This window comes from Salarias fasciatus, chromosome 4 (assembly GCF_902148845.1).
Source record: "Salarias fasciatus chromosome 4, fSalaFa1.1, whole genome shotgun sequence".
Lineage (NCBI taxonomy): Eukaryota > Metazoa > Chordata > Actinopteri > Blenniiformes > Blenniidae > Salarias > Salarias fasciatus.
This window is the reverse complement of record NC_043748.1, coordinates 1,725,524-1,797,612: the sequence shown is the minus strand read 5'-3', so window position 1 is coordinate 1,797,612 and position 72,089 is coordinate 1,725,524. Positions and strand designations below refer to the sequence as shown.

At 44.8% G+C, this 72,089-nt stretch overlaps 1 protein-coding gene across 3 annotated transcripts; it reads right to left on the bottom strand.

Annotated features, from left to right (window-relative positions):
- Positions 1-48,726: 48,726 nt before the first annotated feature.
- Positions 48,727-68,584, bottom strand: mpp3a (MAGUK p55 scaffold protein 3a). Of its 3 annotated transcripts, XM_030090150.1 has the most exons (20): positions 68,468-68,584; positions 61,403-61,465; positions 61,163-61,281; positions 60,626-60,703; positions 59,711-59,791; positions 59,498-59,635; positions 59,348-59,429; positions 57,558-57,643; positions 57,119-57,193; positions 56,005-56,201; positions 55,327-55,391; positions 54,418-54,438; positions 53,487-53,528; positions 51,272-51,337; positions 50,556-50,711; positions 50,339-50,419; positions 49,524-49,617; positions 49,331-49,439; positions 49,054-49,182; positions 48,727-48,919 (listed from the first exon to the last, which is right to left on the bottom strand). In XM_030090150.1, the coding sequence occupies exons 2-20, from the start codon at positions 61,437-61,439 to the stop codon at positions 48,740-48,742; spliced, it is 1,836 nt and encodes a 611-aa protein (XP_029946010.1). In that variant the 5' UTR covers positions 61,440-61,465; positions 68,468-68,584; the 3' UTR covers positions 48,727-48,739. The 3 variants fall into 3 exon arrangements, with proteins under 3 accessions (XP_029946010.1, XP_029946011.1, XP_029946012.1); XM_030090151.1 differs by lacking the exon at positions 51,272-51,337; XM_030090152.1 differs by lacking the exons at positions 51,272-51,337; positions 53,487-53,528.
- Between the last annotated feature and the right edge of the window lie 3,505 nt (positions 68,585-72,089).

Here is a 72,089-nt window from a genome sequence, read left to right as displayed (position 1 = left end):
TTAGCGCTAAGTGCACCGAGTGTTTAAAGCCGAGAGGAAGTAAATTCATCCATGAAATCAGCTCTGTGGGATTTGAGCTTCCTCGATGTCCAGCCATTAACCCGACGACTGCACGGACAGCAGTTTTCCTCCCTGGTCTTTAAACCGGACGCTCGGTGATAGCTGGTGATGGCCGGACGGTACCATTAGCTTAGCATCATGGATCCTCAACGCTCTATGACGAAGCATGAAATGTTTCCAGCAGCTGGGGTGGTAAAAGGCTGATGGGAACAGCTTTACTTTGAGATTGCTTGGTTTTATATTTGGATCTGATGACGGCATAAAGCTGAAGTTAAGCTCTGAAGTGAACACAGCAGATAATGAAATACCTGACAGCCTGACATTAATCTCAGCACATCACACTCCCCAACTACTTTATTAGGAACAACTCTTAAACAACTTTGTCCATGAAAATAGTTAGTAATCCAACCATAAAGCTACAACTCAATGGCATGGTCATGATTACCTGTTGAAACAAACTGAGAATTAGAGTAAGTTTAGAGGTTTTGAGGATGTGATGATTCACTGTAAAATACATTCACCGGCCACTTGGTACACCTGTCCAACTGCACCCTAACACAAATTTCAAATCAGCCAATCACATGGCAGCATGTCAGTGCATTTAGGCATGTAGACATGGTCAAGACGATCTGCTGCAGTTCAAACCGGGCATCAGAACGGGGAAGAAAGTTGATTTAAGTGCCTTTGAACCTGGCATGGCTGTTGGTTGTTGGTGCCAGACGGGCTGGTCTGAGTATTTCAGAAACTGCTCATCTACTGGGATTTTCACGCACAACCGTCTCTAGGGTTTATAGAGAATGGTCCGAAAAAGAGAAAATATCCAGTGAGCGGCAGTTCTGAGGGTGAAAATGCCTTGTTGATGCCAGAGGTCAGAGGAGAATGGTCAGACTGGTTCGAGCTGATACAAAGGCAACAGTAACTCAAATAACCACTCGTTACGACCAAAGTATGCAGAAGAGCATCTGTGAACACACAACACGTGGAACCTTGAGGCAGATGGGCTCCAGCAGCAGAAGACCACACCGGGTGCCACTCCTGCCAGCTAAGAACAGGAAACTGAGCCTACAATTTGCACAGAAACCAAAACGTTGCCTGGTCTGATGAGTCTGGATTTCTGCTGAGACATTCAGGATGGTACGGTCAGAATTTGGCGCCATGGGTCCATCCTGCCTTGTATCAACAGTTCAGGCTGGTGGTGGTGGTGGTGTAATGGTGTGGAGGAGATTTTCCTGGCACTCTTTGGGCCCGTTAGTACCAACTGAGGATCGACACAACTCCACAGCCTACCTGAGTATAGTTGCTGATCATGTCCATCCCTTTATGACCACAGTGGACCCATCTTCTGATGGCTACTTCCAGCAGGAAAACGCTCCATGTCTTAAGCTCGAATCATCTCAGACTGGTTTCTTGAACATGACAACGAGATCACTGTACTCAAATGGTAATGTAAATGGTCCTGCTGTAAAGGCATATTCATCTTTTCATGTGCGGGTGAAACTGCTATGTTGACCATGATTCTTAGACACAACTCTCTTTTTGCAGCTGTTTTCATTTTCTGCTGTACCTTTTATCATTTTTAGTTAAATTTTGCTTTGTAGCTTTTTTCTTATTGCGAAGTAAATAAGATAGGAGGATTTATTATTGATACTGTAGCACCATTCTGTTTTCCATTGCTGATATCTAGTGGTCCCAAATGGTGTATGTGTCCATGTATTTTGATATATAAGCTGAATGTCTAATAAAGCAACCAAAAAAATAAATAAAATAAATAAAATAAATAAATACTACTCATTTACAATTTGGAGAACACAATACTTCTAAGTAGCTGAATTGTTTCCTACCTGAGGCGGAGGTCATGTGCATGCGTAGGCAGGGTTCACAATTAGAAATAGTCAGCAGAATAATCAATACCATTAAAGTTTCAGCAAAATGAAGTACTAACTAGCATAAAGTAGAAGACCATGACAACTACCCATCAGCCACTGCGGTTTTCGGCTTGTGGATGAGCCAGTAGGATTTTTGTCTTCTCGTGTGGAACAAGAAGAAGTTGGATGATGGAGAAGTGATTGTGATGGATCTTAAAATACTTTAATGACTGTGGCTTGTTATTCTGAAGCAGCTTCAACCTTCAGGCATCAGTTTGATTTACCACCGTCTGTAGCCATTAAGGATAAAAATGTCCATTTCCAAAAACACTGCTGTTAAAATGTCCTGGATTATTTCTCCCTCGTTGTTTTGTCCATTAATGTCAGCGATCAAACATTCAGTCATTTTAAAGGTTTTAACCCTGAAAGGACCAGGCTGATCACATGATGTTGCTGTTGTCTGTAGAAAAGACAGTGTGTATTTACACTTGTAACATACTGTATAACTACTGTTGAGTTTATTTTATGTTTTTTTTAATACATTATTTAAATGTATTTCAGTGTATCTTCTACAATTATTATGGACAAAATTGTCAAAATTCCTCTCTCGATGGCCTTCAGTGAGGTTCAGAGCTGTGAAATACTGCAAAATTATCAATATCGTATCTATTTAAATGCCAACTCCAGCTCACATTCATTAAAAAAAAATAAAGAAATAAAGAAAACCTAAAAATGATATATTCCCACAAACAACAGCTGCTCAGTTGCTGCAGATTTTTTTTTTTTTTATCAGTCTGGCCAACTAAAAATATGATTAGACATTTTGTAATATTATAGTTTCATTTAGAAAATGTAACACTTTTTACACTTTATCACTAATATTTCATCATAACAGATCTTTTTATCTTGCATTAATAAACCATCTGTGAAAATACCGAGTTCACTTTTCCACCGGAGTTCATCCCTTGCCAGATGTTTCAAAGTTTATTTGACAACAGCCTTAAAGGTCGCGTGGAGGATTTTTCTTTCTGCCGCGTTCCAGGTGATCGTCTCCGCTATTGGCTCTCCGCCATGTCAATCAACCTGGGGGGCGGCGGAGGAGGGGCTCTGACGTAATGACGTTCAGCGTGCTCACACCTGGCTGGCTCCGCTCAGGCTGCGCGTGCGGACGAATATTGGATTACCTCGTGAGCTCCTCTCTCAACCATTCAGTGTTTTGCAGATTTCATCAGAATTTCTTTAAGAAATTCTACGGCGGCGACAGCGACGTGCACGCACAGGTAAGCAGTATGAGCTCACGCACGCACGCTCGCTTCCGGCATTTGCCGATGGGATGATGTGCGCATGCGCATCATTGAAAAACGCACTAAGTCCCTGGTCTCTAAATTATGTGAAAATCATCCACAGTATATTTAATTTAAAGACCTAAAGACTTTAAATCGCACATTGGCAGCCGAATAAATGACTTAGACTTTTTTTTCTCATTCCAGTATGCACAAGTGTAAACAGAACATTTTGTTTCAAGCGGCTCAGCACAGTGTTATCTTAAAAGAAAGAAAGAAAAAACATCAGATTTAGATAATCTAAGATAAATTATGAGTCCAAATGTGCCTTGACTGTTGCAAGCAGATGCAATTGCAGCAGTGCAGGGCACTGCCATCAAAAATGACTGAAGTATCTGTATAATGGAGTCAAACTGACATTTAAATAGGTAAAAACTTTTATGGTTATTGAATATTTCACCATTTTGAAGGATAACCCTTCTAAAAGGATGAAACATATTCATTAGCGAACATTTTTGTCTATAATGAGTTATGAAGAAAGTGTGTGGTTTACCATATTGTTTATATTGCAAAAATTTAAATTAGAGAATTAAATAAAACTTATTGAGGTATTTTAACACACATTAAAGTGGGAGTTCAAGATGGCGTTCTGATCTGAAATAACTCCTAGCAGGTTCCTCCAGTCTCCTCCCTCTTTATTCTTCTTACTGTAAGTTTAGATCATCTCAGATGTTTTTGTCCGATTATAATAACTTCTGTTTTATCTGAGTTCAGAAGCAGAAAATTCCAGCTCATCCAGAGTTTTAAGTTCTCAATGTGCAGATTATTGATTGAGTGATAATTGCTTATCATAGACAGATCATTAAATACAGTTTGAGATTGTGGTTGGGTTCAATATACTTTTTTTTTTTTTTTTAATTTGATCTCTTTCTAAAAGGAAACAACATGTTTATCACTGATTTGTCAGATGCAGTTTGTGAGATCAAGTGAATTTCTTCTGCATGTGTACTTATTCAATATTTTAATTTGCTCTGTTATCCGGTTGACTGGTGCTGTGCTGTAAACTTCCCCTCAGGTTTGTTTGACTGGTGAAGTGTGGCCGCGACCTTAACGTTGACTTAAAGACGTCGTCAACATTTATCGGTGGGAGTTGGGACCATTGAGCTCCGGAGTCTGCACAAAGCGACTCCCTCCAAACGAACAATAAGTCAGGTCGCATCAATTGTACAGTGAGCTTGACGAGTTACAATTCCACCCCAACACACACATCTGCTCGACATACCTCTAATATCGGATGAAGTGTTTCCATTACAGCGGCTCGGATGGTGCGGGAGTCAAGCACAGGTCAGGTCTCATTAGGCACTGCTGCTTTTATGAAAATCCAACGCTGGAAACAACAAGCTGGAACTCAGAGAGAGCGCCGTGTTTGGCCTTAATTCAGCCCAATAACGATTTTCCATCTTTTACTTTGAATGCTGTAAAGGGAAAAGAAGACATACAACTCAAGAACTGCCCTGAAGGTAAAAGCAAAGGGATTTCAGTTGTTAATGGGGGCATTGGGGGGGGGGGGGGGGGGGGGGGGGGGGGGGGGGGGGGGGGGGGGGGGGGGGGAGGGGGGGGGGATTATCCACACTGGGACCTCCAGTTATAGTTGAAATCTACAGCGTAGCAGCAGTTGCAGTTTTCCTGCTAATTATTTTTGTAAAGTGGCTGAGTTTCAGCCTGGGTTCAGTCGCAGTTCACTTAACAGATATTTAAGAATCACCTGGAGGTCAGCCATCGTGCATCAGCAGCTCATTGTAAACACCCTGATGGTGTGTGTGTGGGTGTGTGTTGGGAGTACAAGTGCTTTAAAGAGGGTTGTAGAAACAATGAGATCAGGGTGTTGAAGTGTTTTACACGTCTGTTATGTCACAGATTTGACTAAGTATCAATATTCTCTAATATCTTCAGTTTTTTGCCAAATACAACCATAAACAACAGTAGTAGACAGTTATATTGCACTGTGTTGGTGAGTCTCTGTATTCTGTTTTGCACCGACAGACATCGGTGGTTTATGTTGAGATGGCACTTAATTTTCCTGAAAATGATCAAGTCATTTGGGTTTCTCCGATCACACCTTGTTGCTCTGAGGCGAAGGGGAAACTTGGAGCTGTTCCACTGTGCCGCTCCAGCCCATCCAAGATTAAATTGGACTGCATGTGCCCCGTGAATGGAAATGAATTTGACTTCCCCGCTTGTTAGAGTGCTGCACATTTGGCTTTTATAGGTCATCCCAAAATCTTGATTCAAAAAGCCAACTGGATGAGTTGAGGTAGTATCTCAATCTGATTAATGAGACTTCATTATGCTTCACATTTTATTCAGGAGAAATGCTGCACAGCACAACAAGGCCCTGTTGTTTTGAATATATTTTTGTTAAATACTGAAAAGCCCTTTCGACAGTAACGTCCCCCACGAACTCTGAAACCTAAAAGCTTTAAAAATAACAAGTGGGCTTTGGAGCTGGATAAGAAATTGAAAGTTAAATACACAACAGCTGTAAAACTGTATACAAATCCATCATATATCCTTTAAGATCAGATAAATTTGTCAAATATCACAGTAATATATTGAATTGAATTGTTTTCTCAGTTTAGCCATCAATAATTATGAAGTATACAATGATTTTATTGTATGGAAAAGACCAGAAAGCTCATTCAATGACCCCCAAAATAGAAATCTCAAATATTTCATAGCTTGTCAAAATAGCTGCTTATTAATTTTCAGCTGACAGAATCATTTGTTTATCGCCGAGCTATTTCAGGCGCGCTCGCCGCAAAATGTGGAAAATGAATTAACACCACAAAGGTCACCTGAGATTGTTTATTATATGTTAGGCAGGTCTTCATTGCTTCCCTTCAGGAGGTTATCTGTTCAGCCCGAGACGAGTGCTGGCAGGTTAATTCAAAAATGAATTCATGGATGTTTATTAGATTAGTTTGGGTTTGAGCCAAGAAAGACCTGTGGAGTGAATTTCATTACCGAGCGCGCACAATTTCTTCTCCATTCCTGTGGTGAAAGATGGCTGCACGGTCACTTATGACTCAAGATATTTCAGGCAGTTTTCGGCCCGCAAAGAGCTGTGAAATATTTAGACCAAACATATATTTTAAAACTCATATATATTTATTCTTGATGTGTTTTGATGATCGATTGCTTTGCATGCATTATTTCACAGAGTAACAGGACTCTGGGACAGGCTGTGCAGCTCCCAAGAGAAATGTATCAAATCATACACACGATTTACTATAAAAGAGCAAAATGTCAGTTTTGAAAAGGCCCATTCACACACAGACAACTAAATTACTTGGAAAATTGTAAATCCACCCCAAGGTTCTTACAAAGAGCGCTAAAGCTCCCATTGCACAAGCGCGACATTGTTTTTAGGCAAATGAAAAAGAAATCTTAAAAGTACAGATCAGCCAGCCATTCTAACCGAACCATCCAACCGTCCTCCGGCCATATGTCCGTCCATTCATCCGCCTATCGAGCCTGTAGATCCATCCAGTCTCCATCTGTCCGTCTGAACACTGTTCAAGCTCATGTTTACCAAATGACATTCACACAGAGAGGACTGACGCTCGGGGCCAGCAGAGAAAAGGAGATCAGGAAACCAGAAAAAAAAAACCTTCCCAGAGTCATTGATCGCTTCAGACATTCCAATTAGCTGATAAAATCTTATAAAAAGGGACTGTGACAAACAGCACGAACCATATAGAAGTGATAAACTTAAAATTATAAATTAAACCTTCATCAAATACCAAAATCTCACCACATTTGGGGCACAAGCTCTAAACTAGATCTATGTCTCAGGTGAACCGTTGACGTTGAGAAGAGAGACTCCTCTCTCATGTGTTACACTGCTCAAAGGCAGGGTAAGTGACGCTTTAACTACTCTGATTTGATAGTGGAAGCATCTGGATGGCTTGTATTTATTACTTGGACCAGGTCGCACAGTGAAAAGGCTGACGAGAGGCTTTTCCTTCCTGCTTTAAGAGCTTTCGTTCTCTCAAGAGTTGTGATAATGCTGCAGTGTTGTGTTGCCAAAACTGATGGGAGTCTTTTATTTCCTGGTGCCAATCTGAAGAATCAAACACTAAAGAGACTGTCACAGCACTCAAGAGAGTCTCTTCTCACTTAAAACTCTTCATTTAACCCTCTGGATGAGGGGAAAGTGTGTGTCCTGTGATGACCTTCAGCAGGAATACAAACTGTTCAATTACACACATATGTTCTCGCATACATTCTCAGTCGTCGACCTTGCTTTGGATATTGCTTTCAGCATGTTTCTGTGTAGCAGATCACTCTTATCACTTGTTTTCAGTTGAATCAGCGTGGCTGGAAGCAGGCACAGCGGCCTTCTGTGAATGGCTGTGCTGCAGCTTGACCGCCGGGTGATTGAAGGTCCCACAGTGCGCAGTGTAGTGATCAGCTGAGTTTGTTCAGTCTTACAGTGTGTGTGCAGGACGTGCAAAAGAGCCTCCCACTGCAGCTAGTTACACGCTGACATTGACAGCAGCCTCGTCTGTTCACACAGCGGCTCCACTGTGGAGATTTCTGAGGGCAGAAAACAGTTCAGCCTCTGGAAAGTCTCCATTATCCAGTTCCCATTTCACGTGAATGATATACACTCCTCTATAGCCACTCCATCAGCTGAATGTCTTCAATGCATGGAGACTGCAGACAAGTGTTTTCCTCTTTTCGTGTTTCTCAAAGGACGACAGACAAAACACGCCTGCTTTGTTCGTCAGGTGTGGATGCGAGCGGCACATCTTGACCTCATTTCAGTACATTCAGGCTCATTTTGCCACTTCTGTGGTTACAGTTCTTTCTGCCTGTCCATTCACAGCTCCATCCATTCAGACGTATGTCTGCTGATTGTGCTGATTAGGGTTGGGCGGTAATAAGGTATACCGGCGGTGTCTTTCAAAAGCAACGGTATCAGTTTCAATACCGTCATTGGAAAAAAATGGCAATGCACTTATATAGAAGATAAGGATTAAATATAAAATATAATTTATTCAATGCCTAAAAATGATTCTTTGTCCAGCAGCACTTATATGTGGTTGAATTTTCAGTTTTACTTCCACAGTAGTTTAATTTTGGAGACTTTTGATTAAGTTTATGAACATGACGTCATCACGTGACAGTGCGAGTGTGAGAGAGAGAGCAAGAGACAAAGAGAGAGACAGAGAGAGAGAGGGGGGGAGAAAGATGGCGAGTTACGCACCGAGTGACCTGGATGTTTATGCTAATTGTTAGTTGTATTTGCACTTTATAAGCTGTTGCTAATAAAAGTTGTTAATATTTTGCACATTATGTTGTTGTTCTTTCATTATTAGTGTTTGGTTTTCAGTTTCTGAACGGTGTAGGGACAAGCCAACAGTTTGGTGATGCTGTCTGAGCTTTGAGTTATAATTTTTTAATTAGTCACGGTAATACCGGATACCGGGGTAAAATGTGGAGACAGTATGACGGTATCAAAATTTGGATACCGCCCAACTCTAGTGTTGATCGATCATTCCTTCGTCTAACAATCTTCTGTTTAGCGTATTGATCCATTACTCATCCCTTCATCCATTTCAACGGCGTCTGTCGTTTCGTCCTTAAATCCATCCAATAAGTATGGATCCATCCATCTTCTGTTTGTCCTTCATCTAGTGGTTTACCTGCACATCCATAAATCCATTTCTCTATAGAACCATTCATCCACGCTCTCCCCCCACTGATCAATTCATCATTTGTTTATTAACCTGTGCATTTATCCATCTATCCAGTAGGAGGCTGACGTCTCCTCCAGGAAACTCCAAATGAGATGCAGGGGAGGAATTGGACTTGTGTTCTAATATTTAAAGGATCAATCTCAGTCTTTCTGTGGCTGTATGGTGGAACCTTGAGATTTGTTTTCATGAATATTAAATTGTGTGTTTTAGATGAACTGGGTGAAGTTAATGCTGATTGTTTCTCCAGGTTTGTGTTGCGTCTGTTTTAAACATTGTTGTGGTGTTTCCTCAGCTGGCCCCCCATGACTTTTATCTGGCAACTTTGTGAGAAGATAGTATTTTTTTCTGGAACACAAAATTTGACTTGGTGGCCTTCTTCATTTGTGAAATGTCGCTTTATTTGAGCCTTATGCTGTGTGTCCGAGTCCAGGGTGTCACCTTTCCTCTGAGTGGAGCTCAGTGCTAAATTCAATCGCTCCATGACAGACAAACATGAAACGAAATCCTTTACAGCAGATCATCCCCGTGCAAACAGGATCCAAACCAGACAGAACTAACATTTGAAAGCTCCTCTTTCCTCATCATGTATTATTAAAAGCACAATGATCAGGCATGTTTTAAACAGGATGTCAGTGTTTGAGGCCTGAGATGTGTTGTTAGACCAACATTTTGGTCCAGGTGGGCGTCTGTGACCTCTGAGCGCCACATAAAGCATCGTCTGATCTTGTGCTCCCATCAACAGTCTGCTATATTTTGCCTGTGTAGTCCAGGACGGAATATAAGATTGTTGACGAAGTCCCTCAGTTTCCCCCTGGAGTCTGCAGACTACAACGCTCTTTGTAATCCTTGCTCCACAATATAAACAGCGGGGCAGTGGTTTCTCCACAGAAACTGCACTAAAATGTTTTTTTTTTTCCTTGTGTTTCTGTAAGCAGCTCTTAAACTTCAAGTACAAAAAGCAGCTCTTGAAAGAACTTATTAAAGTTCGTCTCCAGCAGGGTCTACCAGTGCCTCTTCCAACCTCTCAGGATTTTAAGAAGCCATCAGGCTGCACTTTTAGTGCACTGCAAAGCTGAATGAACTTTTCAAAACAGCTTTTCCCTCTATAAATATTTTATTTTCTGTTCACCTACAACATAAATGCAAGCTGAATGCACAATTTATTGGAAAAAGCATGCAATTTATCATGCTTTTGACACAATCTTAGTAAATCAGGGGCATGAGGCTCAACGTCAACAAGAAAGTTAGTTTGTCAATGAAAGGACATGCTCGTTGGGAATAAATGAACAGAGCAAACCTTGAAATTGTGGAAAGCCGGGCGGAGAGCATCACTAACTTCCAGACAGCACATGAGAACCTGCAGAACGAAGCTTCCCACTGAGATTTCTGTCACATCGTCTAATTGTTTGCACCCGCCGGCCAAAAAAAAAAATAATGATGCGATTATCAATTAGACAACAAAACAGGGAGTTGGATTTGCAGCCAGATTGATTTAATCTTTTCAAAACTCGCAGCTAATCAGGCATCACAAGCCTGTACTTTTCATTCATGTCAGAGAGAGAGAGAGAGACGGAGAGAGGCAGTGGGAGCTGAGCGAGCAGATTAAAGGGAGAATGAGAGATAATTAGAGTTAGAACAAAGAAACTTTTCTCCCTCCGACAGTGGGACATCGAATGGTGACAGAATGTCTGGGAGAGTCTCATTTTCTCTTTTCCTTGAGTTCTATCAGTCGCTGACGAATTAGACTCTGGATTTTTTTCTAATTCTCATTCGATCTGTTGATTTTTTTCCACCATGCATTTGAAGCAATATTGACAACATATTTACATTTTTAAGTGTAATCTCACAAACCTGCTGACTCTATCTTTCTGAATAGGAGCAGTTTTAAGACAAAGTGTGGGAGCTCCTCTATCTTACATCTGTTGGCGGTTTTCCTGAGGCTGAGTCATGTTAAATCACCTGTTGACTGTGTTTATTGCTTAACGGAGCTGATTGCTTCTTTAATCACACTCGTCTGGGCGCTCCTTTCACGTGTGTCCCAGGCGCCCCGGGGAAATCAACGGCGTTCGGAGCAGCTAACGAGGCTAATAATCCAGCCAGATAATAAAACGCCGCGCGCATCCGCCTGACCAGCTTCCTGAAACAGCCAAATTGTGGAGACTCCCCAGTTTCCCAAACGTATTACTGGAGAGTGTGATTACTGTTGAAACAAGGCTGCAGCGGCCCGTGATTTGTCACAAGCTAATGAGTTAAAGCCCTGCAGAAAGTTTCTAAAACAGATTTACTAAGAACTCCTGCAGGTTGTGTTTGTGTTGGGTGTGATTATATGGCAGCGCTCATCTTTTATATTCCAAGAATTAAAGCATTCCTGAGCGAACAAGATTTATAAAGACTTGTTCATGCGTTTCTTGTCAGACGGTTGGATTATTGTTTACTTTTACTTCTTGCATTCACTTAGCAGGTTGTCATCGGGGGCCGTTTTCTGGATATGAGGAGTTTCCTTGTCTTGATATCGGTAGCTTGCATCTCTTCCAGGATGCCAGGATATTATACCAGCTGGATATCTGAATACTGGGGCATACATGCTAATGGCCTGGATTTTATTCTTGCCATTCAGGTGCCTGTTCAGGACCTGTCTCACCCTCTGGAGGTATTTGGGTGTGGCTGACCTCCAGGCTGCTTCATCCTGGTTGCCGTTTTCTTGTGGGTATTTGTAGCTGTCTTCCACATCTCTGGTGTTGCCTTCAGGTAGTTCAACCCCTTCAGTAGTGATCATCTTCCCTCTCCTTGATACCATCCACCCACACTCATCCAGTCCGAATGACATCCCGATGTCACTGCTGTATAACCTGATGAGGTGGATCATCATCGAGTCGATGTCCCGCTCACTCTTAGCATACAGCTTGATGTCGTCCATGTAGAGGCTGATGATTGTTCCACTGCGGAATCTGCTGTGGTCTTGCTGCCCTGCTATTGAGAGCGTACCTTTGTTGGGTTGTTGGAGAATGTTGTTTATTCTCTTGGCTTCAGCTTCTCTTGTTTATCTCTATAGGTGGGTAGCTCGGGCTGTGAGTCTTTGCCTAGCCGTCTCCAGTGCCTCGGCTGTATATATATAGATATAGATATACTTGTTAAGGCTCCGTGGATGACAAACACCTGTTTTTATGTAGGTGGATTATTAAATAAAAATGCATCGGAAAAAAAAAGCCCAAGAAATCTTGACAGTTTCTTTTGATTATGATCCAAGAGCCAATTAAAAAAAAAAAAAAAAAAACTTAATATTTAGCAGGAAAGCAGGTTGTTTTTCAAAGAGATCATGACAGCAACATCTGAAAATAAAACATTCAGATGCAACTTTCCACTTTGTAGCTTTTAGAGATGAAATGTTAATTGTGTTACTGATTATGGAGTATTTTTAGTACTTTTTAAAGCACTGCCTGCAATGCTTTATAAAGGAAGCACAATCCCATAATATGAAAAAAGTTATTTGAAGACAACATATACAACTTTCAAGTAGAATTTTTACTCAAAATCATCATCGGTATAAACAAAAATGTCATAAACCAGGTCCCTGCTTAACATCATGTTTTCTTCTGTGTTTTTCAAAATTCACATTTTGTGAAATGTGTTTTTCGTGGTTTTCACAGATTTCCACTCATCCGTGCTGCAAAGACTCACTCACTTTATGAGGAATCAAGTGGAGTTCAAGATCAAACCGTTTCAAATCCACTGCAATTATCCGCATACGATGATTCAACTTCCACTTATCCTCTTTTGGGAGACATAAATTACATCTTCAAACTTCTGTGGAGTTTTGGAAATGTTGGAAGAGTCTTGATCTCCTCTTCTCTTCACAGAGTATAATCAATATCTTTATAAAAATAACCAATGTCTTCTTGTTTTTCTTGAACCAAGGTGTACTTTCAGTAACCCACAGGCTCATTTCACCCTCTGGCCCTCTCATCCCACAGATGAACAAAATGCTAATAAGTTATCTTTGACTTATTTGCTGCTATAATGCAGATAAATTCAGCCTTTTTTTTTGCAGCAAAGCATGAAGCACCAACATCATCGTGTTGCTCACACAGCTATTAGGAGACCCTGACCAGCACATAGCATGTGAGCGCTTGATGGAAAACAATTTGAGATGTAATTTAACAGAAGGGGAGATGCGTGGGAGGGAAATCAGCCGGAGCTCAAAGAGCCGTTTCTTCTTTCTCCAACACAAGGGCGGATTTGAATGAAGAGATTCAGAAGTTTCATATCGGGGCTTTACTAGAAGAACAAAGGAAGCGCTCACTGATCGAGCGTCTACTGATGCATCCGGAGAAGCTACTGGAGCCGCCGCCTCCAAAATACTGAATGCTCACTGCTGAATTAATAAATTCTTTTTTTAATTGAAATTCAAATTGAGAAAATGAAAGCAGAAATCCCAAAGCGAGCAGTGGTAATGGCGATGCAGTGTGTGTGCTGGTTCATGTGTATGTGTGTGTGTGTGAGCCTGACAGAGACAGATAACACTACCTGTTGGGGAGGATCTGGGCCAAAGCAATGAAAGTGAGTGCTGGAGGGGGAAACCTTCAGTGAAAGAGCCTCCGCCACTGCAGCGGTTTGCTCTCCGGCTCATCCATCACTGGGAAATGTGCGGGTCACATTGTGAAGAGAGTCGTTACGGCGCGGCCGTCGAACAGCGTGCCGCCGCCGCCGCCGCACACATCAGATCGGAAGGGCTGATGGCAGACGAGCGTCTCCAGATGCTGAGCTCTGATTCAATAACGCGCCGCTTTCATCAGCATCGCTCCTCAGGAATATGTACTGACGGGCTTTTTATTTCACACAGGACTGTGTAAGCAAAGCGGCGTGTGTGATGCTGCTCTCATAGAACTATTACAATCCAGGATATCATTAAAACCATTGGAGGGTGGGAACATCCTGCATGCGGTGCAGAGTGTGAGCTGCTCTGATTGCTCCATCTAGTGGTGCTGCAGCCTCCCCGTCTCTCTGAGGTTCAGTGAATTCCCTAGTAAACCTGAGAAGAGTTCCAAACATAAAAAAAAATGAGAAAATCATGAAAAAATTCAGCTTTTTTTGTGTCTCATTTCAGAAAGTGAAACAGATTCATGCAGAATAAAAATGTCTTTATTTCTTGAAAATTAAATGATTGTTGCTCACACATAATGAAAACCCGGAATTCACCGTCCCAGAAAATTAGAATCTTGTGAAAAAGTTCAATATTATAGGGAAGTCATGGTGTCGCACTCCAAGCAGCTAATAACTGGAAAATACCTGCTGAGGTCTCTTGAGCCTCGAGCTGTCAGCCGTCCCGAATTTCAGATGTTCCAAAGCAAAGGTGTTGGGGAACTACACGTCGGTCAGTGTGTGTGTGTGTGTGTGTGTGTGTGTGTGTGTGTGTCAGGCTTCACTGTAGTTGTTTTGATCATTCACCACTTCACTCCAGAGTTTCATGCATTAATCTGTGATTATAGCGTCTTAAATCTTTCCATAGTTCAATTTGAAAAAAAAAAAAACAAAAAAAAAATGTAGGAACAAACGTCAGAACAAATCCGATGTCCTAAGGAAAAAAAACAAACATCCAATCAATACTGGAGTCATGGAGTCATAAACAAGCGAAATAAGGAGATCCTGGAAGAATCAATACTCGTGGTTTATGAGTGTGAACTAGAAAAGTTATGTGAACAAAGGGATCCGACTCATTCCAGCTCAGCAGCAGCAGCTTTATCTCAAACAGTCCAGACGAGTACAATATCAGAATAATGAATAATCATTATATTTAAATGTTTTTTTTATGTGAAATCCTTGAGCAAGTTTTTCTTTTAATATAAGAATATTATGATCATGTTCAGCATAATACCAGCAGTTACTCTTATTGAACAGTTAATGTTTCTTTTTTTATAATTCATCCCAAGGGCTGCCTGCAAACAGAAGGATATCCAATCCCATTTCAAAGAGGAGCTATGAGTAATAGACGTGCAGCAGATCACTGAAATCTGCACACATCCTTACAGAGGTCCCATGAAACGGGGCGACCACAGATGAAGATCATGTCAGCAACACGACGCCCCCAAACCAAACTAGTACTAAAAACTAAAAACTGTCGGGGAGCAGCTGCGGTTCGACCGAGGACACGTGTTGTGTTGTGTTGTGTTGTGTTGTTTTTGCCTCACAGACGTAATAATGATGTAACCAGTGAGAGTCGGGCGGTTCACGCTCTGTAACAGTGGATGCTGCGGTTGCCACAGCAACGCGGCTGATGGTTTTAGGACTCGGCCTCTCTCCGCAGCTTAACTGAACTAATTGCTGTGTCTGTGGCGTCTCGCCGGGCTGTTCTCTGAGTAGTTTGCATGTTTTCCCTGTGCGTGAGTGTTTGTTCTTCAGGTGGCGTTCAGTGTTTTGTTTTTTCCTGCCTGTAGCCGTGAATGTGAGTGTGTTTGTCCCGTGACGGACCGACGGCCTGTCCAGTGTCCTTCCTTCACCCACAGTCAGATCGGATTATTGTGACGTTTAAAGGTGGATGGATGGATACTTACAGCATCGGGGTCAAATTCATAAAAATCCATCCTGTAGACAATGGAAACAAATGATCAGCTGGCTAAATGCCACATCTGTTTTTTTCATAGCTTTAGGTAACTGATGGGTTTGTTTCGTGAGCTGGTGAGACAGATGTCTCATCATTTCTCTGCTTTTTCTAAAATTCCACCGTGCTACCATTTTTTTTTTTTTTTTGGGCGGGGGGGCTTTTCCTATCAATCGTATAAACTTTACGTTATCTTCACAACATCTGGCAGCAGCTCTGCGTTGTTTGTTTGGCTGGTTGGTTTAACTAAAAAGTGAGTCCCTGAACTCTCCAGCTGAATAATCACCTCCTCGCCGGCACCTGTTATCATTATCTTCAGCTTACCAACAACAAACAGGCAGACAAAAGAGGCAGATGGGCTCAATTCGTGATAAATCACCACTGTTTGCACAATGAATCAAACTTCTACGTGGAAACAACGGCATGGCGGCCGGGATGAGACTTCTGGTGTGTTGTCTTTGGCAGTGAGACTCCGAGCGGCGCTCAGGGATGCCGGTTTGAGGAGGATGACGTCGAGTTGAATTCGATCTGTTTAGAGGAAGCTAAAGAGGTTATTTTCTCTACAACTGTCTGTTATCTCACACCTTTTTTTTTTTTTTTCCTCTGCGATTTGCATCCCAATCTGTTAAATCAAGCGGGACAATTAGCATGTTGGTGAGCCTGTTTAATCTGAAGGTCATCCCATCCATCAGCAGCTTAGAGCCTTCACGAGCCCCACATACCCTCGCCAAGGTCCTAATCCTGAACCACGCAGTCTCTCTGCCCCCGGCCCCCACAGGCCTGATTGAATATGGATTCAATTATAGCTCCGTATATCATCAGTATCATAGCTGATCTCAAGGACAGATGAGTCCAGATATTCAAATGGTAACCTGGGAATGTACGTGAACGTGCTGAAAGGAGAGGAGGACGGAAGAGTCTGGACCCTGCCGGCTGCCCGGGCGCCGTACTGAGATGTACAGTTTAATATGTATAGTTCAGGTTGACTAATTTCCCAAAGGAACTTCCTGATCCTTCTCTGGATCATATCCAGGTATCAGCAGAGAGTGTCAATAGTGACTCTGAACCTAAATGATGCAGAACTGGTGAAAACTCAGTCACTAAAGAAGAGGTAAAATGAATTCACTTGTGAAATCAATTCTTTTTGGGGGTTCGGCTCATTGCTCCACATGTCCTCAAAATCATTTCTATTAATGACTAGCAACATTTGCAGCATTCATCCAGCAGTTTGTTTTTGGCAGGGAGGCGAGCCGCAGGCTGCAGCAGGTGGCGAGTTTGACCGGGGCGGTACTGATGTCAAACTTTAAAACGGATGTCCAAAGGCGAGCCGAGGCAGGACAGAAACCTCCCGTAGAGCAGAAGCTCCTTTGACCCTGAGTTTCAGTGTGAACACAGACCTCACAATCTGCTCGACTTTTTGGGTTTTAAGCAGAAGGTGTCAGAAAAGTTACCACAGGGGGGATAGCAGCGCTTTTTGATCCTTCGATGTCGGCTCTTCCTGTCATTGTGAAGCAGACTTTGGATTTTTCACCCAACCTGAACCTTTATCTGAACTGGAACTGTTTCTTTATATGCATTTGTTGTTGTTTGTCCCTGAGAAAGCCAGGTCTCCTCAGCGTCTGCGTTTTCTGTCTGGATGTGAGCATCCTCTGAAAGGGAGAGTTAACTCACCCCTTTCTTTAGAGTTGAGCCATAATTGTTTTTCATTAGCGCAGCTCGTACTCTTTTCAGCTGCAGCCACAATAGGAGTGTAATTGTAAATGTCTGTTTGGCACATAGGGCGGTAATGAAACGTTTAAGTCTCTCGGCGGATTTATTTACGCCGCTTGAAGGCTGCGGGGTCATTACACTGTAAATCACTTTACAGCCCACAGGCTGCTATCTGCAGCTTCTAATCTTTCTTCACCGTTCTTTTCTCTCACGCGAAGGCCTTTCATAACCACGTGACCGTACGCCGTCACCAGCTGCAAAATGAGGCACCAACAGGTTCCCGGACATTTTCCCTCATGGGGCCATTTTTTTAAATTAGATTTTCGATATAAAGCAGTGACAGACGGGCGATCCCACCTGGGTGCAGTCTATTTTTTTTGCACACACACTGCAGGAAATCATAGGAATAAATAAAAAGTGATGTAACGTATGTTGTGAAAATTCCACTAACGGAAAAGAAGATGGAAAAACTGTATTGAGCACAGATTGAGCCTGATATTGTTCGAACCAGGGTCAGGCAGTGTCGTGGTTCACCCTGGTGGCTCAAACCCCGTCTCTGCTGCGCCTCCAGAAACACCTGTGTGTGTGCAGTCTTACCTTTGGTACTGTTCCATTTACCTTGAGTGATCAGACCTGGAGGTGGTGAGCAGATACTTTCATGGCTACATGATTTGGTTGCTTTGTTTTTACCGTGTAGAAAACGATTTAGAAACGACCAATAATAAACCTAATTACTGCAAAGGAAATAACTCAATATGTTATGATTTTGGAAAAGGACCCAGGATGCTGAAGATCAGCAGGATAAGACAGAATCTGAGAAAATGCTAGATTTTTATCATTAGTTTGAAACAAAATGCAAAGTCCAAACTTCAGTTTACATCCAGAAGGAAGAAAAAGGAGAGAGCACAGAAACTGGGATACACAAGGACGACCAGACACAGCTGGAAACACTCAGGGGTAAATAAAGAAACATTATGTGGAAACCTGAAGGACCCATAAACATATAAACAGAATGTTTAACAAGAAGGTAAAATGAAACTTAACAACCGGGGTCATGACAGGGTATCCGTGCATATCGAGGCATCATTAAGTAACACTTCAAACTGTCCCTGCAGGTACCTGCGGAATATTAGAATGTGAGCGCCGCTGCAATTAGGCCGCTTTTTAATCCCTGCTCACCTCTTTACAACCGCTTTTCCTCTGTGTGCTTTCCTCAACTGGAAAGAATCTACCAATTTACTCTAAATCACTCAAAACGTTGTTAGCGACTACACGCATCAACACCCAATGTATTAATTGCTTGTTTCTGCATTCACCTCTTGCTTTTTGGAGCTCTAAAAACCAGATAAACTGACTGCAGAAGCTACAATTTCTCTAAACCAGTGAGGATACATATATGTGCTCGGTTTGAGTTGATCTGACATTTGAAAAAATGAAGTAATTAGTCAAACTCAGTTAGACTTGTTGTTTTTTTAGGGCTACATTGTGTATTGAATTCAAAATTCAGTGCAGGACTTGGTGTGACCCCCTGAGCCTGAGGGTCGCAGGCCAGATCTTTGCACATAATGAATGTGGTTCGGCCTCAGCGCACCTTGGCTCTCCTTTCTCCCTCTTTTTTTCTTTTTTAACCTGTCCTGGCTCCTCTTTCTCAGCGAAGGCGCTCTGCTAATTAGAGCCATTGTTACCGGCTTTAATTGGCTCTGCCAGCAGCAGTCTCAGGAGTCCAGGATGCTCACGGAGGTAATTGCGAAGGAGAGCGAGAGAAAGAGAGTTGATGATGCTCCCTGGCAAAAGTTGCCAGAAAAACATGACTGCAGAAGCACAATAATGGGCTTCCTATCTTTTTTCAATTACAAAAGCTGAACGGGGACAGTAATGAAGAATTACTGCAAAGACCAAAAAGGTGTTTACCTCAGTAAAATCAGGAAAAAAAAAAAAAAAGAATGGAAAAGGACTCCAGGACTCCACGGAGAGCAGTTTGAATCATGACAGCGAATGTCGTACACGTGTCTTGTTTTCACACTGATTGTCAAGTTTTAATTGAAAGTCCGAACTGGAGCTGAAACAGGAGTATGATCTGAACCTGGTTCCACTGTTCTGGATTCATTTCTCTGTATATCAACATGCAGAACTTGATTTTACCGGAAAATGTGCTGCTTACCAACATATTTTTGCTGTAGACCACAATGACAAAATATTGCTCTCAACCAGAACCCTGCAACCTTTTTAAAGGACAGCTGTTTTAGACAGTTTCCACCAAGTAAAATGTATTTGGAGTTGATTTCAAATGAGAAAAATCCAATTCATAAGTGGTTTTGCTCAAGGATACACAATATTAGACATGTACAATGCAGATATCCAATATGCTGATATATTCCAACCAAAAGTTTGCCTTTACCAATGCATTGCTTAATACCAACATTAAAGCTGCTGTAGGCAGGATTTTGCTAGTCAATGCTAATTTTTCTGTGTTTTCTTTGGATTAAATGTTAGAGTACCCATGGATAATTCTTTAGGAGTGGAGCATAACTGCACTACCGCGAGGGTGCAGTGTTTCCATCTGTCTCTGTGCTGAGCTGAAAAGGAATCTTGACAGCTCCAGGTATCTTTGACCAATCAGAAGAGCAGCTGAGGCTCTAACCGTGATTGGTCGAGGGGCGTTCGTCGCATGTTCTTGTGGGAGGGGCTTAACTTGCTTAAGGGTGTGATGTCAGACAAAACAGGACAGGATTGGCTGTGGTGGGTTTCAAATCGCCATCTGAGATGCGTCAAAGCGCCTTCTTACTTATACCCCTTTCCCACTGGCCAAAAAAACCCGTTTAAACCCACTAATTCATGGCAGTGGGAATGGGGTTGACCTGACATTTCAACCCGGGTCGCTGACCCTGCAATCGAACCGGTAATTTGCTGGGTGAGTTTGTAGCGGCTTTTAGTGGGAGGGACACATCCGGGAACTTACATGATGACTTTGACGCGGCACGGCTACGTTAGTGCGCTAGTTGTTGTTTCTGGACACAGCGTGAGATTTCCTTCGTCAACATGACCCAGCATTGGCAAGATAGCGAGACCAGAGAGCTTCCCCTGATCCGTGGGGAAGAGGAGATTCGTCTACAGGTAACAGGGACTGTTTTCTGCTGCATTGTTTACTTTCGTTTTGCTCCATCGCGCTGATGATGTCATCAACGTGGGACACCATCAGTGCGGGAAAACGCAGCGACAGGGCCCGCCAGCAGGAGGTGAGACGCGGGTTTGCTGGCAGTGGGAAAGGTGTCTAAAAAGGCGATAGTTAGCGGGTCGATCCGCTAGTTGCAGTGGGAAAGGGGTATTAGGTAACCCTAAGCAAGATGGCGGAGATGCGGAATCCTGCCTACAGCACCTTTAAATTATGAACCATTGTCAACCCAGCGATGGGACTGCTTTTGTTTTCTTGAAGCTCCCAGACCAAAATAAGAAAACTAATGGAACTTACCTGTAAGCCACATTTATTTTTTTTTGAAACACATTTAAGGATAAAATTGTAAAACCCCTTCTTAAATATTCATTTAGCTTTCTAACATGAACTAAAGCACTGCATCCATTGATGAGTGATGAGCTTGTAAGGGAGGTTGAGAGATACCGGCTGGATATAGTCGGGCTCACCTCCACACATAGCCTGGGCTCTGGAACCCAACCTCTCGAGAAGGACTGCACTCTCCACTTCTCTGGCGTTGCCCGCGGTGAGAGGCGGCGGGCTGGTGTGGGTTTGCTTATAGCCCCACAGCTCAGCCGCCAGGTGTTGGAGTTCACCCCAGTGAACGAGAGGGTCGCATCCCTGCGCCTTCGGGTCGGGGATAGGTGCCTCACTGTTGTTTCGGCCTATGGGCCGAACAGCAGTGCAGAGTACCCGGCCTTCTTGGAGTCCCTGGGAGGGGTGCAGGACAGTGGTCCGACTGGGGACTCCATTGTTCTACTGGGGGACTTCAAAGCCCACGTGGGTAGCGACAGTGAGACCTGGAAGGGGGTAATTGGATCGCATGGCCTCTCTGATCTGAACCCGAGTGGTGTTTTGTTACTGGACTTCTGTGCTAGTCACAGTTTGTCCATAACAAACACCATGTTCGAGCACAGGGGTGTCCATAAGTGCACTTGGCACCAGGACACCCTAGGTCGGAGGTCGATGATCGACTTTGTTGTCGTGTCATCTGACCTCCGGCAACGTGTTTTGGACACTCGGGTGAAGAGAGGGGCAGAGCTGTCGACCGATCATCACCTGGTGGTGAGTTGGATTCGCTGGCGGAGGAGGAAACCGGACAGACTTGGCAGACCCAAACGTATTGTGAGGGTCTGTTGGGAACGTCTGGTGGAACCCTCTGTCAGCATGGTTTTCAACTCCCACCTCCGGGAGAGCTTCTCTCTTGTCCCGAGGGAGTTGGGGACATTGAGTCCGAGTGGACCATGTTCTCCACCTCCATTGTCAAAGCAGCTGCCCGGAGCTGTGGTCGTAAGGTCTCCGGTGCCTGTCGTGGCGGCAACCCCCGAACCCAATGGTGGACACCGGAAATAAGGCTCATGGGTCTCCAGAAGCAGCTGACAGGTACCAGCAGGCCAAGTGAACTGCAGCCCGAGTGGTTGTGGAGGCAAAAACTCGGGTCTGGGAGGAGTTCGGGGAGGCCATGGAGGAGGACTATCGGTCGGCCTCAAAGAAATTCTGGCAAACCGTCCGGCGCCTCAGGAGGGGAAAGCAGGTCTCCGCCAACACTGTTTACAGTGGAGGTGGGGAGTTGCTGACTTCAACTGGGGATATCATAGGATGGTGGAAGGAATACTTTGAGGACCTCCTCAATCCCATCTTCCGTGGAGGAAGCAGAGGCTGAGGTCTCAGAGGTGGACTCGTCCATCACCCAAGCCGAAGTCACCGAGGTGGTTGATAAGCTCCTCGGTGGCAAGGCACCGGGGATGGACAAGATTCGCCCTGAGTACCTCAAGTCTTTGGATGTGCAGGGACTGTCTTGGTTGACACGTCTCTGCAACATCGCGTGGCGGTCGGGGACAGTGGCTCTGGATTGGCAGACCGGGGTGGTGGTCCCCTTGTTTATTTATTTATTTATTTTTTTGTATTTATTTTTTTTTTTATTTCCCTTGTTCCTGTTCGGCAGCTGGGGTGTGCAATATTGTATGATTGTAGCCTTTTACTATCCGAACAGATTTTAATGTTAGCAGCAGGAGGAGACTGAATCTCCTCCTGCTGCCTTTATTTAAAGCTGGCATCCGGCATGGCTGCCAGACAGGACCGGGGCGGAAACGCTCAGAGAGCGAGATACAGAAAGAGAGAGAGATAAAGAGAGGGGGAAGGGGGGAGGTGCACAACCTATGTACAAATTCACAATGCAAAACAGTGTTGTCGACGCACCACACGCAACCAACAACAATCCCAAACCCCAATCTAGACACCAAAACAGAGCCGACAACCAACACAAAGGGACGCCACAAACCTTTTTTTTTCTTTTTTGAGAATATAGCTTCATAGTAACTAGTAGTAAACTCTGGGCGTGCATCAAGAGAGGGCTATTACCAGGGGCGGAACAGGGGTCCCAGCCCAGGGGGGGCGAAGCAATTCTCCATGGGCCCTTGTGGCCTAAACATCCTCATTAAAATATAATCGCTCAAAAAAAAAATGCCGCAGATAATGTAATGGACAACGTATAATGTACGTAATGTACTACACTGTCTGGTTCAGACACACCTCTTTCTTTTCGCTTTTTAACGTTTCCAATCATTTTTTTTCTGAATATTTTTACAAAAAACATTTTTTTTTCAGTAGCTCCCTGATTATTTGACCTATTGACTCCAAATCACTTGTGAATCACATTATTATAGTGCAATATTTGTGAGAGAAACATAGTATTTGAGCTCAGTATCTCACAGTTCATTTGACCTATTGACTGAAAAGTAGCATTAGGACAAGCTTTCTTTAATTTACTTTGTTGTTCAGTTTAGTTTTTTGTAAACATTATTCATGCGTGACGCGTCTTCTATTAATTATAAGGTTGTGATTAACGTTTGTTTTGCAATCCTCTCGGTTTTGCTTTTACCGTAATGCGTAAAATATGTGCGCATCGCTAAATAACGTGTCGGCTCACTTGACTGTGTTTGTCAGAGTGCCGGCTGGTTTGACCGCAGTAAACTCGCTAAGCGACACGTTATTTAGCAGTGCGCAGATATTCTGAGCATTGCGGTAAAAGCGAAACGAGAGGATTACAGGCTGCACCTCCAGGAAAACTAAACAACAGACAACATGGGCGAGCATTTTTTCATTTTTATTTTTTAAACAACTTTATCCTCATGAACGTGATTGTTATAGACTCCAACTTTCCTTCCTTACCATTTTTCTTCATTTTCTTCAGCACAATTTTTTTTTTCCCCCCCTTCAAGATGGGCCCCCACGCAGCAGTGGGCCCGGGGCAGCCGCCTACCCCCCTCCCCCCCCACCCCCCCCCCACCCCCACCCCGCCTGCTCTGCTATTGGCTATTACAGATCACCATTATTCTAACCACCCCAGGCCAGCACCCCCCCCCCAGCGCTCTGGCGACGCATCCCAAGATCCAGGGCATCACCCCCGTCCACCCCCCCGTCCACCCCCCGACCCACCCCTCCCACCCTGTCCTCTCCCACCTCAATCCCCCCGCCCCAACCACCCCGCCCCAACCCAACACTCACACCCACTCACTCACACTGACACACACACACACACACACACACACACAGACACATACACACACACACACACACACACACACACACACACACACACAGAAACATACACACACACACACACACACACACACACACACACACACACACACACACACACACACACACACACACAAACACACACAGAGTCAACCCTACCCCAAACACACTCACATTCCCACGTCATCCAACCATCATGTCCTGTGGGAGACCCCCCCCCCAGAAGGCAAGGGAACACCGAACCCCACATCCAGGCCCCCCCGCCACCCACAACCACCGCCCCCACCCCCAAACCCCACCGCCGCAGACAGGTTTGCACCCCCCCCCCCAGAGCCAGCAGCCCCCCAAACCACAGCCGGTCCAAACCCCAGGACTGCGGGGAAAACAACAGCGGATGAAGGACAGGGCCAGGAGCACCACCCCCCCTGCAGGACCAGGGCGGACAGCGACCATAGCCAGAGAGCCACCGACCCAAGAAGCACACACCCATCATGCATCAGGAGGAGTGGAGGTGAGGACAGACAGGGGGCAGCGGAAGGACCCAGACCCAAGGCCCACCACTCCCAGGTCCACCGGGGCCACCCCCCACAGGGCACCACACTCTCTCCTCACATACATACCTCCAATCGCCCACACATATACACTCACACATACAGACGTACAAACATACTTACAGATACACACCCACACACACATACATACATGCTCACAGAAACATACCCACACATACATACACACTTACACATACACAGTCACACACATATACATACATATCCAGATACACACCCACACACTCACATACACATACATACATACCCACTCATACAAAAACATGCATGCATACTCACACATACACACCCACACACATATACACATGCATGTACACGCACACCCACCTTCCCCAACCCCCTAACCCCCACAGCCCACCACCACCACCCCCCTATCTACCCCTGTCTAGTTTGCCCAACCAGTCCACATGTGTTTTGTGGACTTGGAGAAGGCATTCGGCCACGTCCCTCGTGGTGTCTTTTGGGGGGTGCTCCGGGAATACGGAGTCCGGGGCCCCTTGTTAAGGGCCGTCCAGTCTTTGTATGACCGGAATAGGAGTCTGGTCCGCATTGCCGGCAGTAAGTCGGACCTGTTCCCAGTGCATGTTGGACTCCGGCAGGGCTGCCCTTTGTCACCGGTTCTGTTCATTATTTTTATGGACAGAATTTCTAGGTGCAGCCAGGGGCCGGAGGGGGTCCAGTTCGGGGACCACAGGATTTCATCTCTGCTTTTTGCAGATGATGTTGTCCTGTTGGCTTCATCGAACCCAGACCTACAGCATGCACTGGGGTGGTTTGCAGCCGAGTGTGAAGCGACAAGAATGAGGATCAGCACCTCCAAATCCGAGGCCATGGTCTTCAACTGGAACAAGGTGGCTTGCCCTCTCCAGGTTGGTGGAGAGACGCTAGCCCAGGTGGAGGAGTTTAAGTATCTTGGGGTCTTGTTCACGAGTGAGGGATGGATGGAGCGTGAGATTGACAGGCGGATCGGTGCAGCGTCTGCAGTGATGCAGTCGTTGTATCGGTCCGTTGTGGAGAAGAGGGAGCTGAACGAGGCGAAGCTCTTGATTTACCGGTCAATCTACGTTCCCACCCTCACCTATGGTCATGAGCTTTGGGTCATGACTGAAAGAACAAGATCCCGGATACAAGCGGCCAAAATGAGCTTCCTCCGTAGGGTGGCTGGGTGCCCCATCCCCTATCCCGACGCTGCATGGAGTCGCGCTGCGCCACACGCCCCCTCCTCCACCCCCTCGGACGCTGCACGGTGGGACCGCGCTTTGAATGGGGGCGCTTGTCTCAGAACCGTCTGAGGCGCATAACAACCTCAGGCTGGGACTGGGCCCATCTAATATTATCTGGTTGCGGGCCCAGGCTAAACTTTCAGCTGGCCTGATCCTGGCCATGGTACTTTGGAGAGTTTCCCTCAGAGGAATTGAGAAGGGAGCTGTTTTGGGGAAGTTGAAGGTGGACAGGAACTTCCTTCCACCAAGGTTCATGTCCAGCAGCTGATCCTCCAGGACAGTTCAGAGCCGGAGCCTGAAGTCCTGTGAGCTGCAGGGGCTGCGAGGAAGTGATCTGAACTGGGGAGTCCAGCCTCCGTCGCTTGGCTGAGGAGGGGTTCGCCTCAGGCTCTGCTTCTTCTCTGCTCCTCTTTTTCTGGCGTTGCTTTGCCATGAGAAGGATGTTGTTCTTGTCTTCTAAAAGGTAGACAGGGGCTTCCTTCCACCAAGGTTCATTTCCAGCAACTGATCCTGCAGGACAGTCCAGAGACGGAGCCTGAAGTCCTGTGAGCTGCAGGGAGTCCAGCCTCCATCGCTTGGCTGAGGAGGGGTTAGCCTCAGGCTCTGCTTCTTCTCTGCTCCTCTTTTTCTGACGTTGCTCCGTGATTGGAAGGATGTTGTTCTTGTCTTCTAAAAGGTGGACAGGAACTTCCTTCCACCAAGGTTCATGTCCAGCAGCTGATCCTCCAGGACAGTCCAGAGCCGGAGCCTGAAGTCCTGTGAGCTGCAGGGGCTGCGAGGAAGTGATCTGAACTGGGGAGTCCAGCCTCCGTCGCTTGGCTGAGGAGGGGTTCGCCTCAGGCTCTGCTTCTTCTCTGCTCCTCTTTTTCTGGCGTTGCTTTGCCATGGGAAGGATGTTGTTCTTGTCTTCTGAAAGGTAGACAGGGGCTTCCTTCCACCAAGGTTCATTTCCAGCAACTGATCCTGCAGGACAGTCCAGAGACGGAGCCTGAAGTCCTGTGAGCTGCAGGGAGTCCAGCCTCCGTCGCTTGGCTGAGGAGGGGTTAGCCTCAGGCTCTGCTTCTTCTCTGCTCCTCTTTTTCTGACGTTGCTCCGTGATTGGAAGGATGTTGTTCTTGTCTTCTAAAAGGTGGACAGGAACTTCCTTCCACCAAGGTTCATGTCCAGCAGCTGATCCTCCAGGACAGTCCAGAGCCGGAGTCTGAAGTCCTGTGAGCTGCAGGGGCTGCGAGGAAGTGATCGGAACTGGGGAGTCCAGCCTCCGTCGCTTGGCTGAGGAGGGGTTCGCCTCAAGCTCTGCTTCTTCTCTGCTCCTCTTTTTCTTTCGTTGCTTTGCCGTGGGAAGGACGTTGTTCTTGTCTTCTAAAAGGTAGACATGGACTTCCTTCCACCAAGGTTCATGTCCAGCAGCTGATCCTCCAGGACAGTCCAGAGCCGGAGCCTTAAGTCCTGTGAGCTGCAGGGAGTCCAGCCTCCATCGCTTGGCTGAGGAGGGGTTCGCCTCAGGCTCTGCTTCTTCTCTGCTCCTCTTTTTCTGGCGTTTCTCTGTCATGGGAAGGATCTTGTTCTTGTCTTCTAAAAAGCAAAATGGCGTTTGTGTTAGAAACAATGTTAGTGGACCATCTCGCTACACACGGTAGACTGACAGCACCTCAGTGAAATAATTGAATAACAATGGTGAACTTACTGGTGATGCTCTTCCTCACATCTTCTCCAGAACTGATCCTCTTCCTCTTCTTTGGTTTGGAGGAGTAAAGCTTCTCCTCATCAGCATGTGGTGCAGATCTTTAACACGCAAGACAGCAAAAAGTTAATTTCTCAAGTCATTACTCATTTTCATATAAATAGTCAAAAGAGGGGGAAAGTTAAAATCAATACCTGCTGCCACATTCCAAACTGTCCTCACTGCCCCGACGTCTTTTCTTTCCACGGCGGTTTCCGTCCTCAGCCGAGGACTGCTGTCTGCCACTGGGCTCAGAGCTGCTGCTGCTGCTGCTGATGATGGAGCCATGATCTTCCTCCTCCTTGACGCGCCAGTTGGAGCAGACCTCCATCAGCTTCATGGACTGTTGCACACTTTGAAGACAAACATGCAATTCAATAACTTGATCAACCTGGATTGTGAGAACGCACCAAATATCTGAAAACAGACTTACTAGCTGTTGTCGCTGCTGTCCAGGTGGCTGAGTGTCAGGAAAGGATGCTGGAGGATCTCTGCAGCTGTGATTCTGCGAGCTGGATCCACATCCAGCATCCTCCTGATCAAATCAACCAGGCTTGCTCGGTCACGCTGTTCAGCTGAACCATTTTCACCAGGAACCTTGAAGAGATGAAAAGAAAAAGAATTTAGGACAGAGCGAAACTTGTATGTTCAACTGAGATGTTTTCAAAGAGAAGTTCCTCACCTCCAGAAGCTCAGCCAGGCTTTTGACGCAGTCTGATCTGCTTTTCAGAGACCAGGTGTAGCTCATCCTACTTGATCTCCTCTTCTTGAAAAAGGCCCTGGTGTAAATACCAGAGTCCAGAACTGAGTCTGGAGGCTGTCCGGCTATCGCCACGATGCGTCTCAACTGTGGACAAAACAGGACAGATCAGTGACTGTTCACAATATGAATCATCTTCTACAACTGTATTATTTGCATTAGATCTGAAATGTAATACTGACCACATGAGCGTTGGTTCTTCCCTGAAACGGTGATCGGCGGGTCAGCATCTCCACTGCGATGCAGCCCAAAGCCCATATGTCAATGGGGTGGCCGAATGGAGCTCCCAACAGCATTTCTGGAGATCTGAGGAGGACGCAAACACACTTTAGTCAGGATGACTTGGTCGGACATGATGCGTGACTAATAATGTGAGAGTGGCTGGAAGTGCTGAAACAGCTTTTCCAGACATGCAGAGCAGAGTTCTCTTTTTAACTTACTTGTAAGGACGAGTCCCAAAGATCTGACCGGTCTGTGTCTCAGGCTTATCGGTAGCCAAACCGAAATCGATGACTTTCACCCTGAGTGGCTCCAGAACATGATCCACCATCATGATGTTTCTGGGCTTCAGGTCAGCGTGAACCAGCCCGATGTCCCTCAGGAAATGGAGAGCGACGCCCAGCTGAAACGCAGCACAGAAACACAAAAAAAAATCACCTGCTTGTCCCATACTGAAGGTTTTGATCTGAATTCTTAGTCAACAAACACATGAATTGAATCTCAAGCTGCTTAAAAATGAAGATCAGAAGAAAGTCCAACCTGTTGTAGAATCGGCCGAATCTCTCTGGGTCCCAGAGAATGAGTCCTCATGTACTCATGGAGACTGATGTCCAGCTTCTCAAACTCCAGACAGAAGCAGTCACCAGCCATGAAGGAGTCGTTGAATCTCACGATGTTGAATTTCTGGCCACCCGAATCTCTCATCATGCTCAGAAACGTGGCCTGGAATCAGAACAGATCATATCAAGTCTCTGCAAAGTCTTTTATATATAATACAAGTGAAATGTGATGGGTTTTTGTTGCACTGCACCTCGTCTTTGGAATCATCGATGTATTTCCGACCTCGAATGACCTTTAAGGCCACGACTTCTTTGGTGGGCTTCTTCCTGCAGAGAGTGACTGCTCCAAAGCCCCCGCTGCCGAGTAGCTCCTCCACCTGATACTCTGAGGTGGAGGAACAGATTGTCTTTCCTATCAGGTCCATTTGTCACACCTAGGAGAAGAGTTGAACATATGTAAACTTGTATAATCCAAATGAAAGTGGATCTCAGCTGAATGAGAAAAGTTTATCGTTTTCTTAACTGGAACAAATGACCCATGGAGACTTAAAGGAGCTTACCAAAAGTTTGCTGGATATCAGGTCGTCTAAGTTCGCAGGTTGAGATGAAGTCAGGATAAACTCAAAAAGCAGGTCGCTGTGAGAAGTTCTGGATTCAAATAGCTAGCCGTGCAGAAGATATGAGGGGAGTGCAACTGGTGGAGGTATGACCTCAACAGTACTGATGACATCATGACATGTCACCATGGCAACCACTTTCGTTTGGTCCCTGGAAGTGAATTGGACTCAATTCAACTTTATTTGAATTATGACAAATACAACAGCCATGTTTAGGCAATTTGATAACAAATCACTCAAAGACACACGTCAGTGAATTAGAAAAATGTGAAAGATATTTAGGATCAAAAAGTTAGAACACGTATAAAATAAACTTAAATAGTCCTCTGTCTTTTTGTCTTTAATTCCTTATTTCTTATTTCTTAAACCAATAGAGGGATTATTTGCTTACCTGCTGAGAGAGGTGTTAGAAAAATCAGCTGACCAAGATGGCGCAGGTGTATGTGGCTTGCCGTCTGCCCAGACCCGGCTCTGGAGGAAATTAACTGGGGGCGCCGTGGATTATATTGGGGGGCCCAGTATGAACTATTTTTCCTTAATTCTTAAATGCATTTACTTAACCTTTCAAAACACATAAGGAATTTGGTCTTTAATACTAAATAAAGCAAAATAAATAATCACTCACTGCAATTCGGACATTTCCGGTAATAATAGCGTGGAAATGGATGCTTTTGGCAGTATTTGATCCTCATTGTCTCGAGAAGATTACATGAAAAGCATGATTATAAACAGCAATTGGAGTGGTTGCAACGTTGTTTTTAAAAAAGTAGTCTATCCTGGGGGGGTTCCAGCTGCTGGACGGGCGGGCCCGGCCCGCCCGGCCTGAAATCTCGCGCTGGGCTGCGTCTGCTGCTCTCAGTTTTGTTTATGTGTTTAGTGTTTTTACTGCTTGACATTTTACATTTTACTGTGCTGGTGTTTGATCGCCAGTTTCTCTTAGATCTGCATTATAAAGCGAGAGATTTCGCTGCATGTGTAGAGGATGGGAAAAAGCCTTAAATCAAAAGTAAATAGAAAAAACTGCCCCCCCAGGAAGTAGCAGAATTAAAATGGCGCTTCCAGCGATCACACACGCATAATCGTGTCCTGTCTTACTGCTCCACAGGTACGTTGAATCTGATATCAGATCACTTAACCTTAAGCTCACAAGTTTGTTATTGTCTTGTGTTGCTGTTGATGTCGCTGGTGTGCAGAATGATTGTTGAATTGCAGAGTTTGAGCATGATTCGTGTCTCGTGTTTTTCCCATATTACCTGTTAGCTTCAAGTGACCGCGATGTGGCAACGTGTGGGAATCTTTGAATGTTTCATGACTGCTGTGAACTGAATTATATACAGAATAAATGTAAAAGAACTTTGGGGAATGCAAAAGAACCTGTTCTCTCTGTTTGTTATGAGTTGGATGTAAAATGTAAAGTAGTGTTATTTGTGTATTACTGTCGTGTATGAAGGCAGCCGCCTCATGGTATTGCACTGATGAGATGTTCTCATTTCTGTTTGAATTCTGGTAAGAAGATGAGTTTTGAAGTTAACCTGTTAATTGTGAATAGAGTGTTTATGTTATGTTGAATGTGTTTGATGTGCTTTGATGGAATTGAATTTGAATTTGTTGAAATGTGTTTTTATAATAGAAGTGCAGAATTAAAATGGCGCTTCCAGCGGTCACACACGCATGATCGTGTCCTGTCTTACTGCTCCACAGTTTTCTATGATTGTGAGGCAACAACGCTACCGGCCCAGGCACCCCTAGGCTGGAGGCCGGTAACACATGCAACTATGATGGGCATAAACCTTTACCTCCACACATTTCGGAGGCTCACCTGTACCGGGCCTCAACTCTACCTCCCCGGTGAAAGCGTCCCTGCTGCCGCAGTGAGCGCCGCGGGAAATGTGGCAGTCGGCTGATGAAGCTGACGGTCTGCCTGGCACGGCCTTTTTCCATCTCCCGGACAGGACATGGATTACCCCGCTCCTTCGCCGTGTCCCAGTGCTTCCTGGACCCCATCGATATCTGCTTGGTCCCCATTGCCAGCATAAATGATGGACTCCGGCCCTGCCGCGCCCTCGACCTGGGTGAGCACAGTGCTTTTAACAAACTTGAACCAGCTGGTTGTTCCTTCTTCAGCTCCCCCAGGACATCTGGCCTTGGAGGTGGGACGGCGGCTGTTTTTAAGAATGACTTTAAAGGGATAGTTCGGGATTTTTGACATAAATCTGTGTGGCATCCCCGTCAGCAGTGTCGTTCATTCACACAGCGTCCAGTGAGCGGAGATCCTGTCCGGTTTGCGTCCAGAGGAAAGTAGTCCGGCAAGTTTGCTGGGGTCACGAAAATAAAGTGTTTTTCTTCTCAAACCAATATGTGTGCGAAAGAGTGATATAATTGCATCACAAAACCGTTGTCCACGAAAAAGTCAGACCTCGTAAACGCTTGGCACTATTTTCTCTCCCTTCATATCACTCCACGCCGTCTCCAGCTGCAGGCAGCCGCGCTGGTTTCACTTTGTTTACCGCTAGTAAAGAGCTAGCTAGCTCTAGATCTAGCTGTTAGCATCTCCGCTCTAGCTGCAGCTGGTTTCACTTTGTTTACCGCTAGTAAAGAGCTAGCTAGCTCTAGATCTAGCTGTTAGCATCTCCGCTCTAGCTGCAGCTGGAGACGGCGTGGAGTGATATGAAGGGAGAGAAAATAGTGCCAAGCGTTTACGAGGTCTGACTTTTTCGTGGACTTTTACGTGGCTAATTTTAGGACAATCTCCAAGCTGCCCGTTACTTGAAAAATCCTGAAGAAGGTTGTCTACCTGCAGCTGAAAACCACCTGGACAATCATAACTTCTTACAGGTCTTCCAGTCCGGTTTTAAACCCCTGCACAGCACTGAGTCAGCTCTACTCAGGGCTTTTAAAAGGAACCCCGACTATAATGATAAATTTGCTCTATGTGGTTCAGCTTGCTGTCAGTAACATATCTATGAATAATTTAAAAAAATATATACATTCAGTTAACTATATTTTAACAAAGTTTATTTCGCACGGAGGCCGCCATTGTTGTGCACGTTGCAAAGCATTCTGGGTAGTGACGTCACAAAGTTGTTTCACCTCTCAGCAGTGTTTTAGGAGTGATCTGTTCACAGCTTTATAAGCATGAGTGTTCAACCCTTTCAATTCGAACCAACACGAAACCAAATACAGAGCGAGGACGAAAATGAAAGTAACAGAGGAGATGACGATAAAAATGGTAGCTATCAAGAGGAAGAGAGAGTCGGTCACAGCCGCTGGTGCCTTTGTGGATGCTGCCTCTCAGTGGCGACCGAGAGAGAGCGTCTGCTGCAAAGAGCTCAATTTTCTTTCTGTCGCTGTTCATGGTACTTATTTACTTTATATCGTCACGATTAACATAATTAACACAAAAATGACAAACGGAGATGGCTGCTCTCTCTACTTTACCATAGATCTCCCCTGTATCACAGCGCATCCAAACTTTCAGGCTGTCTGCATAAACCCGAACGTCTTGTGGGCCCCGGCCAGCAGGGCCGGGGTGGGGCTGAAATTCAGCCCGGGAGCGTCGTGTGGAGACGCGTTTTATCTGAGGGGGGGGGGGGGGTAGGTGCGGTCATACTTCGGTTTGCGGAGCGGGAGCAAATATATAACATACCGGAGAGCGGCCACGCACACGGCCGGGAGAGCACACACAAATCTTGTGTTATCATTTAAAATCTGGCACGGCGGCCTAATAACAGACAGTGTTCTTACCATATTTAACAGTCCAAAACACTCCACATCAGGCCATGTCCGGATTCTCCTCCTCCTCCCTGTTTCAGCTGAGCATCACTTGCTGGTGTTATTCGGACTCGTTTTGAGTCATCATCGCGTTCCCCTTCCTTCTTTTTAAAAAATGACAGTAAATTTAACTGTCTTTTAGACATGTTTGATTCGCCCTTTGCTTACTCTCTTCATGAATAATCTCAGATGCAACAACTTTCTGTCAGAGGCGGGTTTGATTCACTGCGTCAGCAGATCTGCGGCTCTTTTAAATGACTTATTTTTTTAACCTTTAATTGTATTAAACAATCTGAAATTAGTAACAGTTGTTCTGTGAATTAATGTTAGAATATTATTATTTTATGCAGTTAACGTGATTTCTGAGCACAGGTATGGGGAGCTGAACTCTCCCACAGGCATCTTCCCACTCTTTTCTTAATTTTCTCTCCTTAGGAAAGCTGTGGATGCTCACCACACTTCTTTTAATTCCCTTGTTTTCAAAATTACATCCAAAAGTGACGCAATGTGGCATTTTGTTCAGTTGTAGCTGACGAGAGAAGTAATTTGTGAGTAATTTGTGGCTTTGCTCGGTGAACAGACAACTACCTGACGTCATCACTCCCAGAATGCATTGCGCGGCCAAAACATGGCCGCCACCATGTAAGCAATAATCCTATAAACGAGTGGCATTTTATAACTTATGCATTATGTTTATACTTTTCTAACAACGTATTTTAAGTGTAGACATCAGCGACAACATTTGTAGAGCTAATAGACATTTTAATCGGGGTTCGCTTTAAAGACATCCTCCTAATAAATGACTCTGGTGACTATGCGGTTCTTGTTCTGCTGGACCTGACTGCTGCATTTGACACTGTGGACCACAACATCTTAATATCCCAACTGCAGCACTTGTCGGCATCAGTGGCTATGTACTGCAGTGGTTCGGGTCCTACCTGACAGACAGAGCTACGTATGCGTTTGTCTTGCCAGCTCTGAATCCACATCTATTGGCGTGTTTCCACTGGCCTTACTCTACTCGGCTCGACTCCGCCCCACTTCACTCGACTCGACTCTACTCGGTCTGGTTGTGTCTCCACCGGCCTTGTTTGTCTCCCTGGAAACCCGTCAGTGGGCGGGGAAATCAGACGGTGAACACTCCGCCCCTCAGTGGATGTAAACATGCTAAACGGAGGACGCAGGCCGTCATGTTTCTTCTTGCTGTTTTGCCGTTTTTTCTTGGTAAGAAGAGAGTCATAAAATGTTACAAACAGTGAAAAATAATGTGAAAGAAAAGTAGGGAAGAGTCTGGGAGGCCCTGCAGCCGAATCAAGCCCAAGATGAGACGCGAAGAGCTGTGAGGAGACGACGCTCAGGGTGAGTTACTAATGTAACTGCAGTTATTAAGAGAAGTTTGTGATTTAAATCATTTTATTTGCGTTATTCTAATGATTAGGTTGCGATGTGCCAAGAGTCCTTCAAGCTGTACAGTCAGTGTATTAGCTTATTAGCAATTAGCATTAGCTTCAGTAATTAAAGAGCATTTCTGTTCTGTCTGTTGTCAGCGGCTCAGAGGAGTTTTAAATGCCGAGAGCAAATTTCAGATCCACAGTTGAACATCCATTCAGTGCACAGAAACCCAGGAAAAGTAACAAGAGTTTAACAATTCAATTAATAGCCCCTCTTCAATGATTTGCATTTCTGTTCCATTAGAGGGATCCAGGTTCTCAACACGTTCCCTACGTAAACTAGTCATTAAACTATAAGCAGACTGGAACAAACAAAGGGAACTATTAACATTAACAAAATGAGAAACATTAACCATTGGGGTACTGTTTTGGGGGACTGGTGACGTTTTAAGGTGTTAAGGAGATTACAATTTTAAATTTCATCATCTGAGATGATATTTGTGGAAGTTAGTTGTAATAATAATAGTGACAGTAGTAGTCATGATAACTCATATTAATATGTATTAAAAAGTCCTAATGACATCTTTATTTTTATCTAATTTCATTGCATATACTGTGTTTCTTCCAGAGGTTCTGTCCTATCAGGACCGGCTGGACGCAGGCCTGTTGTCTGGACTCACATCTGAGCTGCAGTGGTAGATCAAATGGTTCCAGCTTCTCAGCTGAGCGGTGGAGGGATGTGCCTGGTTCAGCAGCGCCGGAGCCCACAGGTGGAGTGGTAAAGATGTCGAAGCAGGAAGAGAGGTCCAGGATGTTCTGATGCTTCATCTGATCAGTCACTTTTAAGGACAGCTGAGTTTTGAACAGATTGTCACTGTAATCAGTTAAACCAGTGTTGATCGATAGTAAAGATATATAAACTGTTTTGTACTGCAGCATAAAAGTATATTAGTATATTGAAAATAATGATTGCTGATTTAAGTTCACTCAATATTGCCCTTTGTGTTTTTTCAACCTGGCGTTCAATAAATTTGTTGTGCTTCTGCAGATCTGTTGTTTCCATACATGATCCAAAATGTTTTATGTAACAATTTTGTCATGTTGTTTACAACAGCAGAGAGTAAACCGAGCTTAAATAAAAACTTTATTGATAGTTAATATCAATTACAACTCCACAAAAAAAACAAATCCAGTTGTGTTATTAATGGTTCTCATGGTTCCCGGCCTCCTCCGTGTTGAGCAGGTTCCATCAGAACCCAGAACGGCCTGATTGAAAGCAGCATGGCATCACTCTCTTCTAGAGGTCGACTGATATGGGTTTCTTGGGGGCCGATGCCTATATTTTCCAAATTTGGGCTGCTGATATGCATAGCCGAGTTTTCCAATTTGATATTTAGGCCGATTTTTAATAAATGTACATATCACATTTTTGTGAAACGCAGCAATTTCTGAGCAACAACAAAAAAAAAAATCTATTACAACAAGTCGTGTCCAGTCCTCTGAACATTTATTCAGCTTTCGAAACAAATATTTTGTCTGAGTAAACACACAATATAACAAGCAGTAGTAAACATTCACACTCTTCTTAAAGTGTCAAAAAAGAAATTTAAACTTTAATATAATTTGAACAAAAGTAGTCAGAAACAAGGCCATAAAAAAGCCATACATACAAATAAAAACAACTCCGGTCATGCATTATGTGGAGGAATTTGCCGGTGACTAATACATGCTTCAGAAAAAGCCCCATGATTGATTATTTACTCTTTTTGTTTTACTCTCGCCATTTCCTCCTATTTACTTTGTTCTGTTGTTAACTACATTCGTGGTGTGTTTTCAGCAACACGGTTGAACACGCACAAGTCAGCTTAGACCACGCTAATCTCTTACTGCTAAAACTTATCACAAAGAAGCATTTGAAGTAAACAATATGCAGGGTTTGCGCCAGACCTTTTCAGTCCGGCCGCCCTGCCCGCGATAAATTGTGCAGCACCCGAACAACAGAGGAGAAGAAGAAAAAAAAACTCTCAGACAGTCGACGGCAACGTTAGCATTGTTAGCACCGCGGCACGACGCGCTCCCCGGCCAAACGTTCTTTCTGCAGTAAACACTGATATGCTGCAGACTGGAGCCATAGAGCCACAAAAACGTTGAAATGTTCAACAAATCCGTTATTCATTGCAGATGCAACAGATGCAGGCTTTTCCCACAGCCTAGATTCCACCGAGCACGCTCCGCTCTGACGTAAATGAATGCAGCAGCGTGCCACAGGGGTCCTTTCTTGAGGGACAGCTTTAGCTGCCCGCACATGCGCCTGATCAAAAATTGCGTCATTTTATACAACGGATCAAAAATCGGCTTTTTAAAAGAAAATACGGCCGATGGCCGATGGAGAAAAATGTCCAAATATCGGCCCGATATATCGGTCGACCTCTACCTTCCCTCCTGCTCCCTGGATTCTCCAGCATTGCTGAGAAGCAGTCCAGATGTTCGTCCTACTGGATCTGGTTCAGCCTCTGCTGCTCAAGATCCTCAGAAAGGACTTCTGGCAGGACAGCAGAGACGTCTGCCTGGAACAGGGCCCTGGTTCTCTGGCCTAAACAAACAGAGTGATGGGAACTGATTAAATGCTGTTAAATCCCTCATCATCTTCTAATTGGGATGGTTTTGTGTAACTACACTGCACACTCTTCTACATATCCCGTGACTGCGTTTATACAGGCGTGACTTAAAAAATATATAAATATGCAGAGAGATTCAGATGAGCCTTCACATTTTGATCGAGGCATTTGTCTTAATATCAGTGCTTGTTACTGAATAGCAACTGGATTTCCCCCCTGTGCAATTTAGAAAATATATGTCCATAAAGCTGCATGTAGAAACAGTTGGAAGGAAACCTACAGTGCAGAGCAGCTGGTGGAGAAGACGGTCCCTGTGCAGGAGGAGGAGATGCTGCTGGTGTTGATCCTCAGAGGCTGGAGCTGCTGTCATGGCAGGGAGTCTGGGAGTTCAGGTGGGAGACCAAACTGTCCTCACTGAATGAAACAGAACACACACACACACACACACACACACACACACACACACACACACACACACACACGAAGAACAATGAAGTCAAGTCAGTGTGGTTCAAACTAAGCACTAACATGTTCTACTCATTTCGAATAAACAACTTCCTCCTTAGAAGGGGCTTTAAAACGTGTGTATTAACGTTAGTAGAGCAATGCTGTCAAAAAACTGTACAAAAAAATGTGTGAGCTTACAGTCGATAAAGGGGCTTTAATATTGACTATAAGAAGTCCTTCTTTACATAATACTGAAGCAAAAACATTTCATTTCACTGCATGAAGGAAAAGAATCAGGTACACAGGGTTTCCCCCAGAAAACTTGCTAAGCCCGGTGGTTGGACTGCTGGAGAAGCCCACCGTGTTTATGTAAAAAAAAAAAAAAAAAAAAAGTTTTGTGTTATTGTAAGCATTTATGAACATTACTTAAATGCAGAGTCTTACAAAAAGGCATAATCTTAAATAAAGTTTTAACAAACACAAAAATACAATTAAAATAAATATCAATTGTTTTCAATTAAGTTAAATCCTAATGAATCTTAAAACAAGGCATTGCTGTTCACATTTAAAGGTAAAATAAATTAACAAAAATAAAAAAGTGCAAACAAGATCAAGGTGTAAAAACAGGGCACTCAGAGGCTGAAGAGGTATCTACTGGACTGTCTGACCTCACCTAATTTTTGATTGAAAAACTAAAGAAAAATGATTATATTGCTTACAGTTAATAATATTCTTGTGTTTGTTGTTTATATGGAGTTCACAGCAGTGCAGTAGTCCAGCAGTACCTCCTTCAGTCTAGCAGAGGGCGCATTGCTACTGTTAGATGTACGAGGGTGGACCCAAAAGTTCCCGGACTGTAGTTATAACTTTTTATTTTTTAATCTTCGCAATTATTTGAAACTGTCACCTTCAAAATACTCTCCTTTGGTTTGAATACAACGCTGCACCCGAGATTTTCACTGTTCAGAAGAGTCGCCATGACCGTGCGTAACTGTGCCGATAAGATATTCATTCATTCATTCATTACCGCTTCTTCCCTTTCGGGGTCGCGGGTGGCTGGAGCCAATCCCAGCTGCTGTGGGCGAAGGCGGGGTATGCCCTGGACAGTTCGCCAGTCTGTCGCAGGGCTGACATATAGAGACAGACAACCATTCACTCACACATTCATACCTAGGGGCAATTTAGGGTGATCAATTAACCTACCATGCATGTTTTTGGACCGTGGGAGGAAGCCGGAGTACCCGGAGGGAACCCACGCGCACACGAGGAGAACATGCAAACTCCACACAGAAAGGCCCCGAGACCCGGCCGGTATTTGAACCCAGGACCTTCTTGCTGTGAGGCAAGAGCGCTAACCACTGCGCCACCGTGTGGCCGATAAGATAGAACTTCGATTTTCCCTCCCCCGCCTGTATGCCTGTCTTACCTTTCCGCTGCCGCTCCAGTTTCACCTTTGACAACAAAAAGCCGTCGCCCGGGGCCAACGGGGCGTAACGGGGCGTCCTGTGGTCTGCTGTCTGTTATGATGCGGCCATTTCCAGGTGCCTTCGTCTCACTGCTTCTAATAACCGCCTGAGGATCATCTGTCTGGATCTCTACAATACTCCCATTAGATCTGCAATGTCATCAAAAGTCCTGCGTGGATCTACCAGGACGTCTTCTTCAGTTTTTGAGACGTTTTCTTCTGTTCTGGAAGTGGATTGTTGTCCTCTGCGTGCCTGGTCTTCGTGATGTAATCTGATTACTCTTAAAGGGCCCAAACCACTCAGACACCCTAAGAATCCTTCTTAAAGAATGTCTGCAACATGGTGAGTGTTTCTGCCGCTGTTTTTCCCAATAAAAACAAAATGTTTTGACAGAGCGCATATCAGTGGGTATGCGCCATCTTGAAAAATCGAAGAGCGGGCTGTAACTCTGTCAACATAAACAATGACTGTCAGCTAAACCTCATCACGGGGGAAAACCAAACGTGGCACAGTTATGCATGAGCTTATCCTGTAGCGACATCTAGCGGCCAAAGTCGGAACTTCATTGTATTTTTTTATCAATAGAATCAGTCCGGAAACTTTTGGGTCCCCCCTCGTATGAAGCAGTAGAAGAAGAATGTGTATGAACGGAATCCCCCAGACTGATAAAGCATGTTGTTCGTGGCTGCTTCATTAAACAGAAGCACCGCAGTTCCACCGTTTGGACAGTGAATCATTCTGAGGATAGAACACGAACCATTTTGGATTAAATCCGCTAGTTTGATGTTTCCCATCGCGGCTCACAGAAGGCTGCTCTGACGACGAGCTAGCATCCATGCTAACTCGCGCCGGCTCTGCCTCATCAACGAGCTGCGGCTCTCTGATGAAAACACGCCTCACCTCTGACCCCCTGTGTGTTCACGTATCGACCAGAAGGTGTCGCCATTGCAACCGTATCACCAGATGCCATTAAAAGCTCTAGAGACCGTCTTTGGTATCGCTATTTTGGCTCATAAAAAAAAAACATTTACGAAAAACAAAAACAAACACCGACGCTTAGCCTGGCAGGGGGGCAAGTAAAGCCTGGCGGCCCGCCAGGCCTATAAAGCACTGAGGGAAACCCTGGATACAGAATCTTTATGCATATGCTGACATTAAAAGTGCCTCAGAAAATAAAACTTTGTCCGGTGGTTATGTTAAATATCAAGCGTGCTATCAACAGCTTTACTGCTGGCTTTAGAGTGTGATTACGTGACTCCGAGGACAATGACTGTAAACTCCTGAGAGCAGCAGCATCTAAACACATTCTTACATAAACTGTAAATCCAGATAACACATTTTTTTCTACCTTATAACAAACTCTGTTCACCAGAAACTCACCATTATCCTCCATCAGCGACTCCAGCAGCGCCGTGGCAGAGTCCTGGTCACGTCCCGGTGTTTACAAGTCACTGGCCGTAGATTGTCCATCTGTTGGAACCATCCCCAGGTCTTTTAAGCCCCTCTCGTTGAATTCTGGTCCTTGTTTCAGTTTTTCTCGGCATTGGGCTGAGGTCCAGTGTGATCCATGGTCCGCCACCAACTCGAGGAGGTCTTGAAAAACATCGAGTGGCACCAAACTCCTACTGGATCTTTTCATTCCCCACTGAACAAACGAGCATCTGAATCCTTCCAACAGACCATGGCGTTACTGTCCGCTGTGCTGAAATTGTTTTTATTGCTATTATTTTGTTCCTTCACCGTCCGTTTCAAGAATGTGTTGACATCACATTCCAGCCCGACTCAGCCCGTGTCAGACCTGCTTTGGAGCAGGGCCGAAAACCTACCCGGGTTGCAGCAAAGCGGGCTGATGGAAACGCCCACTAGCGGGGGTAGAGCCGAGTCGAGCCGAGTAGAGTAGGGCCGGTGGAAACACGCCATATTTCTCTGTCTTATGGGGTTCCACAAGGCTTAATCTTGGAGCCACTGCTTTTCTCGCTTTATTTATTACCACTGGGATCCATCCTGAGAAGTCACGGCTTGTCTTTTCACTGTTATGCGGACGACAGCTAGATCAATGTCCCAGAAGCCTTCTCATTAACACCTCTACTACAGTGCCTTGAGGACATTAAAGCCTAGATGGCCCCAAACTTTTTAAAGTGGACCTATTATGCTATTTTTCAGTCACGTCATATAGGTCAAAGACACCTAAAAACATAGGATATAAGTTTGTTTGCCCCAAATCCGTCCCATTTTCAGAGTTTGAGCGTTCTAAAAAGTGGCTCTGAGGAGCCTTCTTCAGAACAGCCTGTTTTTGACAGCCTATTTTCCGTGATGAACTTGAACGCATCTGGCCACGCCCACCTCATAAATTCACTGTCGTTAAGAAAGCACCTGACAGGAAGTTACACCAGAAGTTTCAAAATAAAACACAATGCACGACCTCACGGACGTAAACTTTTTCCTATATGTTGTTATTCCGCCGCCTCGGGAGGAGAGAATCAGCTGAACAGGGTCCCAGACAGCAGCAAATGCGGAAATTACCGTTTTTGTATAGAATAAACCAAGCAAAAGTATCCATTGGATAAAGAAAAGCACTCATTTGCGATCGAAACATAACCATGTACTCATCCTTGCTGGAAGTACTGTAAATTACAGATCAATGTGGCTGGACGAGCAGAGCGACCTTGCAGAAGTGAAATGAGGTGTGTTTTTTTTTTTTTTTTTTTTTTTTTCTGTTTATATCATGTGTTGTTCATGTGACATCGAGAGCACGACAGCCTCTCAGAGGAGCAGCCCTCTTCATCCGGACGGCGCTGCCGGTGTGTGTTGACTTTGCGCCCCGCGCTCAGTGCGCCTCCGCTGGGCTCCGGAGCTTCGCAGCCTCCCGGCGAGGAGAGGAGCGGCCCAGCGTCTCCGCCGGCTTCGGGACCAGCTTCCGTGGAGCAGCTCCGGGCCGTTTACCCAATCGGCCCCAACTCGGCCCCTGGAAGTCAGACGCCCGGGCGCCGTCACAGCCGCGGCCGACTCAAAGTGCCTCTCTGCTGGGGAGAGGAGCTCCGCTACGTTCCCATCCGAGCTAATTGAGGCTAAGTTAGCGAAAACTGTCAGCTCGTCAGTCAGCTGACCCACCTGAAGACGGTGGATGAGCTGACTTCATGAAAACACTGGCGATGGATGAGAAAATACAGCCGAAATGAGCGACCTGTCCGGGGGCCGGCCAAAGGCTGGATTCTCTTCTGGGGGGGGAGTGGCGTTCCTCTTCCTGACGTCAGAAAGAGGAAGATTTCAGAACCGCGTGTTTGAGTGTATATCTTCTTAAAAGTGGAGTGCGCAATTGAGGGAGGTGACTGAATTTTTCACTTCTGGGGGATCATACAGAGGCTCTGGGAGGCAACATGACTGTAAAGACACCTTTTTAAAGTGAATTTTGCATAATATGACTCTTTTAAAGTTTGATGAGAAAAAGACAGAGGTGACTGTTTGGTCCCAGTGACTCCTGTGAACCTCCACCTGCTGACTTGGGTCCTTTGACTCTACATGTGAAGCTGGTCTGAATCTGGATTTTAAAATAGACAGTGATTTCAAACTGGATTCACAGATAAGTGCAGAGGTTAAGTCCAGCTTCTTCCACCTTAGGAAGTTGGCCAAAGTGAAGCCTATTGAGTCAGTAATCCATGCCGTTATTACATCTGTGTTCCCTGTATCTTTTCGAGCAGTGCATGAACATGTTCCTACAAATATGGTGTCTTTTAAAGGGAATAAAATGGCTCTCTTAGCAGTTATTGTTACAAGAAATAGTCTACCAAATACAACTTTGTGTACTTTTCATGCAGTTTCTTTTGACTAATAGTTGTAAACCTGCCAGTCCCTTTCCTCTTTTAGCACCTGAGCAAAGTGTTTTGTTTCTTCTCAACGTTCAGCGGCTCTTCTTTAACCATCTGCAGGGTCTCATGCCCTTAAACCAAGAGATGCAGTGAACGCTGTGATCTGATCTTATATTAAAGATACTGTTTGGTACAAGCTTTGGCTGCGTTTCAGTGTCGATGTTTGTTAAAAGCTGAAGACCAGTATGTCTACAGGCTGAATTAAAAAAACAGTAATTAAAAAAAGGATTTTCATTCTCCCCACCAATCAATTATTTTTAAATAAATTCCACCACGGCTAATCACGTTTAAAATAAAGCCTCATGAAGTAAGTTGAAAGCTGCAGTCACAGACGTGTAACTGATGACTAATGTACATTTATAATCACTGAGGTTTGACTGAGCTTATTACTTCTTAAATGTGTGTTTTTGAGTTTCAGTTGCCAGTTAATTGTTTACTGACAGAGAAACACTTCATTACACACACACACACACACACACACACACACACACACACACACACACACACACACACACACAACACCTAACAATCATTTTTAAGATTTTAACCCTCTAAATGCCACTTTAATAAATAAAATAAACATGCATGACATGTATTTCTCCCCGATTATACCAGTGTTGAGAGGCGGTGGAAATATTTTGCAGTCTTTCATATGTTATACAAATGAAACAAAGCTTTGACTCTAATGCATTATTAGCTTCTGAGGAGCCTCAAATTTAAGGAGGCTCTTTACAACTCTTACATCCCACTGAAACCACATCATAATTATTAAACTTTGTCATTTTTGATGTCCATTGCTAATTCCCTCATTTTAGGCCTGTGCAGATTATTATATTATAACAGTTATTCTGAGTAGATTCATCTGGAATCATTTACTGTATAGATTTCCAAAATTCAAACAACAATGAACCTTTGAAATGAAATTGAACATTAAGATATGTTACTGCGTTGTCATTTAAGTCCTGATGTATTTAAATAAAGCACACAAATATCAACCTTTACTTTTTCTACAGCAGTTCTTGGATTTTTTACTCTAAATGGATAAACAGTGTCATATAAGAAAAAACACATCTCTAATGATGGATGGATCAAATTTAAAATTTCCTGAAATGGTCAAAAATGTCAATAATGATGGAAACCTGAACGTTAAAACCCCCTTATTGAGCCAGAGTTAACAAACTGTAGAGAACAAAACAGTTCATTGTTTTACATTTTCTGAACGGAGTGAAGACTGAAGTGAATAGCTTTATGCTCTAATAAATTACTATTATCTCGTCCCACACATTGACTCAGACATGAAAGCTTTGATTCAGCTAGCTTTATTATGGCACTTTGTACATGTCAGGTTACAAACTCAACATTCTGGGTTCACACAGCACATTAAACAATCAAGAACACCGTGGGTTTGGTTGCATGTTGAGATAAAAACTAAAAAAAACCATGGAAGCTGCTCCTCTCCACCTGGTGCAGCTGCTCACATTCAATCAGACGCCTCGACAGTTCGTCTCAAACCCTCCCGAGCGATGGGAGTCATTCACTCCTGTCTCCCGTTTGACTTGCGATGCTAAACGATGGCCGCGCGTTTTTCCAAGTTTTAGTCTGTCATTCCTGCTGCGTGTTCGTCCTCCTGTCTCTTCTCCAGGTTCACGTGAGAAATCACTTCACTGCGAGCTGAAATCCCGCTGATCTGAGCTGCAGCTCGAAAACACATTAAAAGACATGAAACCCATTAAAAGTGTCCTGGAGAGATATTTCACCAGATTGGTACAATTTCGTCAAATTACTTCAAAAGTTTCATCAAAAGGACAATAAATTGTTCCTTTTATTCATTTTCCTCTTTTCACAGTTCAGATTTTACAAAGAACTCATCAGTTATTCATTTTTAATGTTCTTGTAATTGCAAAGAAAGTTTAAAAGTTTGATTCTTCCATTCAAAGTACGATAAAAGTTCACAGTCAACTTTTAAGAAATATTTAATTCTGGTGGTTTTTTGCTCTGGTGTGTCTTAAAGTCAGACTGTAAAAGTTTTATTTTCAAGTTGTAATCTAAATTCACAGTTTTTCCTGTTTTGTTGGGTTCTTTAAATTGTCTAAAATGTTTACATCATGTCATCAATTTAGTTTTAATTTGAAACTAAAACTCGAAAAATCACCTTTCAATTTTAAAGAGACATTCAAAAAGAGATTTGAAACTTTTCTTTCATTTCTTTTCTCACTGGGATTCTCTCCAAACAACACGTCGTGTCTTGCTCCGTTTACATGACAACATTCTAAGTGAGAACGGAAAATTATCATTGTGTTTTAGGAGTAGAAACATAAAAATGCAACTTTTTGAAAACTCTCCAACTTGGTTCCCATGGAAACAAGAAAAATACAACTTTATGAAAACTCTCAAAATTGGGGAAATCTGTCTGCTCATCACAGTAATTGTTTTAAACCTTTAGCTCTCTGTGCACATGTTTGTAGTTTCATCCCCAAAACCACCAACAGCGCCATCTGGTGGCCTGGCATGCGAACAACAATGGTTTCAGCATTTCTGCCGTTTCCATGTAAACAGACGATAAGTTGCTGTGTAAACACCAAACTTTTCTGAAAAGAAAATGCAAAAATAATAATAATAAGTGTTTTCACAATCCAAACAGACATTTTTTTTTTTCTTCTGGATGTTAAAAAAACAAAATCAGTTGTGGATATTTCATATTTAGAGAGAAACTGGTGCTGAACTGTTGTGAGTCTCTTAAAAAAGTGATTATTCTCTGACATTCCTGGGAGGGAGAATAAATGTTTCCAATGTTGCGGTTCGTACGTAGACTTTAAGTTTCATTGAAAGAGTGAAAGCACTGAATGAGTGAAGATTCTCCGACATCAGGCGACCCGACAACATTTAGGAAAACACACATCGAGTTCCCTTCATCTTCTGCAGTCAAAAATACAGACGTGTGCAAGGAAACTGTACAAAATCCATTGTTTTGGTGCTGTGGACACACACACACACACACACACACACACACACACACACACACACACACACACAGTTGGACGGGGATTCCCGGGGATCCAGGGTAAACAGGTTGCATTGAAGTGCTACGAGATCATTCGTTGGCACACGAGGAGTGACACTTCACAATATTTACATCTGAGATTAAATAATCGGCTGACATGCGTTTCGTAAAAACAGACAGTTCTGTAGAAAATAAAGTGGTCACATTCCGCCTGGATGTCCTTTTTTTTTTTTTTTAACAGTTTGTTGGAGTGGCGTCACTCTGAGTGACTCTTCGACTGTACAGGATGCATGAGGAGTAAACAGGAAGCATTCCGCTGTTGGCATCGACTCGAGTAAAGCTGTGAAAACTGAGAAGAAGAAGAAATAAAAAACAATTCATGCTACGGAAAAAGGAAGTTACTCCAACGGGAGTCAGAATGAAGCCGACTGGCCGGGCGATCCTCTGAGCGGGATCTCGAACCCGGAAGCTCTGGGCTCTGTAGTGCAACAGTGAGAGGAGAGGAAGAGCGAGGGGCCGGCAGGAAGTCGCCCGGCCGGCGAGGGACCGGTGAAGTGGACGGACCGTCCACTTCACCGGTCCCTCGCCGGCCGGGCGCCTTCCTGGAAACCAGCAGACATCTGACTTTAACTTACAAGAACGTGTTTGAGAAAAGGCCGCCGGTTCAATTGTGCTTCAATATTTGATATTTACACCACATTTAGTCAGGATTTAAGTTAGTCTTTCCCATAATGTAAAGTATAAATCCAATTTATTTTAAAATGTCATTCAGTTTTTTTTTCCTGCCAAAATTAAATCAATCGCTTTTTCCAATTTGATTGGTAAACCATTTTCAAACCATTAAAAAAAAATAACCCAATATGGTAAAATCAAGTATGAAAGAGGAAATGAATCATTGAATTTGGTTAAATTTTTAAATTGATATTCCTCCAACTATTAAAAAAGATTTTCTTGGTATACTATCGGATGATAAACAATTCCAGTATATAAACTAAAAAGTCTATTTTAAAGGGATACTTCAACATTTTGGCAAATTGGCCCATTTAGCGCAATTCCTTAGTCATTTCGAAAAGCATACTTACTTTTTTTGTGAGCGCGAGCTATTGTTTATTCAGAGGTGAGTTGGGGAAGGTTTTCGGGACGGACACAATGGAAGTGAATGGTATTTTTGGTTCCCCTCGTCAAACTCATCAAATACACAATCCAACAACCCCAAAACACTTTGGTGGACACGTTATAATCCGCACATTCACTACGCTGTGAAATAATAACGCAAAATTACGAGACTGAGTTGTTTATGCGAAGATTGCTAAGACGGAACTTCTTACTAAACATGGCGTCTGGGCGTAGTGATTTCAAAAGAAAAAGTAGTTCCCAGTATTTGCTTCAGTGTCGTAACAGTACAATATTATTTGTTGGTGTTCCACAGCGTAGTGAATGTGCGGATTATAACGTGTCCACCAAAGTGTTTTGGGGTTGTTGGATTTTGTATTTGATGAGTTTGACAAGGGGGAACAAAAATACCATCCACTTCCATTGTGTCCGTCCCGAAAACTTTCCCCGACTCACCTCTGAATAAACAACAGCTCGCCCTCACAAAAAAAGTAAGTATGCCGTTCGAAATGACTAAGGAATTGTGCTAAATGGGCCAATTTGCCAAAATGTTGAAGTATCCCTTTAAATTTATCTTAAATCAAGCGGGATCAGACATTTTCATTTAAAACAAGACTAATGAATTTAGTAGGATTTTGAATTTTTGCATTTTTTTGCAGTTTGAATATTTATACTATATGAGCACAGTATCTTTTTTTTGTGGTTTCAGTTAATTGAAAGGCTTCAATGAGAGATCTGGGAACTAAAAGCTGCCATTTGCAGTTCTGTGTTCTGTTACAATATTTAAGTGTTAAGTGTTTTGACTACTCGAACCCCAAAGTGGTCATCCAATGAGACAACAGTGAGTTTGAGATGTGTGCCTTCTGTAATCCGATTTACTAGTCTACCTAATTTAAATCCCCTCTTTAAACTGAATATATGCCCAAAGTCTGAATAAAAACTTCCTGTGACTTCCTGTATTGACCCCTCCAGTCCGGGGCAGCTTTAACTTCGGTCCACTGCTCTTTTCTTGAAGACGTTCTTGTAATTCAAAGCTGTGAAACCGCTAAATCCAGAAACTCTGAACCGTTTCCCAGAAATAAAGCGTCGCCCCCACTTTTCGTCCGTTCCCTCGGTAAATAAACTCAAACCGACCTGAATAAATACGACAGTGAGTTTAAGGAAGTCTTTCAGTTCTGGGTGTTGGACCTGTTGTCCTGCAGAGCAGCGAGGTGTTTCCTCCCTGAGGCTCCTCAGTCTGTGGCTGTCTGAGCAGCTTCTTCATCGGTCAGGTGGCGGAAGCTCACAAACTCCCCAACAGGCGTTTTTGTTGTTGGGAGTGCGGGATGGGCGTGAGTCCGTCTGGAGGGGCTTGTGGGCGACGGGTTCTGGAAGGGAGCCGATATGTTTAGGTCCGCACCCAGCTGAGAGGCACCCAGAAGGACTCGCGTTCCAGCCGCTCCAGAATCCCCCGCAGCTCGGTGCAGGCGCTGGCCGAGTCCTCCTTGATGAGGACCCGGTCCACTAAGTGTCCGTACTGCTGATCGATCTGAATGGCAGACTGCCGCATCTCCTGGAGGTCTTCGTCCTGCGGAGAGGAGTCGAATGGAAGCAAAGGAGGTGAGGGATTTCCAGAGCGTCTTACTGTTACAGTCATCACTGGAATAACTTGTGATTGGTAAAAGGAGAGTGAAGGGTGTGTGACGGAGTGTGTTGACCCACCGTGATGCGGCCGTGCTCGCCCCCTCCTGGCGAGGTGGCCGCGCTGCGGCGGCGCCGGCTCTCTGGAACCCGGGGTTTGACGAACACGACGTACGGCTTGAACTCGGCCGTCCGCAGCCTCTTGAGGGCCTGATGCGACGGAGAGGGAGGAAAGCAGAGGTCAGAGAGGTCACAGCGGAGATGTCCGACCCTCTGCTCAGTGGCTGAGGGAACGGCCCGCCATCGGTGAAGTGCTGCTGCCTCCAGACTGACAGGATGACGGATATTAACAATTTACCTCCGGCTGCACGTCCACGATACACATCTTGTTCTTGGCCTGCACGGAGCGGATGGCCTCTATACTGGTGCCATATTGGTTCTCCTTGTACTCGCCGTGCTCGATGAACCTGCGGAACAAGAGGAAAACCTTCGCTTCAGCAGCAACACTCTACTCCGTCGACACAAACGGGACGCCAGCAGCAGAAACCCACTTGTTATTCAAAGCGTCTGTGTCGAACTGCTGCTTGGTGACGAAGTGGTACTCCACTCCGTCCTTCTCGTGAGGCTTCTTCGGCCTGGTCGTGTCTGCACCAGCACAGCGGAGGGGAAGAGAGGCAGCTGCTTGTTTAACCAAGAGGCGTCAAACAGACGACACACAAGCCAAAACTGAACTCTAATTTCTCCCTCTAATGGAGGAATCTGCTGTTTCTGGTTTATGTTACAAGCAGCACTGTTTTAATGAGTCGCAGTGATGAAATCATGTTCTGAGACGCTTCAGGTTTGACTTTAGCTTGAAGAAGGATTAGTTGAGAAGAAGGATTTATGATCTTTCTGCAAATTTGGTGATGAGAAAACAGAGGGTGTTTTCATTTGTTGCAAGAAAATTGAAAAATCCATGATATTTTGCACCAGGAGGCATCTCTGAAAAGGGCGTAATGTTTAAATTTTCCTCCTTTTCATTATAATTTTTAATTTTTGCAGATTTTGTGGAAAGACATTAAAGTAAACCTTAATGTACATATATTTCTTTGCACTAAAACAAGGTGAACGCATTTGCAGCTGTGGCAGTAATGAGTTGAAGGCTTGGAAAACAAGCTTGTATTTATCAGTTTGTAGATTGAGATCTCTCCATGAACGTGTTGCCAGCTGCTCCGCTCCATGGGATCGAACAGAGGACCATTATTCTAAAGGAAAGTGTGAAACCCATCCACTCAAGATCAGACTGGGCTTTGTTGGGGTTTTTAGTTGGTACTGTACTGAAAAGAGTTTGACACTGAGCTGAAACCATTTTTAAAAAGTGACTCACGTGGTACGGCTACGGCGTATCGATGTGGGTTTTCAGCAATCACACGCTGCTTGAGTTCATTGATCCGTGCCCCGAGAGAACCTTTGTTCACAGGGCGTTTAAGGTGAGAGGGAGAAGAAGGAAGAAAAAAAAATACTGTTGCAGTACATAGTGAAATCCACTAGAGGTCAGTGTCATTCCATGAGAGTGTTGCTGCTGCTGAGAGTCTCAGTCCTACCGATCAGGACCACCAGCCGCGGCCTCTCGCTTGACCTCTGCTGATACCGGGTCACCTCCTCGTAGGTGAGGAAGTCGGGGTCCCCCGGATCAGAGCACTCTCCTGAAGACCCCTGTCGGTCTTTACGACTCAGCCGGAAACTCCTCCGCAGACCGGCTGCAGGCCAGAGAGGCGGCAGAGGAGAGAACAGAACACAGACGCAGGTCTCTGGTCAGATGCAGTGCTCGTCAGAATCCAGATACAAATCAGAGAAGGAGCCGACTATCGGAGAAATGCAGTTAGCAAGCATGTTCTGGATAAATTCAAGAGCGACCCTCTGATCAACATGCATTAAAAACAAACACCTTCTGTGAAGAAATGTCAATGGAGTGAAGTATTAAAGCACAACTCTGAGCCAATTAGAAGTCATGCTTCAATTTCCCTTTGAATCACATGCAAGATAAAACTTTTACAGATTAAGAATGAAGCAACGTCTCTAATGTGAGCACGTCCTTTCACTTCAGTAGCTCAAACCTATCTGACTGATCAGGGATTGAAACAAGTTGACCGCATGCTGCTGTCGTCGGAGCTGACTGAGGGGCGCCTGGCCCTGGGAGACGCTGCACACACGGGGTCTCCCACGATCAGGGCTGTCTGTACCCTACCCACCCCTACCCGCCCCCTCCCCCACAACCTGTCAGTGGTGTGTACCTGCGGGAGTAAGCCGGGCACTGTACCTGAATAAAATTCCCAGGAAAACACCTGGCCACAGGAGGGCGCCACCGCTTTACACTTAGGAGAGACTATAACTGGCGTTAGAGCGTCACACACCCCAGCCTCACACCTCCACACAGGGTGAACGAGCCACACAGAACGTGCCTGGTCGAAGTGTGCAATGCGTCCAACGCAGCAGGGCGGGGCGGGGCGGGGTGGGGGGGGGGCTGCAGCAGGTTAAGTGGATGCAGGGCTGGTAGGAGGGGTGGGTGGAGGTATAAACACTGCTCGGGGTGGGAGGATGAGAGGGAGGAGGCAGGGAGTGAGGTGGGGAGGGGGAGGGGGAGGGGGAGGGGGAGGTGGGGGTGTTTAACAGCACCAAGCAGGTCAGCAGGATGCGCAACACACACTGCTTGTACGGGAACGTTCAGCATCACAGTCAGAATGTGAGGCTTTCAGCTGCGTCTAGCTCGCTTTGCCCCCCCCCCCCCCCGCACCGTGCTCATCGTCATTCCACAGGCTCGCAGGACGGGGGGGGGCGCGTGGGGAGGGGGTTAAACAAGTGAGGGATGGAAGGTCAGTTGAAGGTTAAAGGGGACTGAGAGACTCACTCGATCTGATATCAGGAGTAATTCCATCATTTTCATTTAAACGACCTCCTTTCTTGAGTTGGATTGTAAAACCTCAGTTTTAATGATAAGCTTCATGTTAATCATTCATGCTGTGCGCTCGCCCCTGTTAAATGTTCTGTCATGCATTAGTGGAGAGAGTCGCACTGTGGATCCGTCATTTGAAGTAAAACTCAGTTGGAACATCCTCAGAGGCTTTCAGAGGTTACCTGAGCCGCTGGATTTACATTCCAGACACTCATTTTTGATCTATATTCATACCAAAAGGCCAGATCTTAAGAAGAGGGTCTCTCCAGCAGCTGGTTAAGTTGTTGCTGCTTTGTGTTTTAACCACCTGGCTGTTCAGCTAGAGGTGACGGGTTAAAACAAGACATTTAAAATGAGACACGTCTTCAAAATGAAGAGCTAGAAACACCTCCTGTACCAGCTGTGTCAAACACATTTTAGACTAAACCTTTAAAACTGTGCCATAATAACCTTTAAATTTAAACTTTTTTTATATATATATTTTTTGTGCCAACTAAACATGAAAATGGCCATATTCCAGAGAACCAAATACTAACTTTTGAAAATGACCACAGTGTCAACGTATAGAGGTCGCTCTAGTTCTGTTAAACTGCATGGGCATTCTGAAATTTGCATTCTGGTGAACATCAAAGGAGCAGCGTCTGTCCGAGTACGCTTGCAGTCTGGTGCAGTTTCATTAAAGAACTCTGAGCGCAGCGCCGACAAAAGACAGGATTTGCAGGAGCTCTGAATCTTTGCCGTTCGCGGTGATTGAAGCACATAAGAGAGGCTGCTGCTATAGGCTGCCTGGTCAAAATCCTACGACTCTAATCCAGCATGCATTGTGTAGGATTTGGCTCAGCGGATTGCTGTTGTGGATGTTATGTCACAGAATAACATGTTTTTATAAAAGACATCCTGAATACAAACACTTTTCAGTGTAGGGATCAGGAAAGAAGAAGGAGGAAACTCGCACAGCAGACAATCTGTTATAATCTCAGAACTTATGTTCAAAATGTTTGTTGTAAATCTAATTAGAGAATTTGATCATTTGATTCCTGCTCTTCTCTGAGCAAAAAGTGTGAATGTAGCCGAACACTGTAAACAAACTCTGTCGCAGCTCTTCCCGTTAAATAATCATCATCATCCTGAGTAATTACACGTAAACAAATCAGCGTTTCTGTTTTTGCCGACTGCACAGTCTGTTTGTTTTGACTGTGTACTTTGATAGCTGACACTCTTCTGCCCGTCTGAACCGAGTCTCAACTCTAATTATGCAGCGCGGCGTCTGAAGAGGCAGAGCTGTTACTGGCACCTGCAGGAGCGCCAGACGCTCCGTCCTACACATTTCCCTACATCACTTCCTTTTTTAAAAAACTCTGTAGTAGGTAAATATGAGTATTTTCTGCACATCCTCTTCCAGGGTATTGGATCTCTGACTTGGAAAAACCTTTGCCCCCCCTCCTCTTAACCTTTAACCCCGGGTGGGTCGACCCCGCAAGCAGTCATTCTGACACCCAGCCCAAAGCAGTGCACAGCCAGGCTGCCACAGGCAAAGAGCAGAAAGGGAGAAGGAGGTGGAGAAAGATGTGCACGCTCTCACCTATGTACTGTCCATTGAAATAGCCCTCACAGTCACAGTCCTCTGTAGGGAGGCAAGCAGGGAAAAGAGGGGGTAAGCACAGGGTGAGCCACCTGGAAGAGGTAAGGAATAGAGGAGGTTGGGGGGGGGAGGCGGCGGCGTTAACAGAAAGGCCGGGCCGGGGAGAGGCAGGCGGGCAGCAGGAGGAGCAGCCGAGAGGCAACGGAGGAGGCGGCAGCCGCTAACAGAGGCTACATACAGAGATCTGAGGAGAAGGGAGAGGACAGAAGACCGGGCTCCGGCGTAACGGGGGTCCAGCTGCGAAACCGGCCTCTGAAAACCACATGTCAACACAGCGGGCCTCTACGGAAACGCACGGCTCGCGTACAAACCTGCTCTGAAACGCCTAAACACTGCAGAAAAACGTGTCAGAGCAGGAACAGATGGAGGAAACAAAGAGGACGATGGTCGGAAGTGAGGCCGGCGCAGGAGAGGAGAGGAGCTATTGTTATCTGTAACTACCTCTGCTGGGTTTAGTTGAAGTCTCCAGGGGTGTTTTTGTGTCTGCATGGTACCTGCTGCAACACACACACACACACTCATGCACGCACACACTCCAGCCACACAAAGAATCTCTATTCTGGTCTGGTCCACTAACAGCAGGAGGGGAGGAATTAAGCTGCCAGCAGGAGAAATCCCAAAAGCACACCCCACTCGTCCACACGCACGCTCTGCTCACACAAGCCTCACTCCGCTGTAAGCGTGCACACATGCACACGTCCTCACACCCTCTTCAAACAACCTCACTCACACACTCATACGTGCACGCATGAGTCCTTTTCTTGTCTTTGTGTGCTCTGTGTGTTTGGATGTTTTCAGGAGTTTATTGCTGTAGGGTTTGTGTGTGTGTGTGTGTGTGTGTGTGTGTGTGTGTGTGTTTGTGTGTACCCACCTTTATCACATCCTTGGTCGTCTGACAGGGCGTGCAGCAGAGGGAGATCAGAGAGTGGAGCGTTATTCATAAGAGCGATGGGGGACATGTTATTTTGCATGCGTTGGAAATCGATGGCGGTGGAGAAGGAGGCTTTGGAGACTCTAAAAATAAAGACGGCGTCATTAGGCTGACGTCACTGGGAGACAAGGAGGGGGACCCACATTTAAAGGCTCCCGCTGGGATTTGGAGGATTTATAAAAAGAGAGAGAGCTGGAGGAGTGTGGAGGGAGGCCGAGACAGGAGAGCCTCCCGCAGGGCTGCTGCTGCTGCATGCGTGGCGTAGCAGGGCGAGCTGCCATATTGCTAAGCTCTTGTTGTCTCCCCATGGCTCAGGCCTAATCGGATCGCCCGTGGCTTATGCGCCACGAAGAGCCGCCGCTCACATTATCCACTCACCTGGCTGTTAGCACGCCTCCCCTGCAGCATGCCACGAGAAAGTGAGAAGCGCAATGTATTGTTGCGGCTTTGTCTCCGGGCGGACGGCGGCCGCCGCGCTGTTTGGATCTGCTTAAGCCGGGCTCGCAGCCCGCTCACCGGCCAGATGGACTAAACATGAGAGATTAATTCATATCTGTGATCCCTCCCCTCCGTCTCTGTGGCCCTCCATGTCTCCCTCTTATCCCGTTTAAAAACATGTCTACATTGCGGCATTCAGACGCCGGCCAGCGGCTACTAACGGCTGTGAGAATGCCAATTAAATGGCAGAACAAGTCTGTGTGTGTCAACAATGCTGCGTTCATCCGGCAGGGATACGGCTGTGCTGGAACGACACGGACTGGCCGCGTTAGTCCACAGAAGTGGGCTGACTGTGAGAGACGCCGCGGGTAGTGGAGTGATGCGGAGAAACCCCGGGTAGCAGACACTTACATTCAGGCTTTTTGGGCGATTTTGGGTTCGGGAGCGTGCCCATTTTCATCCTGTAGGCCAGTCGCCTGGAGGAATGTGCAGCAGAGCGAAGAGCCGAAGAGGATAAAAGCAGAGTCATCGAGAGGAAGCAGGCAGAAAGTACGAAGGGAACACAAAGACACGGACGTGAGAGGCAGAGAAACATATATCATGAGCATATACCAGTAACATGCCATGATGAAGCACCCCTCTTTTCCTGTAACGCAGAGCTCCACGTTCAGCGGGAACCTGCAGCGCCGGCAGAGCGGCAGTGTTTAAAACACTCGGGCTTTAGGCCTTTCTGACCTGTATTTGTGTCTGTGTTCAGGCTGCGGTTATTAATCCAGCAGACGCTGCAGTGTTTGGCAGGGATCTCCCAGCCCGCTGAGATCATCTTACCCTCAGATTATCACACTTACAGCAGCAGCATGCGCCTATTCAAGGCTGCCTTTCAATTTATTTCTCTGCCGTGCTGATGTGATGCTCTATCTAATCATATTTGACCCCACAAAGTGGAACACATGAACGTGGATTTAGGAGATTACAAACGGCTGGGTGAAATAAATATCGGTGGCGTGCGGATGAAAGAGCCGGGCTGTCCGGGAGTGACGGCTTTACGCCGCGGGGAGCCAGTTTTCGTACGGATTCAGCCGCCCTCACCTCTCCTGGAACTGTTTGGAGGGGATGAGTCCCGCCCGCAGGTTGCTGTCTCCCACTCGCTTGGCCTGCCACCACGTGGGGTCGTCCTGCGTCACCACCTGCAGGATGTCGCCCCGTTTGAAAGGAAGTCCCGCCTCCTGACAGGGCGTGGCCTTGTCCTCCAGCGGGATGTAGTCGAACAAGGCCCTCATGTACACCTGCAGTCAAACACACAAACAGTGAAGAGGACCTGCGCTCCACAGTTAAAAAATGAAATAGCTGAAACCAACAGAGTTTGGCTCCACTGTAACGTTTCCAACCAATCAAAGGACCTCTGCAGTCTGAATTAATACATGGACCAATATTCACCGACTTTACAGTCTGAGGAACGCATTTCCAAATATCCTCAGTTTGTTACACTACATGGAGAGAGAATGTCAAGAAAATTAATTCAGAACAGGTCCTTTCTAACTATGCTGAAATGTCAGCGGACACAAGCTCGCTGGTTATTTCTGGAGCTGTTTTGAGCTGTTCAGATATGTTTTTTTTTTTTTTTTTTTTGAGCTGCAGAGTGTTTCGTTCGCTCAGCTGAGGTAATGTTGACTGAGTAAACAGTCATAATTATCAGAACCACGCAGTAGCTCAGTCATTAGGAGGTACAACCTGACATTTGTGGCAAAAGTTAGTCCAGGGCAACTGCAAATTATCCATGGATTTCTGTCTGCTCTAATTCCAAATTTGTGAAACTGCCCCAAGTTTACCATCCCTGTCAATCCAAGAGGCTACATGTAAACTAGAAAACCCCAGAAGGGTATTTTCTACTTTATTATATTCAGTATATATACTAAAGTACGTATAGTATTCAGAAACATATCATAATGCACTATGTCACACAGATCTCTAATATATGACAAAAGCTATGTTTAGATGATTGCAAAAAAAAAGGGCAGAAAACATGCTACATCTTTTAGCTACATGGAGTGTAGAAATAAATAAATGAAATCTTCTCGTGGAAGAAGCTGTGACACAAATTCAGTGCTACAAAAAGCAAACTAACGGGGTGAAATTGAAATGTCTTGTCATAAAGTCAGCAAAGTAAAGTCGTGGGGAGCCAGCTGAGGATGTGTCCTCCTACCTTGCTCTCTTTCAGGCGGTCCTCCTCTTTGATGGCAGGGATGATCTTCAGGGTTATTGAGCCTTGGGACTGGGACTACACCACAAACAGAAGATAAAGCAGAGAAGAAGGCATGTGCACCTTAAAATCAAAGAGTGTTTTATCTATGACGACCTCTGATGTGGATTTTACTTGAACCTCCTGCTTCTGAGCTGATGTTTGTGTGTGCACCTTTAAGATCTTTGAAATGATTTCACATTAGACAGTTTTACCTTTCATATTCTGAACTTTTATTCAGTGTTACAAATCAAAATGATGTCCTTCATATAAAAATCTGTTATGTTAGAGGGTAAAAGTGCTTTGCTGGGCTACAGAAAACCCTCCTCAGCTTCTGCATTGCTCAGATTACATGAGTGCAGCTGTAATTTCTGCACAGCAGCAGTAGTTTTGTCTGTCTTACCAGCAGCTGGCTGATCTCATCAGGCCTCTTGTGGATCACAGAGACTCCGTTCACCTCCCTGAGTTCGTCTCCAACGTGGACCAAACCTGCGAGGAGGAGGAGGAGGAGGAGGGGAGAGACGTCACTTCGACTTGCTTCCTGGGTCTGTCGGGTTTTTCTATCCTATCTTATCTAATAGTTGTGAGAACCACTGATAAGAGCTGTTTAGCTGCAGCCACAACAATGAAACCAAAGGCAGAGAGGAGGCGGATCAATACGCATTCTCCCAACACAGTCATGCAGTGATGTGAGCATTTAGCAGATCCACAGCGATCTATGGGCGAGCGACCCGTCTGCAGCTTCTGTCTCCACCCTGAACGTTTTCCATCATTTGACGCAGCAAGAAAACACCGGAAGACATGAATGATTAATGGATATGGACGGTGATTGGTTTACCCCGCAGACGAACCTGCGCATGGCAGATATTTCCATGGCAACGCAAATGACAGGATCTTTGCGATTTTACGTCTGATTGATCCCCGCCAGCAGAGAGCTTCGAGTTTCATCAACAACAGCAAGATCTTTCTCCTGTTTCTCCTGATGCAGCAGCTCCCCCCCATTCCTCTCTCTCTCCATCTCCATCTCTCTCTCTCTCTCTCGGGACGCCGCAGCTTCTACTGTAAGCCTGTTTCCAGGCTGAGCTGTATCACTTTACATTATTTTCATCTTTATCCTGTTTCACTGTGAAACTGCTTCAAAGCGGGAATGTTTCCAGGCCTGCTCTGCTGTCTGTCTCCAGTTGGAAACGTTATTAGGTGGAAAATAAGAAGCAACCAAATCTTTGGCACTTTATGTTTAGTTTTACCAGCATTAGGCATCCCAAACATGATTTATTTGTTACTGTTTCGCAGTGTGGTGAAAGTAAAATGAGCACCTAATGAGAGTTACTTACTTGTTTGTCTTAACATATCAGTTAGACAAACTAAAATTAAATTAGTTACTCCCAGAAGTAATTTTGTGTCAGTTTTTGTTTCAAAATGATATTGTCTTGATGTTCACACACTGTGGAGTTTATGAGCTGTGTTCAGTTGAAGTTCCATCATGTACCTGGAGGAAAATATGGACGTAAGCACATTTTGAAAGAAAAAACTAATAAAAACAACCACTGAGATAATCTTGAAACATGCAGCCAGCAGCTTACATATTGCTGCTAATGCTAGGCTATAGCGGAATGCTAATGCTAATGTTAATTATAGACAGAAGAAGAAAAAACAATTAAAATAACGATCCAAGTAACAAAAGGCAGACTCAGTCATTGTCAACGATTTGCTGATTTCATACGAGTCATCCCTTACAAACCAATCGCTGTGAAAATAACTAACGTGTTTTAATCACAGACATTAAACCAATTCATCTGTAGGCTTGGATATTTATGTCAAACTAAGATAAAGATACAGAGATAACAGCTTCAAATGACGGCAATGCTAAAGACGAGATCGGACTCAGTGAGCAGGACAGATTGAGACAGCAGCTCTGCAACTCTGGAACCCTGCTGACAGTGTATGAAAAGTGCATGATGTGTTATCATGGTGGATCTGTGAGGCTGCACTGTGGAAGAATTTATAAGAAACTGTAACAGTTTCAAATGACTAACGGCAGGAACTCCTGGATGTTTCCAGAATAAAAACGTTGAGCTAACATTGGATCAGAATGTTAAATAACATAAAGTTACTGTTCCAGGTGATACATTCGTCCCTGTTTTTTCCGGCGTGGTAAACCATGGCTCAGAGAAAAATCCAGCTGTAACGTACCGCTTCGATCCGCTGCGCCTCCCCTCATGATCCGCGCCACGATCACCGCCCCGGTGGGTTCGTCGCGCCTGATGGTGGCTCCCTGGACCAACGGACGGGGTCATTAACGGAAGAGAGGAAACCAGCCTCTCCGGCCGGCTCTCAGCTCACCAGGGGCTCCTTGTTCTTCACCAGGCGGACGATCTTCACCGACTCCTCCTCCAGCTCGTCCTCGAAGTCGTCGGGCAGCGGCGGCAGCACGGGGTCGAAGTTCTTCTGGGCCACGGTGTCGTGCACGGACAGAACGGCCTGACGGGAGGGAGAGCGGGCCCCGTGAGGCTTTCTGCGAGGGGATTAGAATCGGCAGCGCACGCCACGGTTTACCTTCAGGTGAGGAGACGTCAGCAGGTGCAGCAGCTCCTTCTCCTCCGTGCTCATCGGCCCGCTCTGCAGCTCCTCGGCCACCTGGAACACAGCAACACACACGTGCACATCAACGATCGCAGGCGAATGCACGGACACGCACGCAGAAGAAAATAAGTATACAAGCAGCTTAGGTCAGCAGTGCTCCTCTCCGACTGATAACTGGTGGGAGGCGGGCGGAGGCAGCAGGATGCGGAGATTCATTAGATGAGTCTGCACTTTGAGAGCATTAAAATTCACTTTTGATACCTGCATCGCTTCTCTGCCGGCGCTCACGCACACTGACTGACCACTGCGCGCGAGATGAAAGTAATTTAGTCTGTGTGTGGAGGGATTGTCGAACTGACGAAAATCTCTTTTCATATAAACAAACCGAGGGTTAAAGTTATGATGAAAACACCAGAAAGTTTCCATCAGACAAGTTCAGGAGTCAATGGGACAGTGTGCCTAAGAAAGGGTCAAACGTAAAAGTTCGTGTTTGTGTTTGTGTGTGCGTTCTTGTATTTCTATCCTTGTCGGGGCCAAATGTCCCCACAAGGATAGCAAAACGTGGAACGACGTGCCTTGTGGGGACCTTTTTCCGGTCCTAAGTAGGAGAAACAGTGTTTTCTTGACCATGTTGTTGTTACTGAAAAAAGTAAAAGTGCAAAAACATTTCTTTAGGGTTAGGCTTTGTTGTGGTGTGGGTTAGGGTTAGGGTAAGGGTCAGGGTTAGGGGCTAGACATGAATGGGAGTCAATGGACGGTCCCCACAAGGATAGAAATACAAGACTGTGCGTGTGTGTGTGTGTGTGTGTGTGTGTGTGTGTGTGTGTGTGTGTGTGTGTGTGTGTGTGTGTGTGTGTGTGTGTGTGTGTGTGTGTGTGATTAACTTACATCCTCAGCCAGAGAAGAGGCACTGTGCAGGACGGGAGTCGGACTCTGTCGTTCATACTGTCTCAGTTTTTCATGAATCTGTGAAACACACAAGAAAATTTCAATCGACTGATTTCAATTCATGTGATTTAACACCCTTCATGTGGGGTTAAGGCCCCATGTGGGAATTTTATAGCTCAGAGGCTGATAGTTTTACTGTAGTCTCAGCAGCGTTAATAAAAATAATAATTATTTTTATGGTTTCCTCTTAAATAACCAAGTGGTTTGTGTGTCTGTTTGACAGTCTGTGTTGGCTGTGTCAGTATCTTCTTTCACCCACACTGTTTCCCACCAACATACGAGAGATAATCAGTCCCGATTTCTATGTTTGTTGTACATCCCAGAACATATCTCTACAGATAAAAGTCATGGTGGGCCAGGTGAAAGCAGTGTTGCTCCTGAAAGTTGAGTTGGTTTGAACTTGGAGCAGAATCTGGAGCAGAAAGTGTCCTGTCAGTGAACCATCTTCCACATGTGGGAGTGATGAGAGCGACTCACCTTCATGAGATATGCCAGACTCCGCTCGCTGAAGACGTCTTTCAGGAAGACCATGTCCTCCTTGTGGTTGGCGTCGGGCCGCAGCTGGGAGGTCAGCAGGGCCAGAGTTTCGTGGAGCCCTGCGGACGACAGCGGCGAGAAAAGCCATCACGCACGCTAGCGTGAACAGATGGGGTCCGGCCAGCCTCCGGCAGGTAGGAGGGGGTGTGTGTGGGGTGTGTGTGTGCCAGCTCGGCTTACCCGCTCCTGCTGTGAGCACCGGCATGGCTTCTTTCATGGGTCAGTGAGGCGAGGAGGGGAAACCTGCGAGGCGGGGAGATTAAAGAAAATCATCATTAGCACTTCCGCACAGTTCATGCATCTTTCTGCTCGATTTATCCGCCTCAGAGGGATAAATAAAAACATTCTAACTCGCAAAGAGATAAAAAAAGAAGGTAATGGCGTGTTTGGTGTGAGAGCATGTAGGCTTGGTGTAAAAGCACCCAGAGGCCCATGTTGGGTAATTACAGCCGTACATCATCTTGTCAGCTTCATGCAATAAATCCGCACCGCAATTTCCATTCCACCCGGTCCGCGAGCGTGTAGGTGTGTGAGTCTGCCCGGGTTATAGAGCCGTACTACTAAGATAAACAGTCACTGCCGGTACTATTAATCACACCAACTCTCACCAGGGCCTCTGAGGCTTTGAGTCAGTGTGTGAGAGAGCGGCAGAGTGGGATACGAACCCGTAGGAGACAAACACTGCGCCATAAATATAACTGCTGCTGATAGGACAGAAAAACCGAACTGAACCTAAACCTACAGTATACTGTATTTACTTTACAGTGGAATTCAAGTGTCAGACATTTTAGTGTCTGCGTTTTGAGGAATTCAGCAATTAGTAAACTGTCTTCTGAATTCTAAACAGATCTTCACAGATTCCTGGAGTCAGCTTCCTTTTCCCATCCAGCTGATCTCTCACCCCTCAGTTAATCCAGTCAGTGGCATTTAAACAGCTGAATATCACTTTTCAGTTCCCGCACCATCGATAGAGGATATGTCACAATACATATTGATTACTGGAGAGACAGACTTCGGAGTGTTAGCAGAACCGTTAACTGATCCGACAGCGCGGCTCAGTATCATCATCCACAGATTCATACAGCGATCAGAGAGAGAGAGAGCGGACGATACATTTAGCATGAGTGCAGCACACACTGCTCCATTATTGCAGGACCGACCGATCAATAACTCTGTCACTCCACTCAATATTTGCCATATTTCCTCAGTGGAAACCTGACTCAATAAGAAAAAACCGCAGACTCCCTCGTGCCACACTCATAAAACCGGAGGCACAATGAAGAGTGAGCATTAGTTCATATTTACAAGAATATTGGCAATCTATGGCAATTTATGGCTTATAATCTTGATCATCATGTGAAAATAGAGGATAAGCCACGTGTTTATGAATTATTATTTTACTTATTTTTTACCTGATTTCTTGGAAAAAAACAGAGCAATGTCTCCGGTTTGTGTCTGGGATTAGAGAGTTCGGAGTTTGCACGTTCTGTCTGTGTGAATTAGTTTTCTCACAAGTTTGAGGTGAACTGATGATTCTAGGTAGAATCTTCAACTGGCTCTGTTCGACTTTTACTTGCAGACTTTATCACAGTTCATTATGAAACCAGAGAGTGGTTAGTTAGTATCAACACACTCTGCAAATCACCCCCCTCAAAAAAAAAAACAAAACCCAAATCACGTTTATTTCATAACGGTATTCCTGCTACGCAGTACAACCTGCCGCTTTGAAACACGATCCCTTCATTTTCCGATTCTGAACACGTCTCTCATACAGTATCTTTAAACTGCAGAATTCCACCATGTTTTTTGTGCCTCTGCAGGCTTCTTCTTCTTCTTCTTTCTCGCTCCTCCTGAAGCATTTCTGAAAAGTACCCGTGTGCTTTGATGGTTCACGATCAGAATATGATTAACCCCAGCAGGGATTGAGACGGGAGGCGGCGATGAGCCCATGAATAATGAAGAGAGGTGAAATTACAGAGGGAGGAAGGAGGGAGCGGCGCTTCTCTCTTCATGTCTTCTCCGTTTGTCTCCACACGGGAGGAAAACATCTTCACTCTCCGGTGTTTCATGAGGGGTTCTCTCCACAGAGCGCCGCCTCACCGCACATCACTCATCTCCGAGACGGGGAGATCATGTACGTTTCAAGGAGACGCTTTCATGTCAAGGCAGGTTTTCCTCCGCCGTCCTCCAACGTTTAACCTTTATCGTATTCTGTAACTTCCTGATTTCTTCCACAGTGATGAGTTCATGACAGACACAGTGTGACCCGATGAAATCAGTGTTGCTTGTCCAGAATATTGATAATAGAACATTTTTAATAATAATAGCAAGATAAAAGATCACAGATTTAAAGCCTGAATGACAGTTTACAGCCTCTTTTAAAACTGAATGTTCCAGTCAGACACATTTTAAGCTACACATCAGGACGTTTGTGTGATTTTGGTCAGTTTCATGCAATTTGTAAACACTTGCTAATGTGTAAATTACATGTAATGATTCAATTTAGTTACTTTTGTGAGTTTTTTCATCCTGAAACTATATATTAAACAGTTTAAAAAGTATTGAAATGAAATTTTAAAAATTGATTATTGTCCGCTTTGTTATTCCTTCTCCTTTTAAAAAAAGGGTGAAAATGATTTCCACTGTGAACACTGATATCAGGTTGAGATGTGTAGTGAAATCAAAACTGAAGCTGCTTATGTGTGTGGATGTTTAGATCAATTTTTACTTCTTTGGTTGCTTTGCACTTTAGAGGAAAACATCACTTTCCTAGGAAGTATTAATGCACTTGATTTAAAAGAGTTCAGTTAAGCCAAACTATTGCATACTTTGATATCTGTGTAGTCAGTATCCAAACTTGTGCACAAATAGAAGCACAGAACACACAGATATTTTCCATTTGACATATTTTTCTAGGAGCAGGAATATGTATAAAATCTGCCACAATCCACTTTATTTGAGATCCAAATGTAAAATTCTTTTTTATGCTCACAACAGAAAATGTGTTCCTCAGCTTTCAGCGTCCTGAACATCAACATCAGCACCTGAAACATAAAACAACCTTCATCTAGTAGATGATATTTTGATTGATTATGTTGGCAGCACTTGAAGGATTTCTCTGGAATAAATGCTTACCTTCAGTATTCTGTGAAACCTGACGAAGCAGATTCATTATTACAGTGGAGGAAAACACTCAGTGCTGATGCTAATGCTAATGCTAACCTGCTGGTTGAAGCAGATCAGGTCAGACCGACTCTCTTTTCAAAACCAGCTTTGAAAAGAGAGAAATCAGTGACGTTGGCCGATGTCAGATTAATTACGCTGCTAAATGAAGTATTTACTGATTAATGGAAGTATGGATTGACGCGCCGGGACACTTGGCAGCAGGGGACACGTTCAGGTTCAGGAACTGGACGGATTCAGGCAGAAGTGATCGAGACTGTTCGGCTCAGGATGACGACAGAAGAACGATGGTGAAACTAATCAAAGGGATGAAGGTTTAAAAGCTTGATTTGCATAACGAACCTCATTCTAAGTAAGGCTTGATGTCGTCTTTATTGATTATTTATTCTGCTCATAACTTTCTAGTCCAGATTGTGTACGGGAGATTGGACAGTGAGGCTTTTTTATAAAGTTCCCAAATTCGAGCAACAGATGTAATCCTTCTGAATTCTTTCCATGACTGTTGAAAGACAAAAAAAAAATAAATAAATAAATGCATTCAAACAGACATTTTGACAGTAATATCACCACTTTCTGCACTAACAGCTAAAAAACTCACTATTAACCATTATTATTTATTTTATCTTTAAAACAAGCTGTTGTCTCTCTTGTTTTCAGTCTTCGTACTGATAAGAGCTACTATGATGCTATTTCACTGAACTCCTGTTTACTAGAGAATATATTATTTCTCATGTTTGAAGATATCATTAGCCTAAGCTGATTTTTACCATTCCTCTGATGCATTAGCAGCCTTGAATTAGCATTAGCATACGCCAAAATGACCTCCTGCATATTGTTGGTCCGTCTCAGCTGTTCAGTTGTTGACTCATCTCTGTTCATCAGCCTGTGTAATTGAAGAAATGCTGATTTCTCAACAGTGACAATTTCCCTCAACTCCTGTTTAGTGGAGCAGGAGCCACTCTTAAATCCCAGAGAGTTTCAGGAGCAGCTGTCTACAATATTAAACACACCAATCAAATAGGAGTAACATGAGAGTTACTTTTCCAAATAGCAAACTATATTTTAATGCAAATGGAAGTTATTATAAAGTCCAAAACACTGAATCTACAGAAAAATTCCTCTGGTGGTGAGAAATAAATAAAAACATAACACTTTAACTTCAAACATTTGCTTTTTGTTCATTGTTTTATCTTTGGTAAAACGCCTGCATTGTGTTTGCCTCTGCTTTAAAGTACAGTGTGAAATATCCTCGCCATTTAAACACACTCTATGAATTCTCTCTCAGAAAAGGAGGTTTCTCCAGAGTTGTAGCAGCTGATCGCAGCCCTCAGAGAGGACTGAGGTCCCGTTAGCTCGACGCCACTACGACATCCCGGCGCCACCCATCGGCAAACAGTCTCAGGCAATGAAAAAAAAATGACGCTTTCCACTTCAAATCTAGTTAAGAGCTTAGCTGCAGATCACACAAACATGATGGCGCGTCAGGCTGCGAGGTCAGCTGGTCAGAAACAGCCGGCATCATGCAAACGCGTCCTTCTGCTACATTTCAGACGTTAAAGCTGCATGAATGAAGCCATCCTGACAAGAATAAGGCTGAACGCTGTTTATCCCCGCTCATAAATACTGTAAATGCAGGAAGAACGTCACGAACGTTCAGCACAGACGTCCTCACTCTGAACCTCTCCAACCACAGAGCACTCTAATTTACCCATCTGTCTTCCATAAATGTTCATATATGCTGAGTAAGTGCAGCAAAATATGAATGGATTGAACGAATCAGACAAGAACGGCTGATCTACAGCAGCGACATGCTGGTATGGCGGGTCGCACTGTGTCTGTGCACGTCAACAATCACAACATGTTCTGTGAGCGACACTCCGATTTCTGTATAGCAAAATCATGTTCCTCTGGATGAATATAGTGATTCTGTAATAATTTTATAAAAAAAAAAATCTGAGATTTGATGACCGTGATTCCCAATCAAGCAGCCAGGAGGCTAAAAGCATCATCAATCAGCATCATGGAGGAACGTTAATGGTTCAAGCTGCTGCACAAAGAGGTTCATTCAGGTGGCGGCTGGTCAAAAATCAAAGTGAATTGACTTTTAGCCTCAGAGATGTTTCAGATTTACAGGAAATATTCACACACAGCGGTTGTTGTAGCTTTAATCATCCTTGTTTCTTAATGTTTGCATCACACTTGGTCAAAAGAGTGTCAGAGACAGTGGAAAGAAGAAACTACATCAACAGACTATTTTCAGAATATATTAAAATCTATGATGTTCAAAAATCACAATATAGATCAGTACCCTCTTATCTTTCTGTTCCAATCACAACAGCTTATATTCTTTAAAAAACTATATTTACTATGATTATTTTTCTATTAGTTTTATTAGTTGCTTTTCCCTTGCCAGTGTAATCTATATATTTCAGTCTACTTTTTATATATTTCTATGATCATTTATACTTGTTTATCTATTTTAAACGTGCATTTGTCTATATTTTTTTCTTTTTTAAAAAAAATTATAAGCTGGGATTGAAATATTTTTAATAGAAATATGAAATATTATTTTAGTAGAAATACTAAAATACTTTTTTGAACATGATTAATTCTATATATGAAACGGACAAATTGAAAAGATAAAAAAGTTTAAATATTTCAAACATTTTTATCACTTTTTAAAGTTGAAACACAACAGCAGCAGGATATTTCAAAATGAAATGCTTTTTAATGCTAATGGATCCCAACATATGTTCAAGATAACATCCTATACAGCAGAAAACTGGGTGGCACAGTGGTGGAGTGGTTAACATGGTTACATCACATTAACACGGTCTCCAGTTCGAGTCCAGGTTTCAACCAAAGTGTGTTTTTGTGTGTGTTTGGGGTGTTGAGCTGTCCAGTTTCTACTCTGCCTTCGCTCACAGTCGGCCGGCATCTGCTCCAGCGGCCCGAGATGAAGGGACCACAGCGTGAGGCTACAGCGAGAACAACACCACACCGGATGTGCCATCTGGAGCGCCTGTTGTGGAGCATTAGAGACAGAGACCTCCTCAACATAACATGTATCGTCTGCGGCTCTGTGCAAACGCCTTGGAATCACAACATCGCAACAACAAATGCTGCTTCAAGCTGTTGTGGGTCGGTCCGGCTCCTCCTCAGGACCAAACGCCTCCCTGCTGGAACAATATGGTGGAGCGTCACATGTCCGGATCAGCCTCCAGAGCCCAGGAGCAAGAAGAAGAAGGAGGAGGAGGAGGAAGAGGAGGCTGGATCGGTGCAACCCTATGTCCGACGTCAGGTTCCACATGTGCTCCACACACACACACACACACACACACACAGGCTGGTGGACGGTGTTCCTCTGATCACACACTCAGCTGACAGCGTCAGCATCGCGGTCGGTGCACGACTGAGCGCCTTGGCTCGTCTCCCGACCGCCGCGAGAAGGAGCACCGATCACATGAGGCTAATCCACTGCCCCGACAGTAATGGGAGGCAATGTTAAGCATGTTTGGCTGAGATCCAAGGTGCTAAACACACTGACACACACACACTGACACACACACCTACAGCCTTCAGAGCATCCTCAGGATGAGAAACCCTGATCTCATCCCTGAGGGTGTGGCCAGGCACAAACTTAAATCTCCTCCAACATGGAGGGAAACTCCTGATGTTGACAGTTGACTGTCAGACTGTACCCCCCCCCCCCCCCCCCACCCCCACCCCTCCCCTGAACCCCCACCTCCTCCACCAGCTCTCCACCCGTCCAGCTCCATTCTGCTCAGAGCCGTCTCCGGTCCTCGTCCATCGCCGCTCGCTGCGTTCTTACATCTTCACGTCTGTAGAGCATCACGCCGCCCCTCCATCCCTCCATCCCTCCTCCTCCCTTCGTCCTCCCTCCTCCGTCCATCCCTCCCTGCATCACCCTGCTCTGCAGTGCTACGCCGCTCCGCTCCGCCGTCAGCCGGCAGACACGGAGGGAGGAAGAAGAGGGAACGTACAGCAGATGATACAGACGGATCGGATCAGATGCTGGAGAGAAAACAGACGCCTTCTTACCTTCCTTCCACTCTGGGTATCTCCTCCCCTCGCTCGCTCTTTCTGTGTTTGTGTCCCTCCTGACTGCAGCCACACTGTTTCTCTCGCTCTGATTCCTCCTCCTCCTCCTCCTCCTCCACCTCCTCTGGCTGCTGCTCTCACAAACCGGCTGCCACTGAGTGTCTACCTCCCCCCTCCCTCTCTCTCTCTCTCTCTCTCTCTCTCTCGCTCTCTCCATCAACCCCTCCCCTTACCTCCCTCCTCCCCGATGCTGTTTCAGCCCACATCAGTAAAGGAGGATTCAGCTTTTTGATTTTCCTTCTTCTGATCTGAAAGGCTTCTCGCTCCTCGCGGTCATGAAGGATATTTCACTACAGCTTTGAAAATATATCAATAATTCCTTTTGATCTGCACAGTTTCTTTTAACAAAGAGGTAGAAATATTATGTACAAAATACAAAATAAAAATAGAAAAAAAGCATGGCTTTAAAGAATGATGAATTAATCCGGGATTCATGTGAAATCGCAGCTGAAATAAACAGACTTTTTTTAATCCCATTGGGGAAATTCCTTTTTTTCTGCATTGACCCAAATTACTGGGCTTCAGGGAGCCGGTTGAGGTCAAGGGTCATGCTCAGGGACCCACAGCGGTGACCTTTCAGCTCAGGAGATTGAATCGGTGATATTCAAAAAGTGAAACCAAATGTAAAAATGTCCATAGCACGGGATGGGTGGAGGTTACTCATCCATCACAGAGAGGAAAACAAACACATTCAAGCCTAAGATGAAAGTCAAAATGCTCGAGTGAAAGTTTTTCTGACTGGAGGAAGAAACTCGTTTTTTATGAGTCGCCAGAATGAAACACGCTTTTGATTTAGTGCATTTCAGTTCATGAAAAAAAGAATATCTAGAGTGAGTAACACACAACGTGTGTTAGTGAGTGAAAATCACAGATGCTGCTGCTTCCCCTACTGGCTCCCCACAACTTTTATTCGCTGACTTTAACATAAGACATTTTCTATTTGAGACACCATATTAGATCTTTTCTGAATTTCTTCTGTTGCTTTACGTTTTCCCACAGCTTTGACTTCATGACCAATCAATTTCCATGTTGTTTTTTTCTTTTTTATTAATCGACACAGTTAATTCAATGGCATTATTTGATTTGCACAGGTAAAGAGAACGAACACGGAGACGACCATCAGACTGTACTTGTGTGAACTTTTGTTTTTTGATGTGACGCTCTTAGTTTTTTTTGGATGGTCACCTGCAAAATACACGCAAACTGAATTTAATATATTTGCAAGAGTTTGCAGTCACTTTAAAACATTTGGGAAATAGCTGAGTTGAAATCAACTTCACTCTTAATGGATTCCTTCTTATATATTTTGTCTCTACCTTCATAGAAAAGCATCATTTGGAGCAGCAGGTCACTGACTGTACACAAGTGTTTGAAGTGAGGAGCGTTAGATTCTCCAAACCGAGGGGGAGAAGGCCTCGCCGTCTTTCTTCTCTCCCTTCATTGTGGCGTCGTCTCTCCCCGCCGTGTAGCGGCGGCTAATTGGATGTGATTGGCTGTTTCTGGCGACAGACGCCCCCCCCCCATCTCCCTCCTCGTCCTCTGAGACTCTGTGGAGGCTCACATCCTGAGACGGAGCGGCTGCTCGCTCTTTGTCTGCCTGCTCACACACAGCAGACATAGCATCTGAAACGATATATACACACACATACACAAACCCACACACACCCTCCTCTACCTCCCCCTCTATTCAACACACACTCCTTCTCTTCGCATGCTAATCGCGGTGTGTCCCGTCTGTCCTGTGACCCCCTCACCAGCCCTGACCTCGGGAAACAAAGAGGTGAGCCTGCACACTGCAACACATGGACACCAAATCTAAAACAGCTCATGTGAAATCAGACAGGGCTTCGTGTGTGTTTAAAACTGAATCCGTATTATGGCTCGGTGCTTGGCTACAACTTTGTTTTTAATCAAGATATGAGATAACGACATCATTTCATCAAAACAAACAAAGATAGTCACATTTCACAAGTCATAAAATAATCAGAATTTTGTACAATCAGTACATTTAGTCTATTGTATTTTCTGTGCTCTATGAATATCAAAAACGAGCAACTCCACACACACATTCATACATACAGCAATTGATATTGAGTAAAAGTGACTGGAGTGGCGAGGGAAGCTGAAGTCCCTAAAGAAAGAGTAGATTTGACCATTTATTCCTAGATTTATAAGAATTAGAGCGACCTTTAAGCACGTCAGTGGAAACGTCAGTGGTGTTTCTGCATATATAGGAATTCATATTTCCTGAAGCAGACAATAAACCCTGACCTGTTGCAGACCAGCAGGTCAGCTGTCAGAGGGACTCTCCCCTTTAATCACTGCTCAGGTCATTACAGGGCTTCAGCCAAATTGATTCTGAGGCATCTGCCAACCTTCACCCCCGGGAGCACGGAGGGAGGGAGGGAGGGGCAGAGCACCAGGTCCGAGCTGTCTCCTGAACCGCCACAAACGAGGCCATAAACTGGGTCTGGGTGCCGGTTCACACGGACGAGAGCGAGCGAGCGAGCGAGGAGGACAGATGTGCTGCAGAGTCATGAGACTGAGTGTTTATCTGCTTATCAGACAGGAGTAGTGGAGATGTGTCCTGTTCTCTTCTCGTCTGTCATCGTGTGATCAGTTTATTAATCGGATTCATGTGTAGGTTCATTACAAGAAAACACAACAGCATCAACTCCTGGCCCTACATACTGTCTGCATCATTTCTGACGTTTCTGCCATTTCTGTGCATCATTTTCAAAATGTTGCCTCGGACTCAGTTCTGCATCGCATCTTCCACAAATTGTGAAACGAACAGGACAACGTCATCTGCAAAGAGCAGAGATTAAATCCTGTGGTTCCCAAACTGGACTCCAACATTCACCGGGAGGCAGATTGAGCCACTGAAGGAGTTTAACTGAGCGTAGATAAAAAGGAAATGTAATTTATCATAATCAACTTATTGAATGTTTGGTCAGTTGAGATTAATCATTCAAATCAGCCAAATAATGTTCATTTGTATCAAAAACTTCTTGTTCTTAAAAGTGACTAGCAGTCCTGTTGGTGGGTTAGCTCTCGTGAATGTGATTTTGAACTCACATCTCAGTCCGACCACCAGAGAGAGAAGAGGGAATCACCTCTCTGTGTGATATGAACTCCAATCACATTTGGCGCTCTCTCTTCCAGCAGAGCGCTGCCATTTATCTGGGAGCAGGAGGCCTAATGTCTTTTAAAGACTAATGTCCGCCCGGCGCCACGGCTTTCCTCCCACGTTCTTCCAGCATCCAGGAGTCATCAATACCAGCGTCTGTCTGGCCCTACCTGTATTATCCGCTGGCCCCCAGGATCCTTCAAGGTGAGATAACCAGGGCCCGAGATGGAGGGATAACAAATCGCATTACTGCACCACTTTCACAGAGTGAAGTCATCCAAAAGAAGGACAGGTCGGGTAAGGCTCGGATCACTTTTTTTTTTTAATATTTTTCATCATAGCCATTTAACTTGTTTTAAGCACCTTAGCTATGTTGATGTTTCCCCTTTTCTAGTGGATGAATTATTTTTTGTCATCTCACCAACCTTTTTA

What these genes read in the sequence shown, in the direction of transcription:
- mpp3a (XM_030090150.1), bottom strand. Translation starts at nt 61,439, where the DNA reads ATGAAAGAAGCCATGCCGGTGCTCACAGCAGGAGCGG. An exon ending in TGACGTCTCCTCACCTGAAG is followed by an intron (nt 59,636 to 59,710) that starts GTAAACCGTGGC and finishes CCCTCCCGTCAG; the next exon opens with GCCGTTCTGTCCGTGCACGA. An exon ending in GCGAGCACGGCCGCATCACG is followed by an intron (nt 48,920 to 49,053) that starts GTGGGTCAACAC and finishes TCCTCTCCGCAG; the next exon opens with GACGAAGACCTCCAGGAGAT.